At 41.0% G+C, this 64904-nt stretch overlaps 1 protein-coding gene across 2 annotated transcripts; it reads right to left on the bottom strand.

Moving 5' to 3' along the window:
* Positions 1 to 4758: 4758 nt before the first annotated feature.
* Positions 4759 to 40671, bottom strand: LOC135575083 (adrenocorticotropic hormone receptor-like). 2 transcript variants are annotated; one of them, XM_065027252.1, is made up of 2 exons: positions 40585 to 40671; positions 4759 to 7532 (listed from the first exon to the last, which is right to left on the bottom strand). In XM_065027252.1, the coding sequence occupies exon 2, from the start codon at positions 6009 to 6011 to the stop codon at positions 5094 to 5096; it is 918 nt and encodes a 305-aa protein (XP_064883324.1). In that variant the 5' UTR covers positions 6012 to 7532; positions 40585 to 40671; the 3' UTR covers positions 4759 to 5093. The 2 variants fall into 2 exon arrangements, with proteins under 2 accessions (XP_064883324.1, XP_064883325.1); XM_065027253.1 differs by lacking the exon at positions 40585 to 40671 and adding an exon at positions 7722 to 8042.
* Positions 40672 to 64904: the final 24233 nt, after the last annotated feature.

Genomic DNA, 64904 nt, shown 5'->3' with positions numbered 1-64904 from the left:
CAGCCACGCCCAAGGTCCTAAACGATATCATAACCGCCATCGATAAGAGACATTACTGTGCAGCCATATTCATCGACCTGGCCAAGGCTTTCGACTCTGTCAATCCCCACATCCTCATCGACAGACTCAACAGCCTGGTTCACCAACTACTACTCTGATAGAGTTCAGTGAGTCAAATCGGAGGGCCTGTTGTCCGGTCCTCTGGCAGTCTCTATGGGGGTGCCACAGGGTTCAATTCTCGGGCCGACTCTCTTCTCTGTATATATCAAGGAGGTCGCTCCTGCTACTGGTGAGTCTCTGATCCGTCGCTCCTGCTGCTGGTGGTTCTCTGATCCGTCGCTCCTGCTGCTGGTGGTTCTCTGATCCGTCGCTCCTGCTGCTGGTGAGTCTCTGATCCGTCGCTCCTGCTACTGGTGGTTCTCTGATCCGTCGCTCCTGCTACTGGTGAGTCTCTGATCCGTCGCTCCTGCTGCTGGTGAGTCTCTGATCCGTCGCTCCTGCTGCTGGTGGTTCTCTGATCCGTCGCTCCTGCTGTTGGTGGTTCTCTGATCCGTCGCTCCTGCTGTTGGTGGTTCTCTGATCCGTCGCTCCTGCTGCTGGTGGTTCTCTGATCCGTCGCTCCTGCTGCTGGTGAGTCTCTGATCCGTCGCTCCTGCTGCTGGTGGTTCTCTGATCCGTCGCTCCTGCTGTTGGTGGTTCTCTGATCCGTCGCTCCTGCTGCTGGTGGTTCTCTGATCCGTCGTTCCTGCTGCTGGTGGTTCTCTGATCCGTCGCTCCTGCTGCTGGTGGTTCTCTGATCCGTCGTTCCTGCTGCTGGTGGTTCTCTGATCCACCTCTACGCAGACGACACCATTCCGTATACTTCTGGCCCTTCTTTGGACACTGTGTTAACTAGTTACTTCGGCACAATGGCCTGTTTATTGCCTTTATCTCCCTTATCTCACCTCATTTCCACACACTGTACATAGATCTTTCTATTGTTCTTTCCTATTGTGTTATTTGACTGTATGTTTGTTTATGTGTAACTCTGTGTTGTCTGTTCACACTGCTATGCTTTATCTTGACCAGGTCACAGTTGTAAATGAGAACTTATTCTCAACTGGCCTACCTGGTTAAATAAAGGTTTTATAAAATATTAAATAAAATACAATCCACAATATAGCGGGGAGAGTAAAGCTAGACTATAATCGATAATGTCAAAAGCCACACTGAAGTCTAACAAAACAGCTCCCATAATCTTTTATCTTCACTTTCTCTCAGCCAATCATCAGTCATTTGTGTAAGTGGCGTTCTCTCAGCCAATCATCAGTCATTTGTGTAAGTGGCGTTCTCTCAGCCAATCATCTGTCATTTGTGTAAGTGGCGTTCTCTCAGCCAATCATCAGTCATTTGTGTAAGTGGCGTTCTCTCAGCCAATCGTCAGTCATTTGTGTAAGTGGCGTTCTCTCAGCCAATCGTCAGTCATTTGTGTAAGTGGCGTTCTCTCAGCCAATCGTCAGTCATTTGTGTAAGTGGCGTTCTCTCAGCCAATCGTCAGTCATTTGTGTAAGTGGCGTTCTCTCAGCCAATCGTGTAAGTGGCGTTTTCTCAGCCAATCATCAGTCATTTGTGTAAGTGCCATTCTCTCAGCCAATCGTGTAAGTGGCGTTCTCTCAGCCAATCGTCAGTCATTTGTGTAAGTGGCGTTCTCTCAGCCAATCGTGTAAGTGGCGTTCTCTCAGCCAATCATCAGTCATTTGTGTATGTTGCGTGCTTGTTGAATGTCCTTCCCTATAAGAAGTGCTGTAAATCTGTTTTCCATTTATTTACTGTGAAATAGCATTGTATCTGGTCAAACACACATTTTCCCCAAACGTTTACTAAGGGTTGGTAACAGGCGGATTGGTGGGCTATTTGAGCCAGTAAAGGGTGGTTTGCTATGGAAAGCAGAAGGACTTTAGCTTCCATCCAGGCCTGAGGGAACACACTTTCTAGTAGGCTTAGATTGACGATATGACAAATAGAAGTGGCAATATCGTCCACTAATATCCTCAGTAATTTTCCATCCAAGTTACCAGACCCCGGTGGCTTTTCAATCATTTTTTCACCTCTTCCACACTCACTTTACGGAATTCAAAATTACAATGCTCGTCTTTCATATTTTGGTCAGTTTTACTTGAATGTGGAGGTTCGGCTTTTGGCCGAAGGTCATGACTAAATTTGCTAATCTTGCCACTTAAAAAATCATTAAAGTTGTTGGCAATATCAGTGGATTTTGTGATGAATGAGCCATCTAATTCAATGAGTTGAGTTTGCCTTTTTGCCCAAAATTTCATTTAAAGTGTTCCAAAGCGTTTTACTATCATTCTTTACATAATTTATCTTTGTTTTATAGTATAGTTTCTTCTTCCCTTCGTTCCGTTTAGTCACATGATTTCTCAATTTGCAGTAGGTTTGCCAATCGGTTATTCAGCCAGACAGTCTTTTAGGTGCCTTTTGGCAACCTCCAAGTGGGCTGTCATGTGCCTTTTACTGAGGAGTGGTTTCCGTCTGGCCACTCTACAATAAAGGCCTGATTGGTGGAGTGCTGCAGAGATGGTTGTTCTTCTGGACATTGGGTTCTTGGTCACCTCCCTGACCAAGGCCCTTCTCCCCTGATTGCTCAGTTTGGCCAGGTGGCCAGCTCTAGGAAGAATCTTGGTGGTTCCAAACTTCTTCCATTGAAGAATGATGGAGGCCATTGTGTTCTTGGGGACCTTCAATGCTGCAGACATTTTTTGGTACCCTCCCCCAGACACGTGCCTCAACACAATCCTGTCTCAGATCTCTACGGACAATTCCTTCGACCTGGTTTTTGCTTTGACATGCACTGTCAACTATGGGACCTTATATAGACAGGTGTGTGGCTTTCCAAATGCACCTGAGCTCATTTTCAAGTCTCATAGCAAAGGGTCTGAATACTTACTGAAATAAGGTATTTCTTTTTTTATTTGTTATAAATGTGCAAACATAAAAATAAAAAAAACTGTTTTGCTTTGTCATTATGGGGTATTGTGATGTCATTATGGGGTATTGTGATGTCATTATGGGGTATTGTGGGGTATTGTGATGTCATTATGGGATATTGTGATGTCATTATGGGATATTGTGATGTCATTATGGGGTATTGTGATGTCATTATGGGGTATTGTGATGTCATTATGGGGTATTGTGATGTCATTATGGGATATTGTGATGTCATTATGGGGTATTGTGATGTCATTATGGGGTATTGTGATGTCATTATGGGGTATTGTGTGTAGATTGATGAGGAAAAACATAATTTAATCCATTTTAGAATAAGGCTGTAACATAACAAAATGTGGAAAAGGGCAAGGGTCTGAATACTTCCCAAACGCACTGTAGTATACATATAGTATAATATACAGTAGTTATCTATTCTGTACATAGTTATACATATAGTATAATATACAGTAGTTATCTATTCTGTACATAGTTATACATATAGTATAATATACAGTATTTATCTATTCTGTACATAGTTATACATATAGTATAATATACAGTAGTTATCTATTCTGTATATAGTTAAATGTACTGTATAATATACAGTAGTTATCTATTCCATATATAGTTAAACATATATATATATATATACCTCTAACCAAGGCTCTATTCCCCATATAGTGCCCTATTCCCCATATAGTGCCCTACCTCTAACCAAGGCCCTATTCCCCATATAGTGCCCTACCCCCCATATAGTGCCCTACCTCTAACCAAGGCCCTATTCCCCATATAGTGCCCTACCTCTAACCAAGGCTCTATTCCCCATATAGTGCTCTATTCCCCATATAGTGCCCTACCTCTAACCAAGGCCCTATTCCCCATATAGTGCCCTACCTTTAACCAAGGCCCTATTCCCCATATAGTGCCCTACCTTTAACCAAGGCCATATTCCCCATATAGTGCCCTACCTTTAACCAAGGCTCTATTCCCCATATAGTGCCCTATTCCCCATATAGTGCCCTACCTCTAACCAAGGCCCTATTCCCCATATAGTGCCCTACCCCCCATATAGTGCCCTACCTCTAACCAAGGCCCTATTCCCCATATAGTGCCCTACTCCCCATATAGTGCCCTACCTCTAACCAAGGCCCTATTCCCCATATAGTGCCCTACCCCCCATATAGTGCCCTACCCCCTATATAGTGCCCTACCTCTAACCAAGGCCCTATTCCCCATATAGTGCCCTACCTCTAACCAAGGCCCTATTCCCCATATAGTGCCCTACACCCCATATAGTGCCCTACCCCCTATATAGTGCCCTACCTCTAACCAAGGCCCTACTCCCCATATAGTGCCCTACCTCTAACCAAGGCCCTATTCCCCATATAGTGCCCTACCTCTAACCAAGGCTCTATTCCCCATATAGTGCCCTACCTCTAACCAAGGACCTATTCCCCATATAGTGCTCTACCTTTAACCAAGGCCCTATTCCCCATATAGTGCCCTACCTTTAACCAAGGCCCTATTCCCCATATAGTGCCCTACCTCTAACCAAGGCCCTATTCCCCATATAGTGCCCTACCTCTAACCAAGGCCCTATTCCCCATATAGTGCCCTATTCCCCATATAGTGCCCTACCTTTAACCAAGGCCCTATTCCCCATATAGTGCCCTACCTCTAACCAAGGCCCTATTCCCCATATAGTGCCCTACCCCCATATAGTGCCCTACCTTTAACCAAGGCCCTATTCCCCATATAGTGCTCTACCCCCATATAGTTCCCTACCTCTAACCAAGGCCCTATTCCCCATATAGTGCCCTATTCCCCATATAGTGCTCTACCCCCCATATAGTGCCCTACCCCCCATATAGTGCCCTACCTTTAACCAAGGCCCTATTCCCCATATAGTGCCCTACCTCTAACCAAGGCCCTATTCCCCATATAGTGCCCTATTCCCCATATAGTGCCCTACCTCTAACCAAGGCCCTATTCCCCATATAGTGCTCTACCCCCCATATAGTGCCCTACCTCTAACCAAGCCCCACGGGGTCAAAAACTCTGGTGGAAAGTTGTGCATTATCTAGGGAATAGGGTGCAGACAAAGCCCTTCAGTGGAACAGAGCTTTGACCTTGTAGCAGAGTGGTGAGTCGGAGCAGAGCAGCATCTTCCTGAAGGTGTTTCGTAGCTCTGCGCTGCGGAAGGCGTAGATGGCCGGGTCGACCACGGCGTGACTCATCAGCAGAACCAAATTCAGCTGGAACAGAGAGCGGTAGCACTCACAGTAGGGGTTCTCTACACACACCATGAGGAGGAGGAGGTGGAGGAAGAAAGGCGCCCAGCACACCACAAACACCCCGAATAGCATGGTGAGCGTGAGCGCCCCCCGGAGGCTGCGGTGCGGCATGGCACTCCCGGGCAGCGCTGCAATCTTCCTGGCGTGGGACCGAGCCAGCAGGAACATGTGGACGTAGAGGAAGAGGATGAGGAGCAGCGAGACGAGGAAGAGCACGATGAAAAAGATCTTGATGACCGTGGCGTCGCAGAACGCCACCATGACCGCCCCGGAGACGCCGCATAGCGCCCAGATCCCCGCCAGGGCGGCGGCGGCTCGCCTCGTGGTCATGATGTTGTGGTAGCGCAGTGCGTGGAAGATGGTGACGTAGCGGTCCACAGCGATGGCCAGGAAGCTACAGATGCAGCCGATAAAAGACATGCAGAGCAGCGCGTCTATGACGTCATCGACCCTCCGGACGGAGTCCCCCCGGGAGTCCAGTTGTCCGACATCGCTGAACTCCATCATCAGGGTTTCCCAGGTCTTGGAGAGGGAGGAGATGGTGTTGAACGTGGCCAGGCTACAGATAAACATGTACATTGGGGAGTGGAGGTTCTTGTTGCGCACCACGGCCACCACCACCAACAGGTTCTCACTGAGAGACACCATACCCAACACTAAGAACACCAGGTGGGGGACCTTCACCACCTGACAGTCTGTGTGGTTGGAGGGGAGAGCAGAGACATCAGTCATTATGGAGACCACATACAGTGTCAGAGCAACAGTAGATCAGAACAGAACAGGGTGTTTCAGAATAGATCAGAACAGGGTGTTTTAGAGTAACATCCAGATCAGAACAGGGTGTTTCAGAGTAACATCTAGATCAGAACAGAACAGGGTGTTTCAGAGTAACATCTAGATCAGAACAGGGTGTTTCAGAGTAACATCTAGATCAGAACAGAACAGGGTGTTTCAGAGTAACATCCAGATCAGAACAGAACGGGGTGTTTCAGAAAAGATCAGAACAGGGTGTTTCAGATCAGAACAGGGTGTTTCAGAGTAACGTCCAGATCAGATCAGAACAGGGTGTTTCAGAGTAACGTCCAGATCAGATCAGAACAGGGTGTTTCAGAGTAACGTCCAGATCAGAACGGGGTGTTTCAGAGTAACGTCCAGATCAGATCAGAACAGGGTGTTTCAGAGTAACGTCCAGATCAGATCAGAACAGGGTGTTTCAGAGTAATGTCCAGATCAGAACAGAACAGGGTGTTTCAGAGTAACATCCAGATCAGAACAGAACAGGGTGTTTCAGAGTAACATCTAGATCAGAACAGAACAGGGTGTTTCAGAGTAACGTCCAGATCAGATCAGAACAGGGTGTTTCAGAGTAACGTCCAGATCAGATCAGAACAGGGTGTTTCAGAGTAACGTCCAGATCAGATCAGATCATAACAGGGTGTTTCAGAGTAATGTCCAGAACAGAACAGGGTGTTTCAGAGTAACATCTAGATCAGAACAGGGTGTTTCAGAGTAACATCTAGATCAGAACAGGGTGTTTCAGAGTAACGTCCACAATAGATCAGAACAGATCAGGGTGTTTCAGAGTAATGTCCAGATCAGATCAGAAAAGGATGTTTCAGAATAGATCAGAACAGAGGCAGAGCAGGACTGTCAGAGCTTTGGTTCAGACAGATAGCTGAAATGTTTCAGCTTTGGTTCAGACAGTTGGTTGTACTGTCTCCTCAGCAGTGTGATGGCACTCTGCATGGACCTGATGGGTGGTAATTGTGATGGATCACGTCAGTAGACCAGGTACTGTAGAGAGGAGATGATTCTGGAGAGGAGATGATTCTAGAGAGATGATGATTCTGGAGAGGAGATGACTCTGGAGAGGCGATGACTCTGGAGAGGAGATGACTCTGGAGAGGAGATGACTCTGGAGAGGAGATGATTCTGGAGAGGAGATGATTCTGGAGAGGAGATGATTCTGGAGAAGAGATGATTCTGGAGAAGAGATGATTCTGGAGAGGAGATGATTGTAGAGAGGAGATGATTCTGGAGAGGAGATGATTCTGGAGAGGAGATGATTCTAGAGAGGAGATGATTCTGGAGATGAGATGATTCTGGAGAGGAGAGGAGATGATTCTGGAGAGGAGAGGAGATGATTCTGGAGAGGAGAGGAGATGATTCTGGAGAGGAGATGATTCTAGAGAGGAGATGATTCTGGAGATGAGATGATTCTGGAGAGGAGATGATTCTGGAGATGACACCCACCTGTGGAAAGAGAACAAAAACATTAAAGAAATTACATCAAATTTATTTGAACACATGATGAGTGTGTTAGTGTGTGTGTGTGTGTGTGTGTGTGTGTGTGTGTATGTGTGTATTTGTTATGTGTGTGTGTGTGTATGTAGTGTATGTGCATGTGTGGGTTAAATAAACGTGAAATAAATGAACAGATACCCCAAATGCCGACTTCAGTAGCAAGCTGTACGGAATGGCTGTGAGAAGGACCTGATCCCGTGACGGGCATTGGTTAATAAGAACTGAGATATCTGAGAGAGCCGTGCGAGTGAGTAGTGCTTCAGAGCAAGGCTATGGGGAGTACGGCCACGGCCAAGCCTTAGAATTAGTACATACAGCCCAAGGGCACAATGGCCACTGTGACAGCAAGGCATTCATTTAGTTAAAGGGCACAATGGCTACTGTGACAGCAAGGCATTCATTTAGTTAAAGGACACAATGGCTATTGTGGCAGCAAGGCATTCATTTAGTTAAAGGGCACAATGACCACTGTGACAGCAAGGCATTCATTTAGTTAAAGGGCACAATGACCACTGTGGCAGCAAGGCATTCATTTAGTTAAAGGGCACAATGACCACTGTGGCAGCAAGGCATTCATTTAGTTAAAGGACACAATGGCCACTGTGGCAGCAAGGCATTCATTTTGTTAAAGGACATTATAGCCACTGTGGCAGCAAGGCATTCATTTAGTTAAAGGGCACAATGGCCACTGTGGCAGCAAGGCATTCATTTAGTTAAAGGGCACAATGGCCACTGTGGCAGCAAGGCATTCATTTTGTTAAAGGACATTATAGCCACTGTGGCAGCAAGGCATTCATTTAGTTAAAGGGCACAATGACCACTGTGGCAGCAAGGCATTCATTTTGTTAAAGGACATTATAGCCACTGTGACAGCAAGGCATTCTTTTAGTTAAAGGACACAATGGCCACTGTGACAGCAAGGCATTCATTTAGTTAAAGGGCACAATGGCCACTGTGACAGCAAGGCATTCATTTAGTTAAAGGGCACAATGGCCACTGTGGCAGCAAGGCATTCATTTAGTTAAAGGACACAATGGCCACTGTGGCAGCAAGGCATTCATTTAGTTAAAGGACACAATGGCCACTGTGGCAGCAAGGCATTCATTTTGTTAAAGGGCACAATGGCCACTGTGACAGCAAGGCATTCATTTAGTTAAAGGGCACAATGGCTACTGTGGCAGCAAGGCATTCATTTAGTTAAAGGGCACAATGGCCACTGTGGCAGCAAGGCATTCATTTAGTTAAAGGGCACAATGACCACTGTGGCAGCAAGGCATTCATTTAGTTAAAGGGCACAATGGCCACTGTGACAGCAAGGCATTCATTTAGTTAAAGGGAACAAGGGCCACTGTGACAGCAAGGCATTCATTTAGTTAAAGGGCACAATGACCACTGTGGCAGCAAGGCATTCATTTAGTTAAAGGGCACAATGACCACTGTGGCAGCAAGGCATTCATTTTGTTAAAGGACATTATAGCCACTGTGGCAGCAAGGCATTCATTTAGTTAAAGGGCACAATGGCCACTGTGGCAGCAAGGCATTCATTTAGTTAAAGGGCACAATGACCACTGTGGCAGCAAGGCATTCATTTAGTTAAAGGGCACAATGACCACTGTGGCAGCAAGGCATTCATTTAGTTAAAGGGCACAATGGCCACTGTGGCAGCAAGGCATTCATTTAGTTAAAGGGCACAATGGCCACTGTGGCAGCAAGGCATTCATTTAGTTAAAGGGCACAATGGCCACTGTGGCAGCAAGGCATTCATTTAGTTAAAGGGCACAATGGCCACTGTGACAGCAAGGCATTCATTTAGTTAAAGGGCACAAGGGCCACTGTGACAGCAAGGCATTCATTTTGTTAAAGGGCACAATGGCCACTGTGGCAGCAAGGCATTCATTTTGTTAAAGGGCACAATGACCACTGTGGCAGTAAGGCATTCATTTAGTTAAAGGGCACAATGGCCACTGTGACAGTAAGGCATTCATTTAGTTAAAGGGCACAATGACCACTGTGGCAGCAAGGCATTCATTTTGTTAAAGGGCACAATGGCCACTGTGGCAGCAAGGCATTCATTTTGTTAAAGGGCACAATGACCACTGTGGCAGCAAGGCATTCATTTAGTTAAAGGGCACAATGACCACTGTGGCAGCAAGGCATTCATTTAGTTAAAGGGCACAATGACCACTGTGGCAGCAAGGCATTCATTTTGTTAAAGGGCATTATGGCCACTGTGGCAGCAAGGCATTCATTTTGTTAAAGGGCATTATGGCCACTGTGGCAGCAAGGCATTCATTTAGTTAAAGGGCATTATTGCCACTGTGGCAGCAAGGCATTCATTTAGTTAAGGTATCAGCCTATAATGTTGACTACAGTAAACAGGATAATAACTAGGGTATCAACAGCCTATAATGTTGACTACAGTAAACAGGATAATAACTAGGGTATCAGCCTATAATGTTGACTACAGTAAACAGGATAATAACTAGGGTATCAACAGCCTATAATGTTGACTACAGTAAACAGGATAATAACTAGGGTATCAGCCTATAATGTTGTGATATTACAGTAAACAGGATAATAACTAGGGTATCAACAGCCTATAATGTTGACTACAGTAAACAGGATAATAACTAGGGTATCAGCCTATAATGTTGACTACAGTAACAGGATAATAACTAGGGTATCAGCCTATAATGTTGTGATATTACAGTAAACAGGATAATAACTAGGGTATCAACAGCCTATAATGTTGACTACAGTAAACAGGATAATAACTAGGGTATCAGCCTATAATGTTGTGATATTACAGTAACAGGATAATAACTAGGGTATCAACAGCCTATAATGTTGACTACAGTAAACAGGATAATAACTAGGGTATCAACAGCCTATAATGTTGTGATATTACAGTAAACAGGATAATAACTAGGGTATCAGCAGCCTATAATGTTGACTACAGTAAACAGGATAATAACTAGGGTATCAGCCTATAATGTTGACTACAGTAACAGGATAATAACTAGGGTATCAACAGGCTATAATGTTGACTACAGTAAACAGGATAATAACTAGGGTATCAGCCTATAATGTTGTGATATTACAGTAAACAGGATAATAACTAGGGTATCAACAGCCTATAATGTTGACTACAGTAAACAGGATAATAACTAGGGTATCAGCCTATAATGTTGACTACAGTAACAGGATAATAACTAGGGTATCAACAGCCTATAATGTTGTGATATTACAGTAAACAGGATAATAACTAGGGTATCAGTCTATAATGTTGACTACAGTAAACAGGATAATAACTAGGGTATCAGCAGCCTATAATGTTGACTACAGTAAACAGGATAATAACTAGGGTATCAGCAGCCTATAATGTTGTGATATTACAGTAACAGGATAATAACTAGGGTATCAGCCTATAATGTTGTGATATTACAGTAAACAGGATAATAACTAGGGTATCAACAGCCTATAATGTTGACTACAGTAACAGGATAATAACTAGGGTATCAGCCTATAATGTTGTGATATTACAGTAAACAGGATAATAACTAGGGTATCAGCCTATAATGTTGACTACAGTAAACAGGATAATAACTAGGGTATCAGCAGCCTATAATGTTGACTACAGTAAACAGGATAATAACTAGGGTATCAGCCTATAATGTTGACTACAGTAAACAGGATAATAACTAGGGTATCAGCAGCCTATAATGTTGACTACAGTAAACAGGATAATAACTAGGGTATCAACAGCCTATAATGTTGACTACAGTAACAGGATAATAACTAGGGTATCAACAGGCTATAATGTTGTGATATTACAGTAAACAGGATAATAACTAGGGTATCAACAGTCTATAATGTTGACTACAGTAAACAGGATAATAACTAGGGTATCAACAGCCTATAATGTTGTGATATTACAGTAACAGGATAATAACTAGGGTATCAACAGCCTATAATGTTGACTACAGTAAACAGGATAATAACTAGGGTATCAACAGCCTATAATGTTGTGATATTACAGTAACAGGATAATAACTAGGGTATCAGCCTATAATGTTGACTACAGTAAACAGGATAATAACTAGGGTATCAGCCTATAATGTTGACTACAGTAAACAGGATAATAACTAGGGTATCAGTCTATAATGTTGACTACAGTAAACAGGATAATAACTAGGGTATCAGCCTATAATGTTGACTACAGTAACAGGATAATAACTAGGGTATCAGCCTATAATGTTGTGATATTACAGTAACAGGATAATAACTAGGGTATCAACAGCCTATAATGTTGACTACAGTAAACAGGATAATAACTAGGGTATCAGCCTATAATGTTGACTACAATAAACAGGATAATAACTAGGGTATCAACAGCCTATAATGTTGACTACAGTAAACAGGATAATAACTAGGGTATCAACAGCCTATAATGTTGACTACAGTAAACAGGATAATAACTAGGGTATCAACAGCCTATAATGTTGTGATATTACAGTAACAGGATAATAACTAGGGTATCAGCCTATAATGTTGACTACAGTAAACAGGATAATAACTAGGGTATCAACAGCCTATAATGTTGTGATATTACAGTAAACAGGATAATAACTAGGGTATCAACAGCCTATAATGTTGACTACAGTAAACAGGATAATAACTAGGGTATCAACAGCCTATAATGTTGACTACAGTAAACAGGATAATAACTAGGGTATCAGCCTATAATGTTGTGATATTACAGTAAACAGGATAATAACTAGGGTATCAACAGTCTATAATGTTGTGATATTACAGTAAACAGGATAATAACTAGGGTATCAGCAGCCTATAATGTTGACTACAGTAACAGGATAATAACTAGGGTATCAACAGCCTATAATGTTGACTACAGTAAACAGGATAATAACTAGGGTATCAGCCTATAATGTTGTGATATTACAGTAAACAGGATAATAACTAGGGTATCAACAGCCTATAATGTTGACTACAGTAAACAGGATAATAACTAGGGTATCAACAGCCTATAATGTTGTGATATTACAGTAAACAGGATAATAACTAGGGTATCAACAGCCTATAATGTTGACTACAGTAAACAGGATAATAACTAGGGTATCAGCCTATAATGTTGACTACAGTAAACAGGATAATAACTAGGGTATCAACAGCCTATAATGTTGTGATATTACAGTAAACAGGATAATAACTAGGGTATCAACAGGCTATAATGTTGACTACAGTAAACAGGATAATAACTAGGGTATCAACAGCCTATAATGTTGACTACAGTAAACAGGATAATAACTAGGGTATCAACAGCCTATAATGTTGACTACAGTAAACAGGATAATAACTAGGGTATCAACAGCCTATAATGTTGACTACAGTAACAGGATAATAACTAGGGTATCAACAGCCTATAATGTTGACTACAGTAAACAGGATAATAACTAGGGTATCAACAGTCTATAATGTTGACTACAGTAAACAGGATAATAACTAGGGTATCAACAGCCTATAATGTTGTAATATTACAGTAACAGGATAATAACTAGGGTATCAACAGCCTATAATGTTGACTACAGTAAACAGGATAATAACTAGGGTATCAACAGCCTATAATGTTGTGATATTACAGTAACAGGATAATAACTAGGGTATCAGCCTATAATGTTGACTACAGTAAACAGGATAATAACTAGGGTATCAGCCTATAATGTTGACTACAGTAAACAGGATAATAACTAGGATCAGTCTATAATGTTGACTACAGTAAACAGGATAATAACTAGGGTATCAGCCTATAATGTTGACTACAGTAACAGGATAATAACTAGGGTATCAGCCTATAATGTTGTGATATTACAGTAACAGGATAATAACTAGGGTATCAACAGCCTATAATGTTGACTACAGTAAACAGGATAATAACTAGGGTATCAGCCTATAATGTTGACTACAATAAACAGGATAATAACTAGGGTATCAACAGCCTATAATGTTGACTACAGTAAACAGGATAATAACTAGGGTATCAACAGCCTATAATGTTGACTACAGTAAACAGGATAATAACTAGGGTATCAACAGCCTATAATGTTGTGATATTACAGTAACAGGATAATAACTAGGGTATCAGCCTATAATGTTGTGATATTACAGTAAACAGGATAATAACTAGGGTATCAACAGCCTATAATGTTGTGATATTACAGTAACAGGATAATAACTAGGGTATCAACAGCCTATAATGTTGACTATAGTAAACAGGATAATAACTAGGGTATCAACAGCCTATAATGTTGACTACAGTAAACAGGATAATAACTAGGGTATCAGCCTATAATGTTGTGATATTACAGTAAACAGGATAATAACTAGGGTATCAACAGTCTATAATGTTGTGATATTACAGTAACAGGATAATAACTAGGGTATCAGAAGCCTATAATGTTGACTACAGTAACAGGATAATAACTAGGGTATCAGCAGCCTATAATGTTGACTACAGTAAACAGGATAATAACTAGGGTATCAGCCTATAATGTTGTGATATTACAGTAAACAGGATAATAACTAGGGTATCAACAGCCTATAATGTTGACTACAGTAAACAGGATAATAACTAGGGTATCAACAGCCTATAATGTTGTGATATTACAGTAAACAGGATAATAACTAGGGTATCAGCAGCCTATAATGTTGACTACAGTAAACAGGATAATAACTAGGGTATCAGCCTATAATGTTGACTACAGTAAACAGGATAATAACTAGGGTATCAACAGCCTATAATGTTGTGATATTACAGTAAACAGGATAATAACTAGGGTATCAACAGGCTATAATGTTGACTACAGTAAACAGGATAATAACTAGGGTATCAACAGCCTATAATGTTGACTACAGTAAACAGGATAATAACTAGGGTATCAACAGCCTATAATGTTGACTACAGTAAACAGGATAATAACTAGGGTATCAACAGCCTATAATGTTGACTACAGTAAACAGGATAATAACTAGGGTATCAGCCTATAATGTTGACTACAGTAACAGGATAATAACTAGGGTATCAACAGCCTATAATGTTGACTACAGTAACAGGATAATAACTAGGGTATCAACAGCCTATAATGTTGTGATATTACAGTAAACAGGATAATAACTAGGGTATCAGTCTATAATGTTATGATATTACAGTAACAGGATAATAACTAGGGTATCAGTCTATAATGTTGACTACAGTAAACAGGATAATAACTAGGGTATCAACAGCCTATAATGTTGACTACAGTAAACAGGATAATAACTAGGGTATCAGCCTATAATGTTGACTACAGTAACAGGATAATAACTAGGGTATCAACCTATAATGTTGTGATATTACAGTAAACAGGATAATAACTAGGGTATCAGTCTATAATGTTATGATATTACAGTAACAGGATAATAACTAGGGTATCAGTCTATAATGTTGACTACAGTAAACAGGATAATAACTAGGGTATCAACAGCCTATAATGTTGACTACAGTAAACAGGATAATAACTAGGGTATCAGCCTATAATGTTGACTACAGTAAACAGGATAATAACTAGGGTATCAACAGCCTATAATGTTGTGATATTACAGTAACAGGATAATAACTAGGGTATCAACAGCCTATAATGTTGTGATATTACAGTAACAGGATAATAACTAGGGTATCAGCCTATAATGTTGACTACAGTAAACAGGATAATAACTAGGGTATCAGTCTATAATGTTATGATATTACAGTAACAGGATAATAACTAGGGTATCAGCCTATAATGTTGACTACAGTAAACAGGATAATAACTAGGGTATCAACAGCCTATAATGTTGACTACAGTAAACAGGATAATAACTAGGGTATCAGCCTATAATGTTGTGATATTACAGTAAACAGGATAATAACTAGGGTATCAACAGCCTATAATGTTGACTACAGTAAACAGGATAATAACTAGGGTATCAACAGCCTATAATGTTGACTACAGTAACAGGATAATAACTAGGGTATCAGTCTATAATGTTGACTACAGTAAACAGGATAATAACTAGGGTATCAACAGCCTATAATGTTGACTACAGTAAACAGGATAATAACTAGGGTATCAACAGCCTATAATGTTGACTACAGTAACAGGATAATAACTAGGGTATCAACAGCCTATAATGTTGTGATATTACAGTAAACAGGATAATAACTAGGGTATCAACAGCCTATAATGTTGTGATATTACAGTAAACAGGATAATAACTAGGGTATCAACAGCCTATAATGTTGACTACAGTAACAGGATAATAACTAGGGTATCAGCCTATAATGTTGTGATATTACAGTAAACAGGATAATAACTAGGGTATCAGCCTATAATGTTGACTACAGTAAACAGGATAATAACTAGGGTATCAACAGCCTATAATGTTGACTACAGTAAACAGGATAATAACTAGGGTATCAGCCTATAATGTTGACTACAGTAAACAGGATAATAACTAGGGTATCAACAGCCTATAATGTTGTGATATTACAGTAAACAGGATAATAACTAGGGTATCAGCCTATAATGTTGACTACAGTAAACAGGATAATAACTAGGGTATCAGCCTATAATGTTGTGATATTACAGTAAACAGGATAATAACTAGGGTATCAGCCTATAATGTTGACTACAGTAAACAGGATAATAACTAGGGTATCAGCCTATAATGTTGACTACAGTAAACAGGATAATAACTAGGGTATCAGCCTATAATGTTGACTACAGTAAACAGGATAATAACTAGGGTATCAGCCTATAATGTTGTGATATTACAGTAAACAGGATAATAACTAGGGTATCAGCCTATAATGTTGACTACAGTAAACAGGATAATAACTAGGGTATCAACAGCCTATAATGTTGACTACAGTAAACAGGATAATAACTAGGGTATCAACCTATAATGTTGACTACAGTAAACAGGATAATAACTAGGGTATCAACAGCCTATAATGTTGACTACAGTAACAGGATAATAACTAGGGTATCAACAGCCTATAATGTTGTGATATTACAGTAAACAGGATAATAACTAGGGTATCAACAGCCTATAATGTTGACTACAGTAAACAGGATAATAACTAGGGTATCAGCCTATAATGTTGTGATATTACAGTAAACAGGATAATAACTAGGGTATCAGCCTATAATGTTGACTACAGTAAACAGGATAATAACTAGGGTATCAACAGTCTATAATGTTGTGATATTACAGTAACAGGATAATAACTAGGGTATCAACAGCCTATAATGTTGACTACAGTAAACAGGATAATAACTAGGGTATCAGCCTATAATGTTGACTACAGTAAACAGGATAATAACTAGGGTATCAACAGCCTATAATGTTGACTACAGTAACAGGATAATAACTAGGGTATCAACAGCCTATAATGTTGACTACAGTAAACAGGATAATAACTAGGGTATCAACAGCCTATAATGTTGACTACAGTAACAGGATAATAACTAGGGTATCAACAGCCTATAATGTTGACTACAGTAACAGGATAATAACTAGGGTATCAGCCTATAATGTTGTGATATTACAGTAAACAGGATAATAACTAGGGTATCAACAGCCTATAATGTTGACTACAGTAAACAGGATAATAACTAGGGTATCAACAGCCTATAATGTTGTGATATTACAGTAAACAGGATAATAACTAGGGTATCAACAGCCTATAATGTTGACTACAGTAAACAGGATAATAACTAGGGTATCAGCCTATAATGTTGTGATATTACAGTAAACAGGATAATAACTAGGGTATCAACAGCCTATAATGTTGACTACAGTAAACAGGATAATAACTAGGGTATCAACAGCCTATAATGTTGTGATATTACAGTAAACAGGATAATAACTAGGGTATCAGCAGCCTATAATGTTGACTACAGTAAACAGGATAATAACTAGGGTATCAGCCTATAATGTTGACTACAGTAAACAGGATAATAACTAGGGTATCAACAGCCTATAATGTTGTGATATTACAGTAAACAGGATAATAACTAGGTATCAACAGGCTATAATGTTGACTACAGTAAACAGGATAATAACTAGGGTATCAACAGCCTATAATGTTGACTACAGTAAACAGGATAATAACTAGGGTATCAACAGCCTATAATGTTGACTACAGTAAACAGGATAATAACTAGGTATCAACAGCCTATAATGTTGTGATATTACAGTAAACAGGATAATAACTAGGTATCAACAGCCTATAATGTTGACTACAGTAAACAGGATAATAACTAGGGTATCAACCTATAATGTTGACTACAGTAAACAGGATAATAACTAGGGTATCAACAGCCTATAATGTTGACTACAGTAACAGGATAATAACTAGGGTATCAGCCTATAATGTTGACTACAGTAAACAGGATAATAACTAGGTATCAACAGCCTATAATGTTGACTACAGTAAACAGGATAATAACTAGGGTATCAGCCTATAATGTTGTGATATTACAGTAAACAGGATAATAACTAGGTATCAACAGCCTATAATGTTGACTACAGTAAACAGGATAATAACTAGGGTATCAGCCTATAATGTTGACTACAGTAAACAGGATAATAACTAGGGTATCAGCAGCCTATAATGTTGACTACAGTAAACAGGATAATAACTAGGTATCAACAGCCTATAATGTTGACTACAGTAAACAGGATAATAACTAGGGTATCAACAGCCTATAATGTTGACTACAGTAAACAGGATAATAACTAGGGTATCAACAGCCTATAATGTTGTGATATTACAGTAAACAGGATAATAACTAGGGTATCAGCCTATAATGTTGACTACAGTAAACAGGATAATAACTAGGGTATCAACAGTCTATAATGTTGTGATATTACAGTAAACAGGATAATAACTAGGGTATCAACAGCCTATAATGTTGACTACAGTAAACAGGATAATAACTAGGGTATCAGCCTATAATGTTGACTACAGTAAACAGGATAATAACTAGGGTATCAACAGCCTATAATGTTGACTACAGTAACAGGATAATAACTAGGGTATCAACAGCCTATAATGTTGACTACAGTAAACAGGATAATAACTAGGGTATCAGCCTATAATGTTGACTACAGTAAACAGGATAATAACTAGGGTATCAACAGCCTATAATGTTGACTACAGTAACAGGATAATAACTAGGGTATCAGCAGCCTATAATGTTGACTACAGTAAACAGGATAATAACTAGGGTATCAGCAGCCTATAATGTTGACTACAGTAAACAGGATAATAACTAGGGTATCAGCCTATAATGTTGTGATATTACAGTAAACAGGATAATAACTAGGGTATCAACAGCCTATAATGTTGACTACAGTAAACAGGATAATAACTAGGGTATCAACAGCCTATAATGTTGTGATATTACAGTAAACAGGATAATAACTAGGGTATCAGCAGCCTATAATGTTGACTACAGTAAACAGGATAATAACTAGGGTATCAGCCTATAATGTTGACTACAGTAAACAGGATAATAACTAGGGTATCAACCTATAATGTTGACTACAGTAAACAGGATAATAACTAGGGTATCAACAGCCTATAATGTTGTGATATTACAGTAAACAGGATAATAACTAGGGTATCAACAGGCTATAATGTTGACTACAGTAAACAGGATAATAACTAGGGTATCAACAGCCTATAATGTTGACTACAGTAAACAGGATAATAACTAGGGTATCAACAGCCTATAATGTTGACTACAGTAAACAGGATAATAACTAGGGTATCAACAGCCTATAATGTTGACTACAGTAAACAGGATAATAACTAGGGTATCAGCCTATAATGTTGACTACAGTAACAGGATAATAACTAGGGTATCAACAGCCTATAATGTTGACTACAGTAAACAGGATAATAACTAGGGTATCAACAGCCTATAATGTTGTGATATTACAGTAAACAGGATAATAACTAGGGTATCAGTCTATAATGTTATGATATTACAGTAACAGGATAATAACTAGGGTATCAGTCTATAATGTTGACTACAGTAAACAGGATAATAACTAGGGTATCAACAGCCTATAATGTTGACTACAGTAAACAGGATAATAACTAGGGTATCAGCCTATAATGTTGACTACAGTAACAGGATAATAACTAGGGTATCAACAGCCTATAATGTTGACTACAGTAACAGGATAATAACTAGGGTATCAACAGCCTATAATGTTGTGATATTACAGTAAACAGGATAATAACTAGGGTATCAGTCTATAATGTTGTGATATTACAGTAACAGGATAATAACTAGGGTATCAGTCTATAATGTTGACTACAGTAAACAGGATAATAACTAGGGTATCAACAGCCTATAATGTTGACTACAGTAAACAGGATAATAACTAGGGTATCAACAGCCTATAATGTTGACTACAGTAAACAGGATAATAACTAGGGTATCAGCCTATAATGTTGACTACAGTAAACAGGATAATAACTAGGGTATCAGCCTATAATGTTGACTACAGTAAACAGGATAATAACTAGGGTATCAGCAGCCTATAATGTTGACTACAGTAAACAGGATAATAACTAGGGTATCAGCCTATAATGTTGTGATATTACAGTAAACAGGATAATAACTAGGGTATCAGCAGCCTATAATGTTGACTACAGTAAACAGGATAATAACTAGGGTATCAACAGCCTATAATGTTGTGATATTACAGTAAACAGGATAATAACTAGGGTATCAGCAGCCTATAATGTTGACTACAGTAAACAGGATAATAACTAGGGTATCAGCCTATAATGTTGACTACAGTAAACAGGATAATAACTAGGGTATCAACAGCCTATAATGTTGTGATATTACAGTAAACAGGATAATAACTAGGGTATCAGCCTATAATGTTATGATATTACAGTAACAGGATAATAACTAGGGTATCAGTCTATAATGTTATGATATTACAGTAACAGGATAATAACTAGGGTATCAGTCTATAATGTTGTGATATTACAGTAAACAGGATAATAACTAGGGTATCAGTCTATAATGTTATGATATTACAGTAACAGGATAATAACTAGGGTATCAGTCTATAATGTTATGATATTACAGTAACAGGATAATAACTAGGGTATCAGTCTATAATGTTGACTACAGTAAACAGGATAATAACTAGGGTATCAACAGCCTATAATGTTGACTACAGTAAACAGGATAATAACTAGGGTATCAGCCTATAATGTTGACTACAGTAAACAGGATAATTAACTAGGGTATCAACAGCCTATAAGGTTGTGATATTACAGTAACAGGATAATAACTAGGGTATCAACAGCCTATAATGTTGTGATATTACAGTAACAGGATAATAACTAGGGTATCAGCCTATAATGTTGACTACAGTAAACAGGATAATAACTAGGTATCAGTCTATAATGTTATGATATTACAGTAAACAGGATAATAACTAGGGTATCAGCCTATAATGTTGACTACAGTAAACAGGATAATAACTAGGGTATCAACAGCCTATAATGTTGACTACAGTAAACAGGATAATAACTAGGGTATCAGCCTATAATGTTGTGATATTACAGTAAACAGGATAATAACTAGGGTATCAACAGCCTATAATGTTGACTATAGTAAACAGGATAATAACTAGGGTATCAGCCTATAATGTTGACTATAGTAAACAGGATAATAACTAGGGTATCAACAGCCTATAATGTTGACTACAGTAACAGGATAATAACTAGGGTATCAGTATATAATGTTGACTACAGTAAACAGGATAATAACTAGGGTATCAACCTATAATGTTGACTACAGTAAACAGGATAATAACTAGGGTATCAACAGCCTATAATGTTGACTACAGTAACAGGATAATAACTAGGGTATCAACAGCCTATAATGTTGTGATATTACAGTAACAGGATAATAACTAGGGTATCAACAGCCTATAATGTTGTGATATTACAGTAAACAGGATAATAACTAGGGTATCAGCCTATAATGTTGACTACAGTAAACAGGATAATAACTAGGGTATCAACAGCCTATAATGTTGACTACAGTAACAGGATAATAACTAGGGTATCAGCCTATAATGTTGTGATATTACAGTAAACAGGATAATAACTAGGGTATCAGCCTATAATGTTGACTACAGTAAACAGGATAATAACTAGGGTATCAACAGCCTATAATGTTGACTACAGTAAACAGGATAATAACTAGGGTATCAACCTATAATGTTGACTACAGTAAACAGGATAATAACTAGGGTATCAACAGCCTATAATGTTGACTACAGTAAACAGGATAATAACTAGGGTATCAGCCTATAATGTTGACTACAGTAAACAGGATAATAACTAGGGTATCAACTGCCTATAATGTTGACTATAGTAAACAGGATAATAACTAGGGTATCAACCTATAATGTTGACTACAGTAACAGGATAATAACTAGGGTATCAGCAGCCTATAATGTTGACTACAGTAAACAGGATAATAACTAGGGTATCAACAGCCTATAATGTTGACTACAGTAAACAGGATAATAACTAGGGTATCAACAGCCTATAATGTTGTGATATTACAGTAACAGGATAATAACTAGGGTATCAGCCTATAATGTTGACTACAGTAAACAGGATAATAACTAGGGTATCAACAGCCTATAATGTTGACTACAGTAAACAGGATAATAACTAGGGTATCAACAGCCTATAATGTTGACTACAGTAACAGGATAATAACTAGGGTATCAACAGTCTATAATGTTGACTACAGTAACAGGATAATAACTAGGGTATCAACAGTCTATAATGTTGTGATATTACAGTAAACAGGATAATAACTAGGGTATCAACAGCCTATAATGTTGACTACAGTAAACAGGATAATAACTAGGGTATCAGCCTATAATGTTGTGATATTACAGTAAACAGGATAATAACTAGGGTATCAGCAGCCTATAATGTTGTGATATTACAGTAAACAGGATAATAACTAGGGTATCATTATTAGCCAGTTCCGCTACCAAGGACTGTGGGCTCTCCTTCGCCGTGGCCGACGTGAGTAAAACATTTAAACGTGTTAACCCTCGCAAGGCTGCCGGACCAGATGGCATCCCTATTCACGTCCTCAGAGCAGGCGCAGACCAGCTGGCTGGTATGTTTACGGGCACATTCAATCTCTCCCTTTCCCAGTCTCCCTGTCCCCACATGCTACAAGTTGGCCACCATTGTTCCTGTTCTCAAGGCGGCAAAGGCACCTGAACTTGATGACTATCGCCCCGTAGCACTCACCTCTGTCATCATGAAGTGCTTTGAGAGACTAGTCAAGGATCATTTCACCTCCACCTTACCTGACACCCTAGACCCTTTTCAGTTTGCTTACCGCCCCAATAGATCCACAGACGATGCAATTGCCATCACTCTGCACACAGCCCTATCCCATCTGGACAAGAGGAATACCTATGTAAGAATGCTGTTCATTGACTACAGCTCAGCATTTAACACCATAGTACCCTCGAAACAACATCTCCACTTAGTTTATCCTCAACACTGGGGCCCCACAAGGGTGCGTGCTCAGCCCCCTCCTGTACTCCCTGTTTACCCATGACTCCGTGGCCAAGCACGCCTCCAACTCAATCATCAAGTTTGCAGACGACACAACAGTAGTAGGCTTGATTACCAACAATGACGAGACAGCCTGAAAAACAACCTCTCACTCAACGTCAACGAAACAAAGTAGATGATCGTGGACTTCAGGAAACAGTAGAGGGAGCACCCCCCCTACATCGACGGGACCGCAGTGGAGAAGGTGGAAAGCTTCAAGTTCCTTTACGTACACATCACTGACTAACAGAATTGGTCCACCCACACAGACAGTGTGGTGAAGAAGGTGCAACAGAGCCTCTTCAACCTCAGGAGGCTAAAGAAATGTGTCTTGTCACCTAAATCCCTCACAAATTTTAACAGATTTTAACAGCAATTGAAAGCATCCTGTTGGGCTGAATCACCACCTGGTACGGCAACTGCACCACCCACAACCGCAGGGCTCTCCAGAGGGTGGTGCGGTCTGCCCAACGTATTACCGGGGTCAAACTACCCACCCTCCAGGACATCGACAGCACCGGATGTTACAGGAAGGCCAAAAATATCATCAAGGACAACAACCACCCGAGCCACTGCCTGTTCACCCCGCTATCATCCAGAAGGCGAGGTCAGTACAGGTGCATCAAAGCAGGGACCGAGAGACTGAAAAACAGCTTCTATCTCAAGGCCATCAGACTGTTAAACAGCCGTCACTAGCACATTAGAGGCTGCTGCCTATAGGCATAGACTAGGAATCACTGGCCAATTTAAGGAATGGGATAACTCATCTCATATGTGTATACTGTTATTCTATACTATTCTACCGTATCTTAGTCACTTAATAATGCTTACATATCTTGCATTACTCATCTCATATGTATATACTGTTATTCTATACTATTCTACTGTTCATTCCGCTCTGACATCGCTCGTCCATATGTATAAGGTCTTAATTCATTCCTTACCTAGATTTGTGTGTATTGGGAATATGTTGTGTAATTTGTTAGATATTACTTGTTAGATATTACTGCACTGTCGGAGCTAGAAACACAAGCATTTCGCTACACCTGCAACAACAACTGCTAATCACTCTCAAAGCTGATCCGTATCCACCATGTCTGAGATCTATCAAAGCTGATCCGTATCCACCATGTTCTAATCTATCAAAGCTGATCCGTATCCACCATGTCCTAATCTATCAAAGCTGATCCGTATCCACCATGTCTTAGATCTATCAAAGCTGATCCGTATCCACCATGTCCTAATCTATCAAAGCTGATCCGTATCCACCATGTCTGAGATCTATCAAAGCTGATCCGTATCCACCATGTTCTAATCTATCAAAGCTGATCCGTATCCACCATGTCCTAATCTATCAAAGCTGATCCGTATCCACCATGTCTTAGATCTATCAAAGCTGATCCGTATCCACCATGTCCTAATCTATCAAAGCTGATCCGTATCCACCATGTTTTAGATCTATCAAAGCTGATCCGTATCCACCATGTCCTAATCTATCAAAGCTGATCCGTATCCACCATGCTCTAATCTATCAAAGCTGATCCGTATCCACCATGTCTGAGATCTATCAAAGCTGATCCGTATCCACCATGTCTTATATCTATCAAAGCTGATCCGTATCCACCATGTTCTAATCTATCAAAGCTGATCCGTATCCACCATGTTCTAATCTATCAAAGCTGATCCGTATCCACCATGTCTTAGATCTATCAAAGCTGATCCGTGTCCACCATGTCTTAGATCTATCAAAGCTGATCCGTATCCACCATGTCTTAGATCTATCAAAGCTGATCCGTATCCACCATGTCTTAGATCTATCAAAGCTGATCCGTATCCACCATGTCTTAGATCTATCAAAGCTGATCCGTATCCACCATGTCCTAATCTATCAAAGCTGATCCGTATCCACCATGTCTTAGATCTATCAAAGCTGATCCGTATCCACCATGTCTGAGATCTATCAAAGCTGATCCGTATCCACCATGTCTTATATCTATCAAAGCTGATCCGTATCCACCATGTCTTAGATCTATCAAAGCTGATCCGTATCCACCATGTCCTAATCTATCAAAGCTGATCCGTATCCACCATGTCTTATACCTATCAAAGCTGATCCGTATCCACCATGTCTTAGATCTATCAAAGCTGATCCGTATCCACCATGTCTTAGATCTATCAAAGCTGATCCGTATCCACCATGTCTGAGATCTATCAAAGCTGATCCGTATCCACCATGTCCTAATCTATCAAAGCTGATCCGTATCCACCATGTCCTAATCTATCAAAGCTGATCCGTATCCACCATGTCTTAGATCTATCAAAGCTGATCCGTATCCACCATGTCTTAGATCTATCAAAGCTGATCCGTATCCACCATGTCTTAGATCTATCAAAGCTGATCCGTATCCACCATGTCTTAGATCTATCAAAGCTGATCCGTATCCACCATGTCTTAGATCTATCAAAGCTGATCCGTATCCACCATGTTCTAATCTATCAAAGCTGATCCGTATCCACCATGTCTTAGATCTATCAAAGCTGATCCGTATCCACCATGTCTTAGATCTATCAAAGCTGATCCGTATCCACCATGTTCTAATCTATCAAAGCTGATCCGTATCCACCATGTCCTAATCTATCAAAGCTGATCCGTATCCACCATGTCCTAATCTATCAAAGCTGATCCGTATCCACCATGTTCTAATCTATCAAAGCTGATCAGTATCCACCATGTCCTAATCTATCAAAGCTGATCCGTATCCACCATGTTCTAATCTATCAAAGCTGATCCGTATCCACCATGTTCTAATCTATCAAAGCTGATCCGTATCCACCATGTCTTAGATCTATCAAAGCTGATCCGTATCCACCATGTCCTAATCTATCAAAGCTGATCCGTATCCACCATGTCCTAATCTATCAAAGCTGATCCGTATCCACCATGTTCTAATCTATCAAAGCTGATCTGTATCCACCATGTCCTAATCTATCAAAGCTGATCCGTATCCACCATGTCTTAGATCTATCAAAGCTGATCCGTATCCACCATGTCCTAATCTATCAAAGCTGATCCGTATCCACCATGTCCTAATCTATCAAAGCTGATCCGTATCCACCATGTTTTAGATCTATCAAAGCTGATCCGTATCCACCATGTTCTAATCTATCAAAGCTGATCCGTATCCACCATGTCTTAGATCTATCAAAGCTGATCCGTATCCACCATGTCTTAGATCTATCAAAGCTGATCCGTATCCACCATGTTCTAATCTATCAAAGCTGATCCGTATCCACCATGTTCTAATCTATCAAAGCTGATCCGTATCCACCATGTTCTAATCTATCAAAGCTGATCTGTATCCACCATGTCCTAATCTATCAAAGCTGATCCGTATCCACCATGTCTTAGATCTATCAAAGCTGATCCGTATCCACCATGTCCTAATCTATCAAAGCTGATCCGTATCCACCATGTCTTAGATCTATCAAAGCTGATCCGTATCCACCATGTCCTAATCTATCAAAGCTGATCCGTATCCACCATGTCTTAGATCTATCAAAGCTGATCCGTATCCACCATGTTCTAATCTATCAAAGCTGATCCGTATCCACCATGTCTTAGATCTATCAAAGCTGATCCGTATCCACCATGTCTTAGATCTATCAAAGCTGATCCGTATCCACCATGTCCTAATCTATCAAAGCTGATCCGTATCCACCATGTCCTAATCTATCAAAGCTGATCCGTATCCACCATGTTTTAGATCTATCAAAGCTGATCCGTATCCACCATGTTCTAATCTATCAAAGCTGATCCGTATCCACCATGTCTTAGATCTATCAAAGCTGATCCGTATCCACCATGTCTTAGATCTATCAAAGCTGATCCGTATCCACCATGTTCTAATCTATCAAAGCTGATCCGTATCCACCATGTTCTAATCTATCAAAGCTGATCCGTATCCACCATGTTCTAATCTATCAAAGCTGATCTGTATCCACCATGTCTTAGATCTATCAAAGCTGATCCGTATCCACCATGTCCTAATCTATCAAAGCTGATCCGTATCCACCATGTCTTAGATCTATCAAAGCTGATCCGTATCCACCATGTCCTAATCTATCAAAGCTGATCCGTATCCACCATGTCTTAGATCTATCAAAGCTGATCCGTATCCACCATGTTCTAATCTATCAAAGCTGATCCGTATCCACCATGTCTTAGATCTATCAAAGCTGATCCGTATCCACCATGTCTTAGATCTATCAAAGCTGATCCGTATCCACCATGTCCTAATCTATCAAAGCTGATCCGTATCCACCATGTCCTAATCTATCAAAGCTGATCCGTATCCACCATGTTTTAGATCTATCAAAGCTGATCCGTATCCACCATGTTCTAATCTATCAAAGCTGATCCGTATCCACCATGTCTTAGATCTATCAAAGCTGATCCGTATCCACCATGTCTTAGATCTATCAAAGCTGATCCGTATCCACCATGTTCTAATCTATCAAAGCTGATCCGTATCCACCATGTCCTAATCTATCAAAGCTGATCCGTATCCACCATGTTTTAGATCTATCAAAGCTGATCCGTATCCACCATGTTCTAATCTATCAAAGCTGATCCGTATCCACCATGTCTTAGATCTATCAAAGCTGATCCGTATCCACCATGTCTTAGATCTATCAAAGCTGATCCGTATCCACCATGTTCTAATCTATCAAAGCTGATCCGTATCCACCATGTTCTAATCTATCAAAGCTGACCCGTATCCACCATGTTCTAATCTATCAAAGCTGATCTGTATCCACCATGTCCTAATCTATCAAAGCTGATCCGTATCCACCATGTCTTAGATCTATCAAAGCTGATCCGTATCCACCATGTCCTAATCTATCAAAGCTGATCCGTATCCACCATGTCTTAGATCTATCAAAGCTGATCCGTATCCACCATGTCCTAATCTATCAAAGCTGATCCGTATCCACCATGTCTTAGATCTATCAAAGCTGATCCGTATCCACCATGTTCTAATCTATCAAAGCTGATCCGTATCCACCATGTCTTAGATCTATCAAAGCTGATCCGTATCCACCATGTCTTAGATCTATCAAAGCTGATCCGTATCCACCATGTCCTAATCTATCAAAGCTGATCCGTATCCACCATGTCCTAATCTATCAAAGCTGATCCGTATCCACCATGTTTTAGATCTATCAAAGCTGATCCGTATCCACCATGTTCTAATCTATCAAAGCTGATCCGTATCCACCATGTCTTAGATCTATCAAAGCTGATCCGTATCCACCATGTCTTAGATCTATCAAAGCTGATCCGTATCCACCATGTTCTAATCTATCAAAGCTGATCCGTATCCACCATGTTCTAATCTATCAAAGCTGATCCGTATCCACCATGTTCTAATCTATCAAAGCTGATCTGTATCCACCATGTCTTAGATCTATCAAAGCTGATCCGTATCCACCATGTCCTAATCTATCAAAGCTGATCCGTATCCACCATGTCTTAGATCTATCAAAGCTGATCCGTATCCACCATGTCCTAATCTATCAAAGCTGATCCGTATCCACCATGTCTTAGATCTATCAAAGCTGATCCGTATCCACCATGTTCTAATCTATCAAAGCTGATCCGTATCCACCATGTCTTAGATCTATCAAAGCTGATCCGTATCCACCATGTCTTAGATCTATCAAAGCTGATCCGTATCCACCATGTCCTAATCTATCAAAGCTGATCCGTATCCACCATGTCCTAATCTATCAAAGCTGATCCGTATCCACCATGTTTTAGATCTATCAAAGCTGATCCGTATCCACCATGTTCTAATCTATCAAAGCTGATCCGTATCCACCATGTCTTAGATCTATCAAAGCTGATCCGTATCCACCATGTCTTAGATCTATCAAAGCTGATCCGTATCCACCATGTTCTAATCTATCAAAGCTGATCCGTATCCACCATGTTCTAATCTATCAAAGCTGATCCGTATCCACCATGTTCTAATCTATCAAAGCTGATCTGTATCCACCATGTCCTAATCTATCAAAGCTGATCCGTATCCACCATGTCTTAGATCTATCAAAGCTGATCCGTATCCACCATGTCCTAATCTATCAAAGCTGATCCGTATCCACCATGTCTTAGATCTATCAAAGCTGATCCGTATCCACCATGTTCTAATCTATCAAAGCTGATCCGTATCCACCATGTCCTAATCTATCAAAGCTGATCTGTATCCACCATGTCCTAATCTATCAAAGCTGATCCGTATCCACCATGTCTTAGATCTATCAAAGCTGATCCGTATCCACCATGTCCTAATCTATCAAAGCTGATCCGTATCCACCATGTCCTAATCTATCAAAGCTGATCCGTATCCACCATGTCCTAATCTATCAAAGCTGATCCGTATCCACCATGTCTTAGATCTATCAAAGCTGATCCGTATCCACCATGTCTTAGATCTATCAAAGCTGATCCGTATCCACCATGTCCTAATCTATCAAAGCTGATCCATATCCACCATGTCGTAGATCTATCAAAGCTGATCCGTATCCACCATGTCTTAGATCTATCAAAGCTGATCCTATCCACCATGTTCTAATCTATCAAAGCTGATCCGTATCCACCATGTCTTAGATCTATCAAAGCTGATCCGTATCCACCATGTCCTAATCTATCAAAGCTGATCCGTATCCACCATGTCTTAGATCTATCAAAGCTGATCCGTATCCACCATGTCTGAGATCTATCAAAGCTGATCCGTATCCACCATGTTCTAATCTAATAAAGCTGATCCGTATCCACCATGTTCTAATCTAATAAAGCTGATCCGTATCCACCATGTTTTAGATCTATCAAAGCTGATCCGTATCCATCATGTCTTAGATCTATCAAAGCTGATCCGTATCCACCATGTTTTAGATCTATCAAAGCTGATCCGTATCCACCATGTTTTAGATCTATCAAAGCTGATCCGTATCCACCATGTTCTAATCTATCAAAGCTGATCCTATCCACCATGTCTTAGATCTATCAAAGCTGATCCGTATCCACCATGTCTTAGATCTATCAAAGCTGATCCGTATCCACCATGTCTGAGATCTATCAAAGCTGATCCGTATCCACCATGTCCTAATCTATCAAAGCTGATCCGTATCCACCATGTCTTAGATCTATCAAAGCTGATCCGTATCCACCATGTCTTAGATCTATCAAAGCTGATCCGTATCCACCATGTCTTAGATCTATCAAAGCTGATCCGTATCCACCATGTCCTAATCTATCAAAGCTGATCCGTATCCACCATGTCCTAATCTATCAAAGCTGATCCGTATCCACCATGTCTTAGATCTATCAAAGCTGATCCGTATCCACCATGTCTGAGATCTATCAAAGCTGATCCGTATCCACCATGTCTTAGATCTATCAAAGCTGATCCGTATCCACCATGTCTGAGATCTATCAAAGCTGATCCGTATCCACCATGTCCTAATCTATCAAAGCTGATCCTTATCCACCATGTCTTAGATCTATCAAAGCTGATCCGTATCCACCATGTCCTAATCTATCAAAGCTGATCCGTATCCACCATGTCTTAGATCTATCAAAGCTGATCCGTATCCACCATGTCTTAGATCTATCAAAGCTGATCCGTATCCACCATGTCTTAGATCTATCAAAGCTGATCCGTGTCCACCATGTCTGAGATCTATCAAAGCTGATCCGTGTCCACCATGTCTGAGATCTATCAAAGCTGATCCGTATCCACCATGTCTTAGATCTATCAAAGCTGATCCGTATCCACCATGTTCTAATCTATCAAAGCTGATCCGTATCCACCATGTCTTAGATCTATCAAAGCTGATCCGTATCCACCATGTCTTAGATCTATCAAAGCTGATCTGTATCCACCATGTCTGAGATCTATCAAAGCTGATCCGTATCCACCATGTTCTAATCTATCAAAGCTGATCCGTATCCACCATGTCTTAGATCTATCAAAGCTGATCCGTATCCACCATGTCCTAATCTATCAAAGCTGATCCGTATCCACCATGTCTTAGATCTATCAAAGCTGATCCGTATCCACCATGTCTGAGATCTATCAAAGCTGATCCGTATCCACCATGTCCTAATCTATCAAAGCTGATCCGTATCCACCATGTCTTAGATCTATCAAAGCTGATCCGTATCCACCATGTCCTAATCTATCAAAGCTGATCCGTATCCACCATGTCTTAGATCTATCAAAGCTGATCCGTATCCACCATGTCTTAGATCTATCAAAGCTGATCCGTATCCACCATGTCTTAGATCTATCAAAGCTGATCCGTGTCCACCATGTCTGAGATCTATCAAAGCTGATCCGTGTCCACCATGTCTGAGATCTATCAAAGCTGATCCGTATCCACCATGTCTTAGATCTATCAAAGCTGATCCGTATCCACCATGTTCTAATCTATCAAAGATGATCCGTATCCACCATGTCTTAGATCTATCAAAGCTGATCCGTATCCACCATGTCTTAGATCTATCAAAGCTGATCTGTATCCACCATGTCTTAGATCTATCAAAGCTGATCCGTATCCACCATGTCCTAATCTATCAAAGCTGATCCGTATCCACCATGTTCTAATCTATCAAAGCTGATCCGTATCCACCATGTTCTAATCTATCAAAGCTGATCCGTATCCACCATGTCCTAATCTATCAAAGCTGATCCGTATCCACCATGTTCTAATCTATCAAATCTGATCCGTATCCACCATGTCTTAGATCTATCAAAGCTGATCCGTATCCACCATGTCTTAGATCTATCAAAGCTGATCCGTATCCACCATGTCTTAGATCTATCAAAGCTGATCCGTATCCACCATGTCTTAGATCTATCAAAGCTGATCCGTATCCACCATGTTCTAATCTATCAAAGCTGATCCGTATCCACCATGTTCTAATCTATCAAAGCTGATCCGTATCCACCATGTTCTAATCTATCAAAGCTGATCTGTATCCACCATGTCCTAATCTATCAAAGCTGATCCGTATCCACCATGTCTTAGATCTATCAAAGCTGATCCGTATCCACCATGTCCTAATCTATCAAAGCTGATCCGTATCCACCATGTCTTAGATCTATCAAAGCTGATCCGTATCCACCATGTTCTAATCTATCAAAGCTGATCCGTATCCACCATGTCCTAATCTATCAAAGCTGATCCGTATCCACCATGTCCTAATCTATCAAAGCTGATCCGTATCCACCATGTCTTAGATCTATCAAAGCTGATCCGTATCCACCATGTCCTAATCTATCAAAGCTGATCCGTATCCACCATGTCCTAATCTATCAAAGCTGATCCGTATCCACCATGTCCTAATCTATCAAAGCTGATCCTTATCCACCATGTCTTAGATCTATCAAAGCTGATCCGTATCCACCATGTCTTAGATCTATCAAAGCTGATCCGTATCCACCATGTCCTAATCTATCAAAGCTGATCCGTATCCACCATGTCGTAGATCTATCAAAGCTGATCCGTATCCACCATGTCTTAGATCTATCAAAGCTGATCCGTATCCACCATGTTTTAGATCTATCAAAGCTGATCCGTATCCACCATGTCTTAGATCTATCAAAGCTGATCCGTATCCACCATGTCTTAGATCTATCAAAGCTGATCCGTATCCACCATGTCTGAGATCTATCAAAGCTGATCCGTATCCACCATGTCGTAGATCTATCAAATCTGATCCGTATCCACCATGTCTTAGATCTATCAAAGCTGATCCGTATCCACCATGTCTTAGATCTATCAAAGCTGATCCGTATCCACCATGTCTTAGATCTATCAAAGCTGATCCGTATCCACCATGTCCTAATCTATCAAAGCTGATCCGTATCCACCATGTCCTAATCTATCAAAGCTGATCCGTATCCACCATGTCCTAATCTATCAAAGCTGATCCGTATCCACCATGTCTTAGATCTATCAAAGCTGATCCGTATCCACCATGTCTGAGATCTATCAAAGCTGATCCGTATCCACCATGTCTTAGATCTATCAAAGCTGATCCGTATCCACCATGTCTGAGATCTATCAAAGCTGATCCGTATCCACCATGTCCTAATCTATCAAAGCTGATCCGTATCCACCATGTCCTAATCTATCAAAGCTGATCCGTATCCACCATGTCTTAGATCTATCAAAGCTGATCCGTATCCACCATGTCCTAATCTATCAAAGCTGATCCGTATCCACCATGTCTTAGATCTATCAAAGCTGATCCGTATCCACCATGTCTTAGATCTATCAAAGCTGATCCGTATCCACCATGTCTTAGATCTATCAAAGCTGATCCGTGTCCACCATGTCTGAGATCTATCAAAGCTGATCCGTATCCACCATGTCTGAGATCTATCAAAGCTGATCCGTATCCACCATGTCTTAGATCTATCAAAGCTGATCCGTATCCACCATGTTCTAATCTATCAAAGCTGATCCGTATCCACCATGTCTTAGATCTATCAAAGCTGATCCGTATCCACCATGTCTTAGATCTATCAAAGCTGATCTGTATCCACCATGTCTGAGATCTATCAAAGCTGATCCGTATCCACCATGTTCTAATCTATCAAAGCTGATCCGTATCCACCATGTCTTAGATCTATCAAAGCTGATCCGTATCCACCATGTCCTAATCTATCAAAGCTGATCCGTATCCACCATGTCTTAGATCTATCAAAGCTGATCCGTATCCACCATGTCTGAGATCTATCAAAGCTGATCCGTATCCACCATGTCCTAATCTATCAAAGCTGATCCGTATCCACCATGTCTTAGATCTATCAAAGCTGATCCGTATCCACCATGTCCTAATCTATCAAAGCTGATCCGTATCCACCATGTCTTAGATCTATCAAAGCTGATCCGTATCCACCATGTCTTAGATCTATCAAAGCTGATCCGTATCCACCATGTCTTAGATCTATCAAAGCTGATCCGTGTCCACCATGTCTGAGATCTATCAAAGCTGATCCGTGTCCACCATGTCTGAGATCTATCAAAGCTGATCCGTATCCACCATGTCTTAGATCTATCAAAGCTGATCCGTATCCACCATGTTCTAATCTATCAAAGCTGATCCGTATCCACCATGTCTTAGATCTATCAAAGCTGATCCGTATCCACCATGTCTTAGATCTATCAAAGCTGATCTGTATCCACCATGTCTGAGATCTATCAAAGCTGATCCGTATCCACCATGTTCTAATCTATCAAAGCTGATCTGTATCCACCATGTCTTAGATCTATCAAAGCTGATCCGTATCCACCATGTCCTAATCTATCAAAGCTGATCCGTATCCACCATGTCCTAATCTATCAAAGCTGATCCGTATCCACCATGTTCTAATCTATCAAAGCTGATCCGTATCCACCATGTCTTAGATCTATCAAAGCTGATCTGTATCCACCATGTCTGAGATCTATCAAAGCTGATCCGTATCCACCATGTTCTAATCTATCAAAGCTGATCCGTATCCACCATGTCCTAATCTATCAAAGCTGATCCGTATCCACCATGTTCTAATCTATCAAAGCTGATCCGTATCCACCATGTTCTAATCTATCAAAGCTGATCCGTATCCACCATGTCCTAATCTATCAAAGCTGATCCGTATCCACCATGTTCTAATCTATCAAATCTGATCCGTATCCACCATGTCTTAGATCTATCAAAGCTGATCCGTATCCACCATGTCTTAGATCTATCAAAGCTGATCCGTATCCACCATGTCTTAGATCTATCAAAGCTGATCCGTATCCACCATGTCTTAGATCTATCAAAGCTGATCCGTATCCACCATGTTCTAATCTATCAAAGCTGATCCGTATCCACCATGTTCTAATCTATCAAAGCTGATCCGTATCCACCATGTTCTAATCTATCAAAGCTGATCTGTATCCACCATGTCCTAATCTATCAAAGCTGATCCGTATCCACCATGTCTTAGATCTATCAAAGCTGATCCGTATCCACATCCTAATCTATCAAAGCTGATCCGTATCCACCATGTCTTAGATCTATCAAAGCTGATCCGTATCCACCATGTTCTAATCTATCAAAGCTGATCCGTATCCACCATGTCTAATCTATCAAAGCTGATCCGTATCCACCATGTTCTAATCTATCAAAGCTGATCCGTATCCACCATGTTCTAATCTATCAAAGCTGATCCGTATCCACCATGTCCTAATCTATCAAAGCTGATCCGTATCCACCATGTTCTAATCTATCAAATCTGATCCGTATCCACCATGTCTTAGATCTATCAAAGCTGATCCGTATCCACCATGTCTTAGATCTATCAAAGCTGATCCGTATCCACCATGTCCTAATCTATCAAAGCTGATCCGTATCCACCATGTCTTAGATCTATCAAAGCTGATCCGTATCCACCATGTCTGAGATCTATCAAAGCTGATCCGTATCCACCATGTTCTAATCTATCAAAGCTGATCCGTATCCACCATGTTCTAATCTATCAAAGCTGATCCGTATCCACCATGTCTTAGATCTATCAAAGCTGATCCGTATCCACCATGTCTTAGATCTATCAAAGCTGATCCGTATCCACCATGTTCTAATCTATCAAAGCTGATCCGTATCCACCATGTCTTAGATCTATCAAAGCTGATCCGTATCCACCATGTCTTAGATCTATCAAAGCTGATCCGTATCCACCATGTCTTAGATCTATCAAAGCTGATCCGTATCCACCATGTTCTAATCTATCAAAGCTGATCCGTATCCACCATGTTCTAATCTATCAAAGCTGATCCGTATCCACCATGTTCTAATCTATCAAAGCTGATCTGTATCCACCATGTCCTAATCTATCAAAGCTGATCCGTATCCACCATGTCTTAGATCTATCAAAGCTGATCCGTATCCACATCCTAATCTATCAAAGCTGATCCGTATCCACCATGTCTTAGATCTATCAAAGCTGATCCGTATCCACCATGTTCTAATCTATCAAAGCTGATCCGTATCCACCATGTCCTAATCTATCAAAGCTGATCCGTATCCACCATGTTCTAATCTATCAAAGCTGATCCGTATCCACCATGTTCTAATCTATCAAAGCTGATCCGTATCCACCATGTCCTAATCTATCAAAGCTGATCCGTATCCACCATGTTCTAATCTATCAAATCTGATCCGTATCCACCATGTCTTAGATCTATCAAAGCTGATCCGTATCCACCATGTCTTAGATCTATCAAAGCTGATCCGTATCCACCATGTCCTAATCTATCAAAGCTGATCCGTATCCACCATGTCTTAGATCTATCAAAGCTGATCCGTATCCACCATGTCTGAGATCTATCAAAGCTGATCCGTATCCACCATGTTCTAATCTATCAAAGCTGATCCGTATCCACCATGTTCTAATCTATCAAAGCTGATCCGTATCCACCATGTCTTAGATCTATCAAAGCTGATCCGTATCCACCATGTCTTAGATCTATCAAAGCTGATCCGTATCCACCATGTTCTAATCTATCAAAGCTGATCCGTATCCACCATGTCTGAGATCTATCAAAGCTGATCCGTATCCACCATGTTCTAATCTATCAAAGCTGATCCGTATCCACCATGTCTGAGATCTATCAAAGCTGATCCGTATCCACCATGTCTTAGATCTATCAAAGCTGATCCGTATCCACCATGTTTTAGATCTATCAAAGCTGATCCGTATCCACCATGTCTTAGATCTATCAAAGCTGATCCGTATCCACCATGTTTTAGATCTATCAAAGCTGATCCGTATCCACCATGTTCTAATCTATCAAAGCTGATCCGTATCCACCATGTCTGAGATCTATCAAAGCTGATCCGTATCCACCATGTCCTAATCTATCAAAGCTGATCCGTATCCACCATGTCTTAGATCTATCAAAGCTGATCCGTATCCACCATGTTTTAGATCTATCAAAGCTGATCCGTATCCACCATGTCCTAATCTATCAAAGCTGATCCGTATCCACCATGTCTTAGATCTATCAAAGCTGATCCGTATCCACCATGTCTGAGATCTATCAAAGCTGATCCGTATCCACCATGTCCTAATCTATCAAAGCTGATCCGTATCCACCATGTCTTAGATCTATCAAAGCTGATCCGTATCCACCATGTCCTAATCTATCAAAGCTGATCCGTATCCACCATGTCTTAGATCTATCAAAGCTGATCCGTATCCACCATGTCTTAGATCTATCAAAGCTGATCCGTATCCACCATGTCTTAGATCTATCAAAGCTGATCCGTGTCCACCATGTCTGAGATCTATCAAAGCTGATCCGTATCCACCATGTCTGAGATCTATCAAAGCTGATCCGTATCCACCATGTCTTAGATCTATCAAAGCTGATCCGTATCCACCATGTTCTAATCTATCAAAGCTGATCCGTATCCACCATGTCTTAGATCTATCAAAGCTGATCCGTATCCACCATGTCTTAGATCTATCAAAGCTGATCTGTATCCACCATGTCTGAGATCTATCAAAGCTGATCCGTATCCACCATGTTCTAATCTATCAAAGCTGATCTGTATCCACCATGTCTTAGATCTATCAAAGCTGATCCGTATCCACCATGTCCTAATCTATCAAAGCTGATCCGTATCCACCATGTCCTAATCTATCAAAGCTGATCCGTATCCACCATGTTCTAATCTATCAAAGCTGATCCGTATCCACCATGTCTTAGATCTATCATTGCTGATCTGTATCCACCATGTCTGAGATCTATCAAAGCTGATCCGTATCCACCATGTTCTAATCTATCAAAGCTGATCCGTATCCACCATGTTCTAATCTATCAAAGCTGATCCGTATCCACCATGTTCTAATCTATCAAAGCTGATCCGTATCCACCATGTCCTAATCTATCAAAGCTGATCCGTATCCACCATGTTCTAATCTATCAAAGCTGATCCGTATCCACCATGTCTTAGATCTATCAAAGCTGATCCGTATCCACCATGTCTTAGATCTATCAAAGCTGATCCGTATCCACCATGTCCTAATCTATCAAAGCTGATCCGTATCCACCATGTCTTAGATCTATCAAAGCTGATCCGTATCCACCATGTCTGAGATCTATCAAAGCTGATCCGTATCCACCATGTTCTAATCTATCAAAGCTGATCCGTATCCACCATGTCTTAGATCTATCAAAGCTGATCCGTATCCACCATGTCTTAGATCTATCAAAGCTGATCCGTATCCACCATGTTCTAATCTATCAAAGCTGATCCGTATCCACCATGTCCTAATCTATCAAAGCTGATCCGTATCCACCATGTCTGAGATCTATCAAAGCTGATCCGTATCCACCATGTTTTAGATCTATCAAAGCTGATCCGTATCCACCATGTCTGAGATCTATCAAAGCTGATCCGTATCCACCATGTTCTAATCTATCAAAGCTGATCCGTATCCACCATGTCTGAGATCTATCAAAGCTGATCCGTATCCACCATGTCTTAGATCTATCAAAGCTGATCCATATCCACCATGTTTTAGATCTATCAAAGCTGATCCGTATCCACCATGTCTTAGATCTATCAAAGCTGATCCGTATCCACCATGTTTTAGATCTATCAAAGCTGATCCGTATCCACCATGTTCTAATCTATCAAAGCTGATCCGTATCCACCATGTCTGAGATCTATCAAAGCTGATCCGTATCCACCATGTCTGAGATCTATCAAAGCTGATCCGTATCCACCATGTTCTAATCTATCAAAGCTGATCCGTATCCACCATGTTCTAATCTATCAAAGCTGATCCGTATCCACCATGTCTTAGATCTATCAAAGCTGATCCGTATCCACCATGTCTTAGATCTATCAAAGCTGATCCGTATCCACCATGTTCTAATCTATCAAAGCTGATCCGTATCCACCATGTCCTAATCTATCAAAGCTGATCCGTATCCACCATGTCTGAGATCTATCAAAGCTGATCCGTATCCACCATGTTTTAGATCTATCAAAGCTGATCCGTATCCACCATGTCTGAGATCTATCAAAGCTGATCCGTATCCACCATGTTCTAATCTATCAAAGCTGATCCGTATCCACCATGTCTGAGATCTATCAAAGCTGATCCGTATCCACCATGTCTTAGATCTATCAAAGCTGATCCATATCCACCATGTTTTAGATCTATCAAAGCTGATCCGTATCCACCATGTCTTAGATCTATCAAAGCTGATCCGTATCCACCATGTTTTAGATCTATCAAAGCTGATCCGTATCCACCATGTTCTAATCTATCAAAGCTGATCCGTATCCACCATGTCTGAGATCTATCAAAGCTGATCCGTATCCACCATGTCCTAATCTATCAAAGCTGATCCGTATCCACCATGTCTTAGATCTATCAAAGCTGATCCGTATCCACCATGTCTTAGATCTATCAAAGCTGATTCGTATCCACCATGTTCTAATCTATCAAAGCTGATCCGTATCCACCATGTCTGAGATCTATCAAAGCTGATCCGTATCCACCATGTCCTAATCTATCAAAGCTGATCCGTATCCACCATGTCCTAATCTATCAAAGCTGATCCGTGTCCACCATGTCTGAGATCTATCAAAGCTGATCCGTATCCACCATGTCCTAATCTATCAAAGCTGATCCGTATCCACCATGTCTTAGATCTATCAAAGCTGATCCGTATCCACCATGTCTTAGATCTATCAAAGCTGATCCGTATCCACCATGTCTTAGATCTATCAAAGCTGATCCGTATCCACCATGTTCTAATCTATCAAAGCTGATCCGTATCCACCATGTCTTAGATCTATCAAAGCTGATCCGTATCCACCATGTCCTAATCTATCAAAGCTGATCCGTATCCACCATGTCTTAGATCTATCAAAGCTGATCCGTATCCACCATGTCTTAGATCTATCAAAGCTGATCCGTATCCACCATGTCTGAGATCTATCAAAGCTGATCTGTATCCACCATGTCCCTAATCTATCAAAGGGAAATGAAGCACCATATGAAAACAGAACAAGACAAAACGGTCGTGTACAGCTCACGTCAGAAGAACCCCACGGCCCTATTGATGAAATCTGATCACCGTGACGATATCTCTCCAAAAGCTCTCCGACCCGATGAGTCTTCAGGGCTTGTTTAAAACCCTTACCTTTTGACTATTACAGGCTGCTGTGATGTCCAATCATTGTCCTGTCGGTCTCAATACAGAGCTCTATAGGAGAGTGGGACTGGACACTTCCTGCAGTCGGAGGATATGTCCCACATGGCACCCTATTCCCTACATAGTGCCCTGTGGGCCCTGGTCAAAAGTAGTGCACTACATAGGGAATAGGGTGTCATTTCGGGAGGCATCTTGTGAGGAACACTACTCTGTTATTGTACCCTTGGATGATGTCATCGTTTTCTCTGTCCATGCTGTTATCAGGCCGTCTCATGTTTTCTCTGCTGTTTCACAAGGCCTTCTGAGAAGCAGGAGACACATTTTTGAACGACAACAAATTAAACATTGAAAGACGTGTTTCTCACCTACAGGCAACATTCACTAGCAGCACCATATCACCAGGTACCATTCTGACTATGTTGTCTATCAGCACCATATCACCAGGTACCATTCTGAGTATGTTGTCTATCAGCACCATATCACCAGGTACACCATATCACCATATCACCAGGTACCATTCTGAGTATGTTGTCTATCAGCACCATATCACCAGGTACCATTCTGAGTATGTTGTCTAGCAGCACCATATCACCAGGTACCATTCTGAGTATGTTGTCTATCAGCACCATATCACCAGGTACCATTCTGAGTATGTTGTCTAGCAGCACCATATCACCAGGTACCATTCTGAGTATGTTGTCTATCACTAGCAGCACCATATCACCAGGTAACATTCTGAGTATGTTGTCTATCACTAGCAGCACCATATCACCAGGTAACATTCTGAGTATGTTGTCTATCAGCACCATATCACCAGGTAACATTCTGAGTATGTTGTCTATCACTAGCAGCACCATATCACCAGGTAACATTCTGAGTATGTTGTCTATCACCAGGTAACATTCTGAGTATGTTGTCAAGTAGCACCATATCACCAGGTAACATTCTGAGTATGTTGTCTATCAGCACCATATCACCAGGTAACATTCTGAGTATGTTGTCTATCAGCACCATATCACCAGGTAACATTCTGAGTATGTTGTCTATCACTAGCAGCACCATATCACCAGGTAACATTCTGAGTATGTTGTCTATCAGCACCATATCACCAGGTAACATTCTGAGTATGTTGTCTATCAGCAGCACCATATCACCAGGTAACATTCTGAGTATGTTGTCTAGCAGCACCATATCACCAGGTAACATTCTGAGTATGTTGTCTAGCAGCACCATATCACCAGGTAACATTCTGAGTATGTTGTCTATCACTAGCACCATATCACCAGGTAACATTCTGAGTATGTTGTCTATCAGCACCATATCACCAGGTAACATTCTGAGTATGTTGTCTAGCAGCACCATATCACCAGGTAACATTCTGAGTATGTTGTCTATCACTAGCAGCACCATATCACCAGGTAACATTCTGAGTATGTTGTCTATCACTATCACCAGGTACCATATCACCAGGTAACATTCTGAGTATGTTGTCTAGCAGCACCATATCACCAGGTAACATTCTGAGTATGTTGTCTAGCAGCACCATATCACCAGGTAACATTCTGAGTATGTTGTCTAGCAGCACCATATCACCAGGTAACATTCTGAGTATGTTGTCTAGCAGCACCATATCACCAGGTAACATTCTGAGTATGTTGTCTATCACCAGGTAACAGCACCCATATCACCAGGTAACATTCTGAGTATGTTGTCTATCACTAGCAGCACCATATCACCAGGTAACATTCTGAGTATGTTGTCTATCAGCACCATATCACCAGGTAACATTCTGAGTATGTTGTCTATCACTAGCAGCACCATATCACCAGGTAACATTCTGAGTATGTTGTCTATCACTAGCAGCACCATATCACCAGGTAACATTCTGAGTATGTTGTCTAGCAGCACCATATCACCAGGTAACATTCTGAGTATGTTGTCTATCAGCACCATATCACCAGGTAACATTCTGAGTATGTTGTCTATCACTAGCAGCACCATATCACCAGGTAACATTCTGAGTATGTTGTCTATCAGCACCATATCACCAGGTAACATTCTGAGTATGTTGTCTAGCAGCACCATATCACCAGGTAACATTCTGAGTATGTTGTCTATCACTAGCAGCACCATATCACCAGGTAACATTCTGAGTATGTTGTCTATCACTAGCAGCACCATATCACCAGGTAACATTCTGAGTATGTTGTCTATCAGCACCATATCACCAGGTAACATTCTGAGTATGTTGTCTATCAGCACCATATCACCAGGTAACATTCTGAGTATGTTGTCTAGCAGCACCATATCACCAGGTAACATTCTGAGTATGTTGTCTAGCAGCACCATATCACCAGGTAACATTCTGAGTATGTTGTCTATCAGCACCATATCACCAGGTAACATTCTGAGTATGTTGTCTATCACTAGCAGCACCATATCACCAGGTAACATTCTGAGTATGTTGTCTATCACTAGCAGCACCATATCACCAGGTAACATTCTGAGTATGTTGTCTATCACTAGCAGCACCATATCACCAGGTAACATTCTGAGTATGTTGTCTATCAGCACCATATCACCAGGTAACACTGAGTATGTTGTCTAGCAGCACCATATCACCAGGTAACATTCTGAGTATGTTGTCTAGCAGCACCATATCACCAGGTAACATTCTGAGTATGTTGTCTACAGCACCATATCACCAGGTAACATTCTGAGTATGTTGTCTATCAGCACACATATCACCAGGTAACATTCTGAGTATGTTGTCTCACTAGCAGCACCATATCACCAGGTAACATTCTGAGTATGTTGTCTAGCAGCACCATATCACCAGGTAACATTCTGAGTATGTTGTCTATCAGCACCATATCACCAGGTAACATTCTGAGTATGTTGTCTATCACTAGCAGCACCATATCACCAGGTAACACTGAGTATGTTGTCTATCAGCACCATATCACCAGGTAACATTCTGAGTATGTTGTCTAGCAGCCCCATATCACCAGGTAACATTCTGAGTATGTTGTCTATCACTAGCAGCACCATATCACCAGGTAACATTCTGAGTATGTTGTCTATCACTAGCAGCACCATATCACCAGGTAACATTCTGACTATGTTGTCTATCAGCACCATATCACCAGGTAACATTCTGAGTATGTTGTCTAGCAGCACCATATCACCAGGTAACATTCTGAGTATGTTGTCTAGCAGCACCATATCACCAGGTAACATTCTGAGTATGTTGTCTAGCAGCACCATATCACCAGGTAACATTCTGAGTATGTTGTCTAGCAGCACCATATCACCAGGTAACATTCTGAGTATGTTGTCTATCACTAGCAGCACCATATCACCAGGTAACATTCTGAGTATGTTGTCTAGCAGCACCATATCACCAGGTAACATTCTGAGTATGTTGTCTATCACTAGCAGCACCATATCACCAGGTAACATTCTGAGTATGTTGTCTATCACTAGCAGCACTCTATCACTAGCAGCACCATATCACCAGGTAACATTCTGAGTATGTTGTCTAGCAGCACCATATCACCAGGTAACATTCTGAGTATGTTGTCTATCAGCACCATATCACCAGGTAACATTCTGAGTATGTTGTCTATCACTAGCAGCACCATATCACCAGGTAACACTGAGTATGTTGTCTATCAGCACCATATCACCAGGTAACATTCTGAGTATGTTGTCTAGCAGCACCATATCACCAGGTAACATTCTGAGTATGTTGTCTATCACTAGCAGCACCATATCACCAGGTAACATTCTGAGTATGTTGTCTATCACTAGCAGCACCATATCACCAGGTAACATTCTGAGTATGTTGTCTATCTAGCAGCACCATATCACCAGGTAACATTCTGAGTATGTTGTCTATCAGCACCATATCACCAGGTAACATTCTGATATGTTGTCTACCAGCACCATATCACCAGGTAACATTCTGAGTATGTTGTCTATCACTAGCAGCACCATATCACCAGGTAACATTCTGAGTATGTTGTCTATCAGCACCATATCACCAGGTAACATTCTGAGTATGTTGTCTATCACTAGCACTAGCAGCACCATATCACCAGGTAACATTCTGAGTATGTTGTCTATCACTAGCAGCACCATATCACCAGGTAACATTCTGAGTATGTTGTCTATCACTAGCAGCACCATATCACCAGGTAACATTCTGAGTATGTTGTCTATCAGCACCATATCACCAGGTAACATTCTGAGTATGTTGTCTATCAGCACCATATCACCAGGTAACATTCTGAGTATGTTGTCTAGCAGCACCATATCACCAGGTAACATTCTGAGTATGTTGTCTAGCAGCACCATATCACCAGGTAACATTCTGAGTATGTTGTCTATCAGCACCATATCACCAGGTAACATTCTGAGTATGTTGTCTATCACTAGCAGCACCATATCACCAGGTAACATTCTGAGTATGTTGTCTATCAGCACCATATCACCAGGTAACATTCTGAGTATGTTGTCTATCACTAGCAGCACCATATCACCAGGTAACATTCTGAGTATGTTGTCTAGCAGCACCATATCACCAGGTAACATTCTGAGTATGTTGTCTAGCAGCACCATATCACCAGGTAACATTCTGAGTATGTTGTCTATCACTAGCAGCACCATATCACCAGGTAACATTCTGAGTATGTTGTCTATCAGCACCATATCACCAGGTAACATTCTGAGTATGTTGTCTAGCAGCACCATATCACCAGGTAACATTCTGAGTATGTTGTCTATCACTAGCAGCACCATATCACCAGGTAACATTCTGAGTATGTTGTCTATCACTAGCAGCACCATATCACCAGGTAACATTCTGACTATGTTGTCTATCAGCACCATATCACCAGGTAACATTCTGAGTATGTTGTCTAGCAGCACCATATCACCAGGTAACATTCTGAGTATGTTGTCTAGCAGCACCATATCACCAGGTAACATATCTGGTATGTTGTCTAGCAGCACCATATCACCAGGTAACATTCTGAGTATGTTGTCTAGCAGCACCATATCACCAGGTAACATTCTGAGTATGTTGTCTATCAGCACACCATATCACCAGGTAACATTCTGAGTATGTTGTCTAGCAGCACCATATCACCAGGTAACATTCTGAGTATGTTGTCTATCACTAGCAGCACCATATCACCAGGTAACATTCTGAGTATGTTGTCTATCACTAGCAGCACCATATCACCAGGTAACATTCTGAGTATGTTGTCTATCACTAGCAGCACCATATCACCAGGTAACATTCTGAGTATGTTGTCTAGCAGCACCATATCACCAGGTAACATTCTGAGTATGGTGTCTAGCAGCACCATATCACCAGGTAACATTCTGAGTATGTTGTCTATCACTAGCAGCACCATATCACCAGGTAACATTCTGAGTATGTTGTCTATCAGCACCATATCACCAGGTAACATTCTGAGTATGTTGTCTAGCAGCACCATATCACCAGGTAACATTCTGAGTATGTTGTCTATCACTAGCAGCACCATATCACCAGGTAACATTCTGAGTATGTTGTCTATCACTAACAGCACCATATCACCAGGTAACATTCTGAGTATGTTGTCTATCAGCACCATATCACCAGGTAACATTCTGAGTATGTTGTCTATCAGCACCATATCACCAGGTAACATTCTGAGTATGTTGTCTAGCAGCACCATATCACCAGGTAACATTCTGAGTATGTTGTCTAGCAGCACCATATCACCAGGTAACATTCTGAGTATGTTGTCTATCACAGCACCATATCACCAGGTAACATTCTGAGTATGTTGTCTATCACTAGCAGCACCATATCACCAGGTAACATTCTGAGTATGTTGTCTATCTAGCAGCACCATATCACCAGGTAACATTCTGAGTATGTTGTCTACTAGCAGCACCATATCACCAGGTAACATTCTGAGTATGTTGTCTATCACTAGCAGCACCATATCACCAGGTAACATTCTGAGTATGTTGTCTAGCAGCACCATATCACCAGGTAACATTCTGAGTATGTTGTCTATCACTAGCAGCACCATATCACCAGGTAACATTCTGAGTATGTTGTCAGCAGCACCATATCACCAGGTAACATTCTGAGTATGTTGTCTATCACTAGCAGCACCATATCACCAGGTAACATTCTGAGTATGTTGTCTATCACTAGCAGCACCATATCACCAGGTAACATTCTGAGTATGTTGTCTATCAGCACCATATCACCAGGTAACATTCTGAGTATGTTGTCTATCACTAGCACCATATCACCAGGTAACATTCTGAGTATGTTGTCTAGCAGCACCATATCACCAGGTAACATTCTGAGTATGTTGTCTATCACTAGCAGCACCATATCACCAGGTAACATTCTGAGTATGTTGTCTATCACAGCACCATATCACCAGGTAACATTCTGAGTATGTTGTCTATGCACCATATCACCAGGTAACATTCTGAGTATGTTGTCTAGCAGCACCATATCACCAGGTAACATTCTGAGTATGTTGTCTAGCAGCACCATACCATATCACCAGGTAACATTCTGAGTATGTTGTCTAGCAGCACCATATCACCAGGTAACATTCTGAGTATGTTGTCTATCACTAGCAGCACCATATCACCAGGTAACATTCTGAGTATGTTGTCTATCACTAGCAGCACCATATCGCCAGGTAACATTCTGAGTATGTTGTCTATCAGCACCATATCACCAGGTAACATTCTGAGTATGTTGTCTATCACTAGCAGCACCATATCACCAGGTAACATTCTGAGTATGGTGTCTATCACTAGCAGCACCATATCACCAGGTAACATTCTGAGTATGTTGTCTAGCAGCACCATATCACCAGGTAACACTGAGTATGCTGTCTATCAGCACCATATCACCAGGTAACATTCTGAGTATGTTGTCTATCACTAGCAGCACCATATCACCAGGTAACATTCTGAGTATGTTGTCTATCACTAGCAGCACCATATCGCCAGGTAACATTCTGAGTATGTTGTCTATCAGCACCATATCACCAGGTAACATTCTGAGTATGTTGTCTATCACTAGCAGCACCATATCACCAGGTAACATTCTGAGTATGTTGTCTATCACTAGCAGCACCATATCACCAGGTAACATTCTGAGTATGGTGTCTATCACTAGCAGCACCATATCACCAGGTAACATTCTGAGTATGTTGTCTATCACTAGCAGCACCATATCACCAGGTAACATTCTGAGTATGTTGTCTATCAGCACCATATCACCAGGTAACATTCTGAGTATGTTGTCTAGCAGCACCATATCACCAGGTAACATTCTGAGTATGTTGTCTATCACTAGCAGCACCATATCACCAGGTAACATTCTGAGTATGTTGTCTATCACTAGCAGCACCATATCACCAGGTAACATTCTGAGTATGTTGTCTATCACTAGCAGCACCATATCACCAGGTAACATTCTGAGTATGTTGTCTATCAGCACCATATCACCAGGTAACATTCTGAGTATGTTGTCTAGCAGCACCATATCACCAGGTAACATTCTGAGTATGTTGTCTAGCAGCACCATATCACCAGGTAACATTCTGAGTATGTTGTCTAGCAGCACCATATCACCAGGTAACATTCTGAGTATGTTGTCTAGCAGCACCATATCACCAGGTAACATTCTGAGTATGTTGTCTATCAGCACCATATCACCAGGTAACATTCTGAGTATGTTGTCTATCACTAGCAGCACCATATCACCAGGTAACATTCTGAGTATGTTGTCTATCACTAGCAGCACCATATCACCAGGTAACATTCTGAGTATGTTGTCTAGCAGCACCATATCACCAGGTAACATTCTGAGTATGTTGTCTATCAGCACCATATCACCAGGTAACATTCTGAGTATGTTGTCTATCACTAGCAGCACCATATCACCAGGTAACATTCTGAGTATGTTGTCTATCAGCACCATATCACCAGGTAACATTCTGAGTATGTTGTCTATCACTAGCAGCACCATATCACCAGGTAACATTCTGACTATGTTGTCTATCAGCACCATATCACCAGGTAACACTGAGTATGTTGTCTATCACTAGCAGCACCATATCACCAGGTAACATTCTGACTATGTTGTCTATCAGCACCATATCACCAGGTAACACTGAGTATGTTGTCTAACAGCACCATATCACCAGGTAACACTGAGTATGTTGTCTAGCAGCACCATATCACCAGGTAACACTGAGTATGTTGTCTATCAGCACCATATCACCAGGTAACATTCTGAGTATGTTGTCTATCAGCACCATATCACCAGGTAACATTCTGAGTATGTTGTCTATCAGCACCATATCACCAGGTAACATTCTGAGTATGTTGTCTAGCAGCACCATATCACCAGGTAACATTCTGAGTATGTTGTCTATCACTAACAGCACCATATCACCAGGTAACATTCTGAGTATGTTGTATAGCAGCACCATATCACCAGGTAACACTGAGTATGTTGTCTATCAGCACCATATCACCAGGTAACATTCTGAGTATGTTGTCTATCACTATCAGCACCATATCACCAGGTAACATTCCGAGTATGTTGTCTATCAGCACCATATCACCAGGTAACATTCTGAGTATGTTGTCTATCAGCACCATATCACCAGGTAACATTCCGAGTATGTTGTCTAGCATCACCATATCACCAGGTAACATTCTGAGTATGTTGTCTATCACTAGCAGCACCATATCACCAGGTAACATTCTGAGTATGTTGTCTAGCAGCACCATATCACCAGGTAACATTCTGAGTATGTTGTCTAGCAGCACCATATCACCAGGTAACATTCTGAGCAGCACACCATATCACCAGGTAACATTCTGAGTATGTTGTCTATCACTATCAGCACCATATCACCAGGTAACATTCTGAGTATGTTGTCTAACAGCACCATATCACCAGGTAACATTCTGAGTATGTTGTCTATCACTAGCAGCACCATATCACCAGGTAACATTCTGAGTATGTTGTCTAGCAGCACCATATCACCAGGTAACATTCTGAGTATGTTGTCTATCACTAACAGCACCATATCACCAGGTAACATTCTGAGTATGTTGTCTATCACTAGCAGCACCATATCACCAGGTAACATTCTGAGTATGTTGTCTAGCAGCACCATATCACCAGGTAACATTCTGAGTATGTTGTCTAGCAGCACCATATCACCATATAAGGTAACATTCTGAGTATGTTGTCTATCACTAGCAGCACCATATCACCAGGTAACATTCTGAGTAGGTTGTCTATCACTACCATATCACCAGGTAACATTGAGTATGTTGTCTATCACTAGCAGCACCATATCACCAGGTAACATTCTGAGTATGTTGTCTATCAGCACCATATCACCAGGTAACATTCTGAGTATGTTGTCTATCACTAGCAGCACCATATCACCAGGTAACATTCTGAGTATGTTGTCTATCAGCACCATATCACCAGGTAACATTCTGAGTATGTTGTCTAACAGCACCATATCACCAGGTAACATTCTGAGTATGTTGTCTAGCAGCACCATATCACCAGGTAACATTCTGAGTATGTTGTCTATCAGCACCATATCACCAGGTAACATTCTGAGTATGTTGTCTATCAGCACCATATCACCAGGTAACATTCTGAGTATGTTGTCTAGCAGCACCATATCACCAGGTAACATTCTGAGTATGTTGTCTAGCAGCACCATATCACCAGGTAACATTCTGAGTATGTTGTCTATCACTAGCAGCACCATATCACCAGGTAACATTCTGAGTATGTTGTCTAGCAGCACCATATCACCAGGTAACATTCTGAGTATGTTGTCTATCACTAGCAGCACCATATCACCAGGTAACATTCTGAGTATGTTGTCTATAGCAGCACCATATCACCAGGTAACATTCTGAGTATGTTGTCTAGCAGCACCATATCACCAGGGAACATTCTGAGTATGTTGTCTAGCAGCACCATATCACCAGGTAACATTCTGAGTATGTTGTCAAGTAGCACCATATCACCAGGTAACATTCTGAGTATGTTGTCTATCAGCACCATATCACCAGGTAACATTCTGAGTATGTTGTCTATCACTAGCAGCACCATATCACCAGGTAACATTCTGAGTATGTTGTCTATCACTAGCAGCACCATATCACCAGGTAACATTCTGAGTATGTTGTCTATCAGCACCATATCACCAGGTAACATTCTGAGTATGTTGTCTATCACTAGCAGCACCATATCACCAGGTAACATTCTGAGTATGTTGTCTATCACTAGCAGCACCATATCACCAGGTAACATTCTGAGTATGTTGTCTATCACTAGCAGCACCATATCACCAGGTAACATTCTGAGTATGTTGTCTATCAGCACCATATCACCAGGTAACATTCTGAGTATGTTGTCTATCACTATCACAGCACCATATCACCAGGTAACATTCTGAGTATGTTGTCTATCACTAGCAGCACCATATCACCAGGTAACATTCTGAGTATGTTGTCTATCACTAGCAGCACCATATCACCAGGTAACATTCTGAGTATGTTGTCTATCACTAGCAGCACCATATCACCAGGTAACATTCTGACTATGTTGTCTATCAGCACCATATCACCAGGTAACATTCTGAGTATGTTGTCTAGCAGCACCATATCACCAGGTAACATTCTGAGTATGTTGTCTATCACTAGCACCATATCACCAGGTAACATTCTGAGTATGTTGTCTATCACTAGCAGCACCATATCACCAGGTAACATTCTGAGTATGTTGTCTATCACTAGCAGCACCATATCACCAGGTAACATTCTGAGTATGTTGTCTATCAGCACCATATCACCAGGTAACACTGAGTATGTTGTCTAGGTAACATTCTGAGTATGTTGTCTAGCAGCACCATATCACCAGGTAACATTCTGAGTATGTTGTCTAGCAGCACCATATCACCAGGTAACATTCTGAGTATGTTGTCTATCAGCACCATATCACCAGGTAACATTCTGAGTATGTTGTCTATCAGCACCATATCACCAGGTAACATTCTGAGTATGTTGTCTATCACTAGCAGCACCATATCACCAGGTAACATTCTGAGTATGTTGTCTATCACTAGCAGCACCATATCACCAGGTAACATTCTGAGTATGTTGTCTAGCAGCACCATATCACCAGGTAACATTCTGAGTATGTTGTCTAGCAGCACCATATCACCAGGTAACATTCTGAGTATGTTGTCTATCACTATCAGCACCATATCACCAGGTAACATTCTGAGTATGTTGTCTATCAGCACCATATCACCAGGTAACATTCTGAGTATGTTGTCTATCACTAGCAGCACCATATCACCAGGTAACATTCTGAGTATGTTGTCTATCAGCACCATATCACCAGGTAACATTCTGAGTATGTTGTCTATCACTAGCAGCACCATATCACCAGGTAACATTCTGAGTATGTTCTATCAGCACCATATCACCAGGTAACATTCTGAGTATGTTGTCTAGCAGCACCATATCACCAGGTAACATTCTGAGTATGTTGTCTATCAGCACCATATCACCAGGTAACATTCTGAGTATGTTGTCTAGCAGCACCATATCACCAGGTAACATTCTGAGTATGTTGTCTATCAGCACCATATCACCAGGTAACATTCTGCACCACCATATCACCAGGTAACATTCTGAGTATGTTGTCTATCACTAACAGCACCATATCACCAGGTAACATTCTGAGTATGTTGTCTATCAGCACCATATCACCAGGTAACATTCTGAGTATGTTGTCTATCAGCACCATATCACCAGGTAACATTCTGAGTATGTTGTCTATCACTATCAGCACCATATCACCAGGTAACATTCCGAGTATGTTGTCTATCAGCACCATATCACCAGGTAACATTCTGAGTATGTTGTCTATCAGCACCATATCACCAGGTAACATTCTGAGTATGTTGTCTAGCAGCACCATATCACCAGGTAACATTCTGAGTATGTTGTCTATCACTAACAGCACCATATCACCAGGTAACATTCTGAGTATGTTGTCTATCACTAGCAGCACCATATCACCAGGTAACATTCTGAGTATGTTGTCTAGCAGCACCATATCACCAGGTAACATTCTGAGTATGTTGTCTAGCAGCACCATATCACCAGGTAACATTCCGAGTATGTTGTCTATCACACCATATCACCAGCACCATATCACCAGGTAACATTCTGAGTATGTTGTCTAGCAGCACCATATCACCAGGTAACATTCTGAGTCAGCAGCACCATATCACCAGGTAACATTCTGAGTATGTTGTCTATCAGCACCATATCACCAGGTAACATTCTGAGTATGTTGTCTATCACTATCAGCACCATATCACCAGGTAACATTCTGAGTATGTTGTCTATCAGCACCATATCACCAGGTAACATTCTGAGTATGTTGTCTATCAGCACCATATCACCAGGTAACATTCTGAGTATGTTGTCTATCAGCACCATATCACCAGGTAACATTCTGAGTATGTTGTCTAGCAGCACCATATCACCAGGTAACATTCTGAGTATGTTGTCTATCACTAGCAGCACCATATCACCAGGTAACATTCTGAGTATGTTGTCTATCACTAGCAGCACCATATCACCAGGTAACATTCTGAGTATGTTGTCTATCACCAGGTAACATTCTGAGCAGCACCATATCACCAGGTAACATTCTGAGTATGTTGTCTAGCAGCACCATATCACCAGGTAACATTCTGAGTATGTTGTCTAGCAGCACCATATCACCAGGTAACATTCTGAGTATGTTGTCTATCACTAGCAGCACCATATCACCAGGTAACATTCTGAGTATGTTGTCTATAGCAGCACCATATCACCAGGTAACATTCTGAGTATGTTGCACCATATCACCAGGTAACATTCTGAGTATGTTGTCTAGCAGCACCATATCACCAGGTAACATTCTGACTATGTTGTCTATCAGCACCATATCACCAGGTAACATTCTGAGTATGTTGTCTATCACTAGCAGCACCATATCACCAGGTAACATTCTGACTATGTTGTCTATCAGCACCATATCACCAGGTAACACTGAGTATGTTGTCTAACAGCACCATATCACCAGGTAACACTGAGTATGTTGTCTAGCAGCACCATATCACCAGGTAACACTGAGTATGTTGTCTATCAGCACCATATCACCAGGTAACATTCTGAGTATGTTGTCTATCAGCACCATATCACCAGGTAACATTCTGAGTATGTTGTCTAGCAGCACCATATCACCAGGTAACATTCTGAGTATGTTGTCTATCAGCACCATATCACCAGGTAACATTCTGATCACCAGGTAACATTCTGATATGTTGTCACAGCACCATATCACCAGGTAACATTCTGAGTATGTTGTCTATCACTAACAGCACCATATCACCAGGTAACATTCTGAGTATGTTGTATAGCAGCACCATATCACCAGGTAACACTGAGTATGTTGTCTATCAGCACCATATCACCAGGTAACATTCTGAGTATGTTGTCTATCACTATCAGCACCATATCACCAGGTAACATTCCGAGTATGTTGTCTATCAGCACCATATCACCAGGTAACATTCTGAGTATGTTGTCTATCAGCACCATATCACCAGGTAACATTCCGAGTATGTTGTCTAGCATCACCATATCACCAGGTAACAATCTGAGTATGTTGTCTATCACTAGCAGCACCATATCACCAGGTAACATTCTGAGTATGTTGTCTAGCAGCACCATATCACCAGGTAACATTCTGAGTATGTTGTCTAGCAGCACCATATCACCAGGTAACATTCTGAGTATGTTGTCTAGCAGCACCATATCACCAGGTAACATTCTGAGTATGTTGTCTATCACTATCAGCACCATATCACCAGGTAACATTCCGAGTATGTTGTCTAACAGCACCATATCACCAGGTAACATTCTGAGTATGTTGTCTATCACTAGCAGCACCATATCACCAGGTAACAATCTGAGTATGTTGTCTATCACTAGCAGCACCATATCACCAGGTAACATTCTGAGTATGTTGTCTAGCAGCACCATATCACCAGGTAACATTCTGAGTATGTTGTCTATCACTAACAGCACCATATCACCAGGTAACATTCTGAGTATGTTGTCTATCACTAGCAGCACCATATCACCAGGTAACATTCTGAGTATGTTGTCTAGCACTAGCACCCATATCACCATGTAACATTCTGAGTATGTTGTCTAGCAGCACCATATCACCAGGTAACATTCTGAGTATGCTGTCTAGCAGCACCATATCACCAGGTAACATTCTGAGTATGTTGTCTAGCAGCACCATATCACCAGGTAACATTCTGAGTATGTTGTCTATCACTAGCAGCACCATATCACCAGGTAACATTCTGAGTATGTTGTCTAGCAGCACCATATCACCAGGTAACATTCTGAGTATGTTGTCTATCAGCACCATATCACCAGGTAACATTCTGAGTATGTTGTCTATCACTAGCAGCACCATATCACCAGGTAACATTCTGAGTATGTTGTCTATCAGCACCATATCAGCACATATCACCAGGTAACATTCTGAGTATGTTGTCTAGCAGCACCATATCACCAGGTAACATTCTGAGTATGTTGTCTATCACTAGCAGCACCATATCACCAGGTAACATTCTGAGTATGTTGTCTATCAGCACCATATCACCAGGTAACATTCTGAGTATGTTGTCTAGCAGCACCATATCACCAGGTAACATTCTGAGTATGTTGTCTAGCAGCACCATATCACCAGGTAACATTCTGAGTATGTTGTCTATCACTATCAGCACCATATCACCAGGTAACATTCTGAGTATGTTGTCTAACAGCACCATATCACCAGGTAACATTCTGAGTATGTTGTCTATCACTAGCAGCACCATATCACCAGGTAACATTCTGAGTATGTTGTCTATCAGCACCATATCACCAGGTAACATTCTGAGTATGTTGTCTAGCAGCACCATATCACCAGGTAACATTCTGAGTATGTTGTCTATCAGCACCATATCACCAGGTAACATTCTGAGTATGTTGTCTAGCAGCACCATATCACCAGGTAACATTCTGAGTATGTTGTCTAGCAGCACCATATCACCAGGTAACATTCTGAGTATGTTGTCTAGCAGCACCATATCACCAGGTAACATTCTGAGTATGTTGTCTATCACTAGCAGCACCATATCACCAGGTAACATTCTGAGTATGTTGTCTAGCAGCACCATATCACCAGGTAACATTCTGAGTATGTTGTCTATCAGCACCATATCACCAGGTAACATTCTGAGTATGTTGTCTATCACTATCAGCACCATATCACCAGGTAACATTCTGAGTATGTTGTCTATCAGCACCATATCACCAGGTAACATTCTGAGTATGTTGTCTATCAGCACCATATCACCAGGTAACATTCTGAGTATGTTGTCTAGCAGCACCATATCACCAGGTAACATTCTGAGTATGTTGTCTATCACTAGCAGCCCATATCACCAGGTAACATTCTGAGTATGTTGTCTATCAGCACCATATCACCAGGTAACATTCTGAGTATGTTGTCTAGCAGCACCATATCACCAGGTAACATTCTGAGTATGTTGTCTAGCAGCACCATATCACCAGGTAACATTCTGAGTATGTTGTCTATCACTATCAGCACCATATCACCAGGTAACATTCTGAGTATGTTGTCTAGCAGCACCATATCACCAGGTAACATTCTGAGTATGTTGTCTAGCAGCACCATATCACCAGGTAACACTGAGTATGTTGTCTATCAGCACCATATCACCAGGTAACATTCTGAGTATGTTGTCTATCACTATCAGCACCATATCACCAGGTAACATTCTGAGTATGTTGTCTATCAGCACCATATCACCAGGTAACATTCTGAGTATGTTGTCTATCAGCACCATATCACCAGGTAACATTCTGAGTATGTTGTCTATCAGCACCATATCACCAGGTAACATTCTGAGTATGTTGTCTAGCAGCACCATATCACCAGGTAACATTCTGAGTATGTTGTCTATCACTAGCAGCACCATATCACCAGGTAACATTCTGAGTATGTTGTCTATCACTAGCAGCACCATATCACCAGGTAACATTCTGAGTATGTTGTCTATCACTAGCAGCACCATATCACCAGGTAACATTCTGAGTATGTTGTCTATCACTAACAGCACCATATCACCAGGTAACATTCTGAGTATGTTGTCTATCAGCACCATATCACCAGGTAACATTCTGAGTATGTTGTCTAGCAGCACCATATCACCAGGTAACATTCTGAGTATGTTGTCTAGCAGCACCATATCACCAGGTAACATTCTGAGTATGTTGTCTAGCAGCACCATATCACCAGGTAACATTCTGAGTATGTTGTCTATCACTAGCAGCACCATATCACCAGGTAACATTCTGAGTATGTTGTCTAGCAGCACCATATCACCAGGTAACATTCTGAGTATGTTGTCTATCACTAGCAGCACCATATCACCAGGTAACATTCTGAGTATGTTGTCTATCAGCACCATATCACCAGGTAACATTCTGAGTATGTTGTCTATCACTAGCAGCACCATATCACCAGGTAACATTCTGAGTATGTTGTCTATCAGCACCATATCACCAGGTAACATTCTGAGTATGTTGTCTAACAGCACCATATCACCAGGTAACATTCTGACCAGGTATCACCAGGTAACATTCTGAGTATGTTGTCTATCAGCACCATATCACCAGGTAACACATTCAGCACCATATCACCAGGTAACATTCTGTATGTTGTCTATCAGCACCATATCACCAGGTAACATTCTGAGTATGTTGTCTACATATCACCAGGTAACATTCTGAGTATGTTGTCTATCAGCACCATACCAACATTCTGAGTATGTTGTCTAGCAGCACCATATCACCAGGTAACATTCTGAGTATGTTGTCTAGCAGCACCATATCACCAGGTAACATTCTGAGTATGTTGTCTATCACTAACAGCACCATATCACCAGGTAACATTCTGAGTATGTTGTATAGCAGCACCATATCACCAGGTAACACTGAGTATGTTGTCTATCAGCACCATATCACCAGGTAACATTCTGAGTATGTTGTCTATCACTATCAGCACCATATCACCAGGTAACATTCCGAGTATGTTGTCTATCAGCACCATATCACCAGGTAACATTCTGAGTATGTTGTCTATCAGCACCATATCACCAGGTAACATTCCGAGTATGTTGTCTAGCATCACCATATCACCAGGTAACATTCTGAGTATGTTGTCTATCACTAGCAGCACCATATCACCAGGTAACATTCTGAGTATGTTGTCTAGCAGCACCATATCACCAGGTAACATTCTGAGTATGTTGTCTAGCAGCACCATATCACCAGGTAACATTCTGAGTATGTTGTCTAGCAGCACCATATCACCAGGTAACATTCTGAGTATGTTGTCTATCACTATCAGCACCATATCACCAGGTAACATTCTGAGTATGTTGTCTAACAGCACCATATCACCAGGTAACATTCTGAGTATGTTGTCTATCACTAGCAGCACCATATCACCAGGTAACATTCTGAGTATGTTGTCTATCACTAGCACCATATCACCAGGTAACATTCTGAGTATGTTGTCTAGCAGCACCATATCACCAGGTAACATTCTGAGTATGTTGTCTATCACTAACAGCACCATATCACCAGGTAACATTCTGAGTATGTTGTCTATCACTATCAGCACCATATCACCAGGTAACATTCTGAGTATGTTGTCTAGCAGCACCATATCACCAGGTAACATTCTGAGTATGTTGTCTAGCAGCACCATATCACCAGGTAACATTCTGAGTATGTTGTCTAGCAGCACCATATCACCAGGTAACATTCTGAGTATGTTGTCTAGCAGCACCATATCACCAGGTAACATTCTGAGTATGTTGTCTATCACTAACAGCACCATATCACCAGGTAACATTCTGAGTATGTTGTCTAGCAGCACCATATCACCAGGTAACATTCTGAGTATGTTGTCTATCAGCAACATATCACCAGGTAACATTCTGAGTATGTTGTCTATCACTATCAGCACCATATCACCAGGTAACATTCTGAGTATGTTGTCTATCAGCACCATATCACCAGGTAACATTCTGAGTATGTTGTCTATCAGCACCATATCACCAGGTAACATTCTGAGTATGTTGTCTATCAGCACCATATCACCAGGTAACATTCTGAGTATGTTGTCTATCACTAGCAGCACCATATCACCAGGTAACATTCTGAGTATGTTGTCTATCAGCACCATATCACCAGGTAACATTCTGAGTATGTTGTCTAGCAGCACCATATCACCAGGTAACATTCTGAGTATGTTGTCTAGCAGCACCATATCACCAGGTAACATTCTGAGTATGTTGTCTATCACTATCAGCACCATATCACCAGGTAACATTCTGAGTATGTTGTCTAACAGCACCATATCACCAGGTAACATTCTGAGTATGTTGTCTATCACTAGCAGCACCATATCACCAGGTAACATTCTGAGTATGTTGTCTATCACTAGCAGCACCATATCACCAGGTAACATTCTGAGTATGTTGTCTAGCAGCACCATATCACCAGGTAACATTCTGAGTATGTTGTCTATCACTAGCAGCACCATATCACCAGGTAACATTCTGAGTATGTTGTCTATCAGCACCATATCACCAGGTAACATTCTGAGTATGTTGTCTATAGCAGCACCATATCACCAGGTAACATTCTGAGTATGCTGTCTAGCAGCACCATATCACCAGGTAACATTCTGAGTATGTTGTCTATCACTAGCAGCACCATATCACCAGGTAACATTCTGAGTATGTTGTCTAGCAGCACCATATCACCAGGTAACATTCTGAGTATGTTGTCTATCACTAGCAGCACCATATCACCAGGTAACATTCTGAGTATGTTGTCTAGCAGCACCATATCACCAGGTAACATTCTGAGTATGTTGTCTATCACTAACAGCACCATATCACCAGGTAACATTCTGAGTATGTTGTCTAACAGCACCATATCACCAGGTAACATTCTGAGTATGTTGTCTATCAGCACCATATCACCAGGTAACATTCTGAGTATGTTGTCTATCAGCACCATATCACCAGGTAACATTCTGAGTATGTTGTCTAGCAGCACCATATCACCAGGTAACATTCTGAGTATGTTGTCTATCAGCACCATATCACCAGGTAACATTCTGAGTATGTTGTCTATCAGCACCATATCACCAGGTAACATTCTGACTATGTTGTCTAGCAGCACCATATCACCAGGTAACATTCTGAGTATGTTGTCTAGCAGCACCATATCACCAGGTAACATTCTGAGTATGTTGTCTATCACTAACAGCACCATATCACCAGGTAACATTCTGAGTATGTTGTCTAACAGCACCATATCACCAGGTAACATTCTGAGTATGTTGTCTATCACTAGCAGCACCATATCACCAGGTAACATTCTGAGTATGTTGTCTATCAGCACCATATCACCAGGTACCATTCTGAGTATGTTGTCTATCAGCACCATATCACCAGGTAACATTCTGAGTATGTTGTCTATCAGCACCATATCACCAGGTAACATTCTGAGTATGTTGTCTAGCAGCACCATATCACCAGGTAACATTCTGAGTATGTTGTCTAGCAGCACCATATCACCAGGTAACATTCTGACTATGTTGTCTAGCAGCACCATATCACCAGGTAACATTCTGAGTATGTTGTCTAGCAGCACCATATCACCAGGTAACATTCTGAGTATGTTGTCTAGCAGCACCATATCACCAGGTAACATTCTGAGTATGTTGTCTAGCAGCACCATATCACCAGGTAACATTCTGAGTATGTTGTCTATCAGCACCATATCACCAGGTAACATTCTGAGTATGTTGTCTAGCAGCACCATATCACCAGGTAACATTCTGAGTATGTTGTCTATCACTAGCAGCACCATATCACCAGGTAACATTCTGAGTATGTTGTCTATCAGCAGCACCATATCACCAGGTAACATTCTGAGTATGTTGTCTAGCAGCACCATATCACCAGGTAACATTCTGAGTATGTTGTCTATCAGCACCATATCACCAGGTAACATTCTGAGTATGTTGTCTATCACTATCAGCACCATATCACCAGGTAACATTCTGAGTATGTTGTCTAGCAGCACCATATCACCAGGTAACATTCTGAGTATGTTGTCTATCACTAGCAGCACCATATCACCAGGTAACATTCTGAGTATGTTGTCTATCACTATCAGCACCATATCACCAGGTAACATTCTGAGTATGTTGTCTAGCAGCACCATATCACCAGGTAACATTCTGAGTATGTTGTCTATCACTAGCAGCACCATATCACCAGGTAACATTCTGAGTATGTTGTCTATCACTAGCACCATATCACCAGGTAACATTCTGAGTATGTTGTCTATCAGCACCATATCACCAGGTAACATTCTGAGTATGTTGTCTAGCAGCACCATATCACCAGGTAACATTCTGAGTATGTTGTCTATCACTATCAGCACCATATCACCAGGTAACATTCTGAGTATGTTGTCTATCAGCACCATATCACCAGGTAACATTCTGAGTATGTTGTCTATCAGCACCATATCACCAGGTAACATTCTGAGTATGTTGTCTAGCAGCACCATATCACCAGGTAACATTCTGAGTATGTTGTCTATCACTAGCAGCACCATATCACCAGGTAACATTCTGAGTATGTTGTCTAGCAGCACCATATCACCAGGTAACATTCTGAGTATGTTGTCTAGCAGCACCATATCACCAGGTAACACTGAGCATGTTGTCTAGCAGCACCATATCACCAGGTAACATTCTGAGTATGTTGTCTATCACTATCAGCACCATATCACCAGGTAACATTCCGAGTATGTTGTCTAACAGCACCATATCACCAGGTAACATTCTGAGTATGTTGTCTATCACTAGCAGCACCATATCACCAGGTAACATTCTGAGTATGTTGTCTATCACTAGCAGCACCATATCACCAGGTAACATTCTGAGTATGTTGTCTATCAGCACCATATCACCAGGTAACATTCTGAGTATGTTGTCTAGCAGCACCATATCACCAGGTAACATTCTGAGTATGTTGTCTATCAGCACCATATCACCAGGTAACATTCTGAGTATGTTGTCTATCAGCACCATATCACCAGGTAACATTCTGAGTATGTTGTCTAGCAGCACCATATCACCAGGTAACATTCTGAGTATGTTGTCTAGCAGCACCATATCACCAGGTAACATTCTGAGTATGTTGTCTAGCAGCACCATATCACCAGGTAACATTCTGAGTATGTTGTCTATCACTAGCAGCACCATATCACCAGGTAACATTCTGAGTATGTTGTCTATCACTAGCAGCACCATATCACCAGGTAACATTCTGAGTATGTTGTCTATCACTAGCAGCACCATATCACCAGGTAACATTCTGAGTATGTTGTCTATCACAGCACACCATATCACCAGGTAACATTCTGAGTATGTTGTCTAACAGCACCATATCACCAGGTAACATTCTGAGTATGTTGTCTATCAGCACCATATCACCAGGTAACATTCTGAGTATGTTGTCTATCAGCACCATATCACCAGGTAACATTCTGAGTATGTTGTCTATCAGCACCATATCACCAGGTAACATTCTGAGTATGTTGTCTAGCAGCACCATATCACCAGGTAACATTCTGACTATGTTGTCTAGCAGCACCATATCACCAGGTAACATTCTGAGTATGTTGTCTAGCAGCACCATATCACCAGGTAACATTCTGAGTATGTTGTCTATCACTAACAGCACCATATCACCAGGTAACATTCTGAGTATGTTGTCTAACAGCACCATATCACCAGGTAACATTCTGAGTATGTTGTCTATCAGCACCATATCACCAGGTAACATTCTGAGTATGTTGTCTATCAGCACCATATCACCAGGTAACATTCTGAGTATGTTGTCTATCAGCACCATATCACCAGGTAACATTCTGAGTATGTTGTCTATCAGCACCATATCACCAGGTAACATTCTGACTATGTTGTCTAGCAGCACCATATCACCAGGTAACATTCTGAGTATGTTGTCTAGCAGCACCATATCACCAGGTAACATTCTGAGTATGTTGTCTAGCAGCACCATATCACCAGGTAACATTCTGAGTATGTTGTCTAGCAGCACCATATCACCAGGGAACATTCTGAGTATGTTGTCTAGCAGCACCATATCACCAGGTAACATTCTGAGTATGTTGTCAAGTAGCACCATATCACCAGGTAACATTCTGAGTATGTTGTCTATCAGCACCATATCACCAGGTAACATTCTGAGTATGTTGTCTATCACTAGCAGCACCATATCACCAGGTAACATTCTGAGTATGTTGTCTATCACTAGCAGCACCATATCACCAGGTAACATTCTGAGTATGTTGTCTAGCAGCACCATATCACCAGGTAACATTCTGAGTATGTTGTCTAGCAGCACCATATCACCAGGTAACATTCTGAGTATGTTGTCTAGCAGCACCATATCACCAGGTAACATTCTGAGTATGTTGTCTATCAGCACCATATCACCAGGTAACATTCTGAGTATGTTGTCTAGCAGCACCATATCACCAGGTAACATTCTGAGTATGTTGTCTATCACTAGCAGCACCATATCACCAGGTAACATTCTGAGTATGTTGTCTATCACTAGCAGCACCATATCACCAGGTAACATTCTGAGTATGTTGTCTAGCAGCACCATATCACCAGGTAACATTCTGAGTATGTTGTCTATCACTAGCAGCACCATATCACCAGGTAACATTCTGAGTATGTTGTCTAGCAGCACCATATCACCAGGTAACATTCTGAGTATGTTGTCTATCACTAGCAGCACCATATCACCAGGTAACATTCTGAGTATGTTGTCTATCAGCACCATATCACCAGGTAACATTCTGAGTATGTTGTCTAGCAGCACCATATCACCAGGTAACATTCTGAGTATGTTGTCTATCACTAGCAGCACCATATCACCAGGTAACATTCTGAGTATGTTGTCTAGCAGCACCATATCACCAGGTAACATTCTGAGTATGTTGTCTATCAGCACCATATCACCAGGTAACATTCTGAGTATGTTGTCTATCAGCACCATATCACCAGGTAACATTCTGAGTATGTTGTCTAGCAGCACCATATCACCAGGTAACATTCTGAGTATGTTGTCTAGCAGCACCATATCACCAGGTAACATTCTGACTATGTTGTCTAGCAGCACCATATCACCAGGTAACATTCTGAGTATGTTGTCTAGCAGCACCATATCACCAGGTAACATTCTGAGTATGTTGTCTAGCAGCACCATATCACCAGGTAACATTCTGAGTATGTTGTCTAGCAGCACCATATCACCAGGTAACATTCTGAGTATGTTGTCTATCAGCACCATATCACCAGGTAACATTCTGAGTATGTTGTCTATCACTAGCAGCACCATATCACCAGGTAACATTCTGAGTATGTTGTCTATCACTAGCAGCACCATATCACCAGGTAACATTCTGAGTATGTTGTCTAGCAGCACCATATCACCAGGTAACATTCTGAGTATGTTGTCTATATCACCAGGTAACATTCTGAGTATGTTGTCTAGCATATCACCAGGTAACATTCTGAGTATGTTGTCTATCACTAGCAGCACCATATCACCAGGTAACATTCTGAGTATGTTGTCTAACAGCACCATATCACCAGGTAACATTCTGAGTATGTTGTCTATCACTAGCAGCACCATATCACCAGGTAACATTCTGAGTATGTTGTCTATCACTAGCAGCACCATATCACCAGGTAACATTCTGAGTATGTTGTCTAGCAGCACCATATCACCAGGTAACATTCTGAGTATGTTGTCTATCACTAACAGCACCATATCACCAGGTAACATTCTGAGTATGTTGTCTCTGCACTATATCACCAGGTAACATTCTGAGTATGTTGTCTAGCAGCACCATATCACCAGGTAACATTCTGAGTATGT

Source organism: Oncorhynchus nerka, linkage group LG14, assembly GCF_034236695.1.
Source record: "Oncorhynchus nerka isolate Pitt River linkage group LG14, Oner_Uvic_2.0, whole genome shotgun sequence".
Lineage (NCBI taxonomy): Eukaryota > Metazoa > Chordata > Actinopteri > Salmoniformes > Salmonidae > Oncorhynchus > Oncorhynchus nerka.
Note: the sequence above shows the minus strand (reverse complement) of the source record. Positions and strands in the feature narration are given on the sequence as shown.

What these genes read in the sequence shown, in the direction of transcription:
- LOC135575083 (XM_065027252.1), bottom strand. Translation starts at nt 6,011, where the DNA reads ATGACTGATGTCTCTGCTCTCCCCTCCAACCACACAGACTGTCAGGTG.